Source organism: Malania oleifera, chromosome 6 (genome assembly GCF_029873635.1).
Source record: "Malania oleifera isolate guangnan ecotype guangnan chromosome 6, ASM2987363v1, whole genome shotgun sequence".
NCBI classification, from domain to species: domain Eukaryota; kingdom Viridiplantae; phylum Streptophyta; class Magnoliopsida; order Santalales; family Ximeniaceae; genus Malania; species Malania oleifera.
Window position 1 is genome coordinate 2,348,245 of NC_080422.1, and position 72,089 is coordinate 2,420,333.

At 34.2% G+C, this 72,089-nt stretch overlaps 1 protein-coding gene and 1 long non-coding RNA gene across 10 annotated transcripts; both read right to left on the minus strand.

Annotated features, from left to right (window-relative positions):
* Window positions 1-13,106: 13,106 nt before the first annotated feature.
* On the minus strand, window positions 13,107-15,795 carry LOC131158360 (uncharacterized). The gene is made up of 2 exons (XR_009137464.1): window positions 15,252-15,795; window positions 13,107-14,609 (listed from the first exon to the last, which is right to left on the minus strand). It is a non-coding gene; the product is annotated as an uncharacterized LOC131158360 (long non-coding RNA).
* An 11,359-nt stretch (window positions 15,796-27,154) lies between these two features.
* LOC131158321 (uncharacterized) lies at window positions 27,155-51,271 on the minus strand. 9 transcript variants are annotated; one of them, XR_009137450.1, is made up of 7 exons: window positions 50,959-51,271; window positions 50,770-50,852; window positions 49,796-49,885; window positions 37,272-37,505; window positions 30,458-30,600; window positions 27,579-29,667; window positions 27,155-27,436 (listed from the first exon to the last, which is right to left on the minus strand). XR_009137450.1 is itself a non-coding variant. In XM_058113106.1 (4 exons), exons 1-4 carry the CDS (start codon window positions 51,183-51,185, stop codon window positions 37,439-37,441), a joined length of 486 nt encoding a protein of 161 aa, XP_057969089.1. In that variant the 5' UTR covers window positions 51,186-51,271; the 3' UTR covers window positions 34,034-37,438. The 9 variants fall into 9 exon arrangements, 1 of the variants encoding a protein (XP_057969089.1); XR_009137451.1 differs by having other exon boundaries at window positions 27,155-30,600; XR_009137449.1 differs by lacking the exons at window positions 27,155-27,436; window positions 27,579-29,667; window positions 30,458-30,600 and adding an exon at window positions 31,189-32,397.
* Window positions 51,272-72,089: the final 20,818 nt, after the last annotated feature.

A 72,089-nucleotide genomic window follows, 5' to 3' on the forward strand; every position in this document is an offset into this window, starting at 1 on the left:
GGTTGCCCTGATTTTTTTTACCGCGATTAAATTTTTTAAACAGGGTTAAATTTTCTTAAGTGTCATTAATCTTTTCTGAAAATTCCTAATAAGTCCCCAACGGTCAAAATTCTTGGTATGTCTATATATACTCCTTCATTTGGTGGATTAAGCACGGATTAGCAAATAAATTAAGAAAAATTTTCTCTCAAGCCAAATACTCATATTTGCCTCCTACTACTTACATTACTTTGAAAACCTACTCAAGCTTACACTCTTCATCTATCCAAATCATTTGTAAGTGTATTGAGTCTTTTATTTTTGGTTAGCTCTTCATATTGCTGTGTATTTGAATCGATTTTTGAGAGCATAACCTAAGTTTTCTTAGGAGGCTTTGCCAATAAGCCTGCCCTAAGAAAGACTCTTTGTGACATCCCAAGTATTGCACTCTAGTTGCAATATCTTAGGAAGTTCATTTTTGTTTGGAGATTGCAAAAATACTTTCAAACATATTTGAATATCTTGTGGTGTTCATATTGATATATTTGGGAAAGGATATTCGTGTGTGTGTGATATATAAATCTTTGTGGTATTGTTTGTACAAGTTTTATAAATATATATCATTTACCGAAAACAAAGATTATCTACTTTGCAATACAAGTACATACGCATTCTATTGATTGATAATATTGAGGCTTGCTTGGTATTCTGTGTGAACACTCTTGACTGAATATTTTGAAGTGCACAGATTATTATTGACACTCTCACGTACGTGTTACACTGATAGAAAACATAGTTGAGAGATTGACATTTTAGACCACACAGAGCTTACATTTTAAATCACTTGTGGTGTTTGTGTTTGTGCGCATTTGTGGTACATATCTGCTTTACTTGAAAGCACAATTGTATTGTACCTTTGATTGTATATCTGAGAGATTCCAGGCGTGGCCTGAGGGGGCGGTAATCCAGCCCGGTAAGGATTGGTGTAAAGGTTGAGGTCAGCCCTGTGGTAATTTGACCTGGTTTGTATAGGTGACGCTCCACCCGTTTAAGTGAGCAAGGTATTGTGATAATCCTTGTGCTGGTTAGCCAAGGCGGGGACGTAGGGGGTTGGCCGAACCTCGATAACATATCCGCGTGTCATCTTCTCTTTACTGCTTTCTGATACTTGTGTGATTGTTTAAACTGCTTCATCTGATCTCTGGCACATTTACATCATTTGCACTAGATTGACCCTAGGCTTGTGAACATACTGCTGCTAGGAGGAATACTTATAAGGTAAAATTTAAAAATACCAATTCACCCCCCCTCTTGGGATCACAATAAAGCTAACACTCTGCATCACCTGGCGTCAGGGCATAAACTCGCGTTGGAGCTACGTTCCTCTGCTGGCCACCCCCGGGCGCCTGGTATCCTCCCCGAGTAGCCTGATGTCCTCCCTGATAAGGCCTGGTTGCTGGGACCTGGTCCTGCTGACCTGGGCAATCACGCATCACGTGACCTGGTTTCCCACAACGATAACATACACCCTTACCTGCTTGGCACTCACCCAAATGATGTCTCCCTCATGTCTGACACACTAGGTAAGTCTGTGCACCCTGGTTCCCACGAGGTCCTGTCATCTGCCTTTGGTCTCCCCTATCACGACCACCTCTCCATGGACCCCTACTGGAGCCAGCCTAGAAACCCTAAGGTGCAGGCCTCTTCCTCTGATTTTGAGCTGCTACACCCCTCTAAATGTCACTCTCAATAATCGCAGCTCTGTCTACAACCTCTTTGAATGTCTGAGCCCTAAAACCAATCACCTGCTCAAACAGATTCTGCCTCAACCCTTTTTCAAACTTCCTAGCCTTCTTCTCTTCATCAAGTGCTAGATGTGGAGCAAAACGCGACAACTCGACAAACCGAACCACGTTCTAAGATACAATCATCTGCCCCTGTACCAAATGCAGGAACTCTGCTGCCTTCGCACTCCGAACGATAGCAAGGAAATACCGCTCGAAGAACATATCTTTGAATCGATCCCACGTCACTGGAACTGGAACTGGACTCTGCTCCTCTATCAAACGCGCTGCTCTCCACCAGCGCTTCACCTCCCCTGTCATTTTAAAAGAAGAAAATGCTACCTTCTGCTCATCCGTACATGGAAGCACCGCCAGCATCTCCTCGATATCCTGGATCCAATTCTCAACTACAGCAAGGTCATCTCCTCCAACAAAGGATGGGGGCTTCATACGTGTAAACTGCTTAATCGAACAGCCACGCTCCCCAGAACTCCTGGCCATCCCAGTCATCACATGCTGAGTGACACTGCGCAGCACAGCATCAGTATCTCTTCTACCTATGCTGGAAGGTCCTGGTCTGTCCTCCCCAGCATTCGTGCCGCTACTCCCTAGGTCCATCCTAAAAATAAGAAACACACTTAAGCACTTATTCCTTATACGGACCTATCCTGTACCAACTTAAAATCAACTACCTTCCCTATCCTTAACCAATATCTAGTTCTGCCATCTAGACACACGATCCGACAATAGTTTACTATGGTTTTCCTGAAATCGTCACCCCAGGAAAACAACCGAAACCGCTATGAAAATCCTGTATCCAGACACAAAACAAACCTCAAATCCTTTTTCCTATACTCTGGTATTGCTTCTGCTGCACTTTAAAGTCTACAGAAGCTAGCAAACCTAGGCTCTGATACCAAGTTGTAACGACGTGCTTAATTAACTAGGCGTATTTTTTTTTTTTTTTACTCTAATATTCTACATGCTCTGATACCATGCTGGGGGTAAACCCAACCAAAACCTAAGCAGCAAAAAGCGGAAATCATGTATCATAACCATAAATTATTACATACAATACCAGAGTTCATAAATGTTTTCCCCAAAATATATGCATATATCACTGTTCCCAAAATAACCTCAACTGGTGAGGGTAATACAAAAATGCTCCCAAAAATGATACTCACTCTCTTTCAGGGCACTACTGAAGCCCTTCTATTTGCGAGCCTGGTCTGCTCGCCTACTTGGATCACCTGAAAATATATCAACACTGAGATGAGCCAACGCTCAGTGAGGAGAAGTATGCTATTACTAGTGTGTGACAAATGAGCTACTATATATATATATATATATATATATATCATGAAATCTATTTTCATATAAACATGAATAGCTAAATATAAAGTACAGTACCAATAATAAAACACACCACCCCTTTTCCCTATTGCTTAACATACAGTATTATGGTTATAATTCAAAATACTTCTAGTGTATATAGTAGGGTACCCGTTTCTGTAAATCAATACGTAAGTAACAGTAACTGAAACTGTTCCCTGTGACTATCTGTGTCATGACATGCCCCTCATGACCATGTTGTGCGGCCCGTAGGCTAGATTTACCCTGACCGGCCAATCAAGAATAAATCATTGAATTCCGTCAGTCGACTTGCCCACCTCAACCCATATTTGGATGGGGAGCCTAACCTCTTCAAGGGCCTAGGTGGTCGACTTTACCACGTATTATCTGAATAGGTGGTTGTACTCATAAAGTAACATAGTATCTGTAGCAACGGTACCGTGCTCTGTAGCTGCAAGTCCAACAGGGTCTGATATCATATAATATATTTCTATACATAACTAACTGATTTGCCATGATTCTAAAGTACTGAAATAACCATGATGCTGCATAACGTACTGAAATATGAATAATCATAACATGAAACTGCATATTCGTAGTACTGGAATTCGTATAATCATGGTACTGAGATTCATAAAATCATGTTACTGAAATCCATAAAATCACGATACTGAAGTTCGTATAACCATAATATTGAAATTCATAAAATCGGGAAACTAAATTCGTAAAACATATCCCCGTACCATATACATAATCACAAGCCACACCATACTAAAATACGTAATTTTCATAAATAAATAAACTGTATAATATTTAGAAATTTCCTAGCGTAGCATATTTCCCTTACCTGACTACTGGAAAGCCCCTAGGGAATACAAGTTTAACACGCGCAGGGCCTCCTACAAAACACCCTGAAACCAACATTTGCCAAAACAAAACATCAATATTCTTTTGCCTATATCATTTTCTATAACTGGCAGGAAGTCAAAAACTGGATAAAAGACCTTACCCGAAATTTGGGATGAAATCCAACTTCACTTTCCTGACTATCCGCTCCGACAGATTCACAGAGAACTCCGCCAGGAGTGTCGTGGTAGCTTCGGATGGTCGATCCGGTGACTGGTGGGGCCGGAATCGAAGAGAGAAGGGAGAAGGAGATGTAGAGAGAGAGCTCGGTGAAAATGGTAAAAAATCCTGGGTTTCCACTATTTATAGGGCCAGGTTTGTCGACGAGACACGTCACCTCGTCGATGAGCCCTTCAAAAAATTCGTCGACGAGACCCTGTGTTCATCGACAAAATTCAGAGCAGCCTAAACCATCTCTCGGTATTTTCTTGTCGACGATGCCTTGTGTTCGTCAACGAAATTCTAAAGACCTTCATCGACGAGACCTTGTGTTCGTCAACGAAGCTGGGCAATTTCCTGAATTTATGATTATTGAACATTATCTCCAAAATGCAATGTCGTCAACGAACGTAGAAGTCTACGGCCTCCTTCTGTTTCTGTTTCAATTTTCTCTTCCTCTTTAATATTAAAAAAAATGTTATTATTCTTCGGGTCACTATAGGTCAGGGTCCCCCAATCTGTCATATTTGTGGTAGGAGGCACTAGGGAGAGTGTCGAGCTGGTGGTGTGGTGTGTTATTTCTGCGGTAGATCGGGACACATGGTGCGAGACTGCCCTACCCCACCAGATGCAGTTCCAGCTCTCAGACCATACCGGGGAGGTTATCAGGCGCCACGTGGCGGCCAACAGAGAAATACGACTCCAGCCAAGGTGTTTACTTTGACGCTGGGTGAGGCTGAGACGGTAGGTGAGGTGGTGACAGGTATGGTTATTATGTTTTCTTTTAAAGTTATTGCATTGTTTGATTCAGGAACTACACACTCGTTCGTGTCTTCGGGGTGTGTTAAATTATGTGGGGCTGAAACACAACTGTTAGAAGTTGAATTGTTGGTATCTACACCGACTGGGTTAGCAGTGAGGTATAATAGGGTACTCCGAGGTTGTCCAGTTGATATTCAAGGAAAGACTTTGTCTGCTAATTTGATAGTGCTAAACATGCACGGGTTTGATGTTATATTTGGCATGGATTGGCTAGCGGCCAATTTTGCCAGCATTGATTACCGAGCACGAGAAGTGATATTTAGATCTCCGGGAGAAACATAATTCAAGTTTGTAGGGTCGCGAGTGCAATCCCTGCCTCAACTAGTTTCAGCTATTCAAGGCAGAAGACTATTGCTGAGTGGTTGTCAGGGGTTTGTGGCTGTTGTGAAGGAGAAGTCAGACAATGAACTGAAACTTGCTAACACGTCGATAGTAAAAGAGTTTACAGATGTTTTCCCAGACGAGTTACCAGGATTGCCGCCCGACCATAAGGTAGATTTCCCTATTGATCTACTTCTAGGTACAACACCGATTTTTAAAGTACCTTATCGGATGGTGCCAGCAGAGTTGGTAGATTGAAAAATCAGTTGCAAGATCTACTTGATAAAGACTTCATACGACCCAGTGTATCTCCGTGGGGAGCTCCAGTTTTATTTGTGAAGAAGAAAGATGGGACTATGAAAATGTGTATTGACTATAGGGAGATTAATAAAGTGACAATCAAGAACAAATATCCTCTACCCCGTATCGACGATTTGTTTGACCAGCTCTAGGGTACACAGGTGTATTCAAAGATTGACCTCAGATTCGGCTACCATCAAGTAAAGGTGAAAGCAGAAGACGTCTCGAAGACAGCCTTCAGGACCAGGTACGGGCATTACGAGTTTCTTGTTATGCCGTTTGGTTTGACGAATGCTCATGCGGTATTTATGGACTTGATGAATAGAGTCTTTCACCAATACCTAGACAAGTTTGTTGTTGTGTTTATTGATGATGTACTGGTTTATTCGAGGAGTTATGAGGAGCATAAGACGCACCTGAGGCAGGTTTTGCAGACACTTCGGGAAAAGAAGTTATACGTCAAGTTCAGTAAATGTGAAATTTGGCTGGAGAAGGTCTTTTACTTGGGGCATGTTATATCTGGAGACGGTATTTCTATGGATCCTATCAAAATTGAGGCAGTAGTGAATTGGGTTAGACCGAGAAATGTCTAGGAGATCACGAGTTTCTTGGGACTAGTTGGCTATTATTGCCGTTTCGTTAAGGGATTCTCAGCCTTGTCGAGACCTTTGACACGACTGACGAGGAAGAATATCAAATTTGAGTGGGACAACAGCTGTGAGTAGAGTTTTCAAGAACTGAAGCAAAGATTAGGTACAATACCAATATTGGTTATCCTATCAGGGGGTGAGGGATATGTCATTTACAGTGATGCGTCCTTGAAGGGACTTGGCTGTGTACTAATGTAGCATGGCAGGGCAGTGGCGTATGCATCCAAGCAGTTGAAAGAATATGAAAAGAACTACCCTACACATGATCTTGAATTAGCTGCAGTGGTACACGCATTGAAAATTTGGAGGCATTACTTGTACGGCGAGCAATGTGAGATTTTCTCCGACCACAAGAGGTTAAAGTATTTCTTCACGCAGAAGGAACTAAATATGAAGCAGAGAAGGTGGTTGGAGTTGATAAAGGATTTTGATTGTACCATCAATTATCACTTAGGGAAAGCAAACATGGTAGCTGATGCGTTGAACTAGAAATCCAGGGAACCAGTGTTAGCGGCTATGGAGATCCAGTATCCGATCATGATGGATCTGGAGAGACTCGGCATAGAGTTGGTAGAGAGTGATCTTCCAGTGTGTATTTCTAGCCTAGTAGTACAACCTACTCTGCAAGAAAAAAATAAAGCCGCTCAAAAGGAAGACCTAGAATTAGTAGAGGTGATAGACAAAGTATAGATTGGTTAGGGGGAGGATTTCAGTATTGCAAATGACGAAACTTTGTGATTCCGTTCTAGATTATGCATTCCTACTGATACTGAGATCAGGAGGACTATTTTAGAAAAGACTCATAGATCTTTGTATACAGTTCATCCCGGTAGTACGAAGATGTACATGGATCTGCGAGAGTCGTACTGGTGGAGTCGTATGAAGAGAGAGATCGCCGAGTATGTAGCCCAGTGTTTGACGTGCCAACAGGTAAAGCCTGAGCACCAGAGGCCGGTAGGGCAGTTATAGCCGTCATTTATCTCAGAGTGGAAGTGGGATCATATAACTATGGACTTCGTGTTAGGACTACCGACGGCATTACTTGGCCAGAATGCCATCTGGGTGATTGTTGACCGTTTGACTAAGACCACCCACTTTATACCTATCAAGATTAGTTATCCCCTCAACCATTTAGTGGAGATTTACGTCCAGGAGATAGTTCGTTCTCATAGGGTACCAGTATCCATAGTGTCAGATCGAGACTCGCATTTCACGTCACAGTTCTAGAGAAGTCTATAGGAAACTTTAGGGTCTCAGCTATATTTCAGCATGGCATTCCATCCTCAGTCAGACGAGCAGACTGAGAGGACGATACAGACATTAGAGGATATGCTCTATGCATGCGTATTAGATTTTGGGGGTAGCTAGACTTAGTTCATGCCATTAGTAGAATTTGCGTATAATAACAGTTATCAGTCCAATATTGGCATGGCACCATTTGAGGCTTTGTACGGTAGGAGATGTCGTTCTCCTTTATTTTGGGATGAATTGCGTGAGCGGAAAGTAGTGGGGTCAGAGCTTGTGCAGCAAGCGCGTGATAAGGTTCGACTGATCAGAGATAGGATTAGTGCAGTTCAGAGCCGAAAGAAAAGTTATACTGATAATCGCCGCAAAAATCTGGAATTTGATGTGGGTAATCATGTGTTTTTGAAGATAGCTTTGATGAAAGGGGTTATGCGATTTGAGAAGAAGGGTAAACTTAGTCCTAGGTTTATCGGTCCATTTGAAATTCTAGATAAAGTGGGACCGATAGCCTACAGGCTAGCTTTACCACCTGTGTTATTCAAGATCCACGACGTATTCCATATTACTATGTTAAGGAAATACATCACAGATCCTTCTCATATCATCAGTTATGATGAATTAGAGTTTAGTGATTCACTGGTGTATGAGGAGGTACCCATACAAATTCTGGATAGGAAAGTACAGGAGCTACATAACAAGAAGATTCCTCAGGGAAAAGTTTTGTGGAGGAATCATGCGGTAGAAAAGGCTTCTTGGGAATCTGAGGAGCAGATGAGACAGAGGTATCCGCATCTATTCCAAAAAGTTTAAATAAATAAAATGTAAGTAGTAAGGTAGAATTTCTTTTGCATGTACATGTAATGGTTTAATTAGTGTAACATTTTTTTTTTTTTGGGAGAATTTTTCTTTTGTATGTGTAATCTTCCAGGACTCAGAATGTAACCACGGTATTCCTCTGTCATAAGTAAGGGTAAGTAATAAAATAAGTAGACCATTTTGCCTACTAAGGGATGATAAATTATGTGAATAGTAAATTTCGAGGAAAAATTTTATAAGGAGGGGAGAATGTGACAACTCAAATAAAAATGGAATTTAAATAATGAAGAGGAAGGAAAATGAAGACAGTAACAGAAGGAGGAAGTTGACTTCGTCGAGGAACGCTTCGTGTTCGTCAACGACATTGCACTTTGGAAGGATTAATCGAGAGGGTCATCAAGGCTTCGTCGATGAATACAGGAGATTCGTCGACGAAGGTATAAGAGAATTTGTCGATGAATACAAGGGATTCGTCGATGAGGAAATACCGAGAAAGGTTTGAGCCGACTGAATTTCGTCGACGAAATTACTGAAGGATCCTTCAACGAATGACATGGCTCGTCGACGAATTCTCTGCTTTATAAATATCAAAATCCGGATTTTTAACTTCCTAATGAAGCCAACTCTCTCCTCTCTTTCTCTCCCCTTCGGTTTTCTCTCTCTCTCTCTCTCTTCGATTTCGGGCTAAATTTACATTGGATCGACAATCCAAAGCCACCACGACGCTCTTGGGGAAGTTCTCTCCAAATCTACTGGAACGGATCATTGGTGAAAGTAAGCTGGAAATCATCCCTAAGTTGAGATAAGGCTTTTTAAACCAAATTTGGTCTTGTGATAGTTATAGGAAATGATATACACATGGAAATACTGAAGTTTAATACTGAAAGTTTTCATTTTCAGGGTATTGGTTAGGGAATCCTACGGGTGTTAGACTAGATTATTTTGGGAGCTTTCTCAGTAGTCAGGTAAGGGGATACTAGTATTTTATGAAAAATGTATGTATATTATTATAGAATTTGATTTCAGGAAAATAAATATATTTATATATGATTTATATTTGAGAAAATACGGTTAAATGTTGGTATGTTAAATATGCGAAAAATCTGTTCAGTGTGGCATGAGTATAAAATGATATGAAATACTATTTTCTGGAATGGAATTATGATACAGATTTTTATGATGTGTTTGCCGGCGTACGGGCCATGCTATGATGTGATTTGCCAGCGTACAGGCTGTGCTATGATGTGATTTGCCAGCGTACAGGCTGTGCTATGATGTGATTTGCCAGCGTACGAGTTGTGCCATGGAGATGAGTTGCCAGCGTACGGGCTGTGTTATGATGTGTTTGTCGGCGTACATGCCGTGCTATGATGTGATTTGCCAGCGTACGGGCTGTGCTATGATTTTTTGGCGTACGGGCCAAGTTATGATAAAAGTGTAATACCGGCGTACGAGCCGATAATTTTCATGATATACGTATATATGCGAAATGATATGATTGATGTAAAAATTAATGATATGAAATATCCATGTATCACAGTTTCAGTATATGCTATATGATATCAGAACCTGGTTGGCTTTGTCCACGCTAGCACTTGCACGGTACCATTGCTATGTGTCCATGGTCTTCGTGATCATGATCTTGGTGTTAATGCCGCTGTACGGAGTGGTGTGAGATTGGATGGTCGATGTGGTTTTTAAGAAGTGTATGATCGCCCCTGGTGTATGGACCAGGTCGGGCAAACCCATCAGACTTACAGACTGTACTTTTGACTTTGCAGTGGTCAGCCAACCATTGTTAAGTCCCGCCTTCGGGCCACACAACCCAGTCATGTGGGGGTAATACATGACAACAACCAGTTAACCTACCAAAAATATTTTTATGTTACTGTTATTTTATGAGATGAAATATGATTATGAAAATGTAGTATGTTCTGCCATGTTTTGATATATATATATAAGTTTTTCCCAGATTGACAAAACAGTTACTAAATATGTTCTATATGGTATATGTATAACACGAAATACTCATGTTGCCACACACTGGTATTAGTTTATTTCCCTTACTGAGAGGTGTCTCACTCCTAAATTTTATAAACTTTTCAAGAGCCCCTGATAAGAGAGCGGGAAAAGCCCCGCTGATCTAGAGTTGTTGTCTACCCTTTTTGAAGGGTAAGTTTTAGTAGGGACAGCTGGATTTTTGTGGGAAGTATCCCTAAATTTTGTTTCTTTTGGGATGTATATACTGAAATACAGTGGATGTAGTGACTTTAGTATTTATAGTAATATGATGGATGTTTTCGTATTTATAATATTGTGATTGTATGTTTCCTGCTGCTTAGACTTCCGTTTTGTATTTTGATGTATCCCTGATACCCACGGATCCAGGTGAATTATGATCTGCTGAGCTGGAATATGTGATATTAATTTTTTTTTTTTTTAAATGTAAAAAATAAGCAAGTCGTCACACCATCTCCCTTTCGCACCCTCATGGCCCAATATGGTTACCCAAAGAAAGCACACCAAAAAGAAAAAAGAAGACCCTGAGTCACATCTTTTATCTTGATGTCTTGGGTTAATGGGCCAGCAGTGGAAATTCAGCCAAGAGGACCTACAACTATGTCAAAAGGGTTAAAAAAGAAATGGGCAAAAGAAGAAGAAAAAAAAAAGTTTGTGCTGTTTTGGAGGCTAATGTGAGTGTGGGGCTAGTTTGATTCTGTATTGTTGTTCAACTTCACACATCTTGTTAGGACATTCTAATTTTTTTTTTTTTTTTTTTTTTGTGGTTTGTTTGGAACTTAAAAAAATACTAAGAAAAGAAAAGAAAAATATAAATGATTTCATTTTTTTTTCACTTTTAGTTATTAAAAAAGTGAAAAAATATAAAAATATGCCAAATTAATAAACAAAATTTTAGTTTTATGCATTCTTAACTTTTGATTTTTGTTAATTTTTAACCACATTAGAACAAATCTTCATTTTTAGTGGCATTTGATGTAGAGAGATAGCATACTGAAAAATAAATTTTTCACCTATTTTTCTTTCTCTTTCTTTTTTCAAATTAAATCTTTAATCCAAACTTACCTGTATAGCCCTTATGTACAAATCCCTAATTGGACAGACTCAATAATCACATCCAACCATCTGAACTACCCTCAAAAAATATCCATATGCATAATACACACATACACACACATAAATGTAGTATTATTCAATGAATAAAGCCCACAAGAGAGCTAAACCCACGAAAATATATATATATATATATATATATATATATATATATATATATATATATATATATATAAAATGATGAACTACATGGTGAGTCAATTTTTTTTCCCCTAAGCCCTGTTTGAAACCTAGAAAATATTAGGAAAAGAAATGAAAAATATTAAGGAATCCATATTTCCATGTTTGGTTATTAAGAAAGAAAATTAAAAAAAAAAAAAAACAAATCTATGAACAAATGATTTTGCACATCATTGATATTTAGTTTTTTCTTAATTTTTATTTTTGATAGTATTTTATATAGAAAGAAAAAATTAGGAAAAATTAATCTTCTCCTTATTTTCTTTTCCTTTCCCCAAAGGAAATCCTTAATCCAAATGGACCCCTAAAGGATAAAATTAAACTTTGTAATCCCAAGCTTTCAAATTCGATTTCCTACTTATGATTCGCATAATGAGTTATTAGAAATGTGTCAATAAGAAGATCATAATATTTTCATCCTCTAATTGAATATTTATCTGGGTGAATTCAAAGGCTGTTCAGATTGGAGTTTCAAATCATCAAACAATAGGAAAGAAAAATAATGAGAAGAGGAGATCCAGCAGACAGGCTTTTAATTTGGCCCCGTCAGCTGGCTCCTTTATTGATTTGCACAACACATTCCAAGTCCATGTATCTCTCCTCCCCCAAAAGCAAACATTTTCGTCCATTACTTCAAAACACCCTTCAAAGGAAGACTTTTCAAATTTCCACATTCACATCAATCACCTGTTGTTTCAACAATTTAAAAGTCTCGCCCCCACTCCATCTCTCAGCCACAATTAATTAACCCACCATACTCGTCTTCCTTCACCATCTCTCTCTCTCTCTCTCTCTCTCTCTCTCTCTCTCTCTCTGGTATGCAATGCTGAAAATGTATAAAATACAATTCAAGAAGGGTTAATAAAAACAAAGGGGCTTCCCAGGATGCAGTGCAGTACTTTCCCATGAGACAGCATCTTAGGAACACTGCTAAACAACAAAAAATTGCATTGATATAACCAAAGCACAAGTTCCAACCCACCCTTAACCTTTTGCTGCTATTAAGGAAAGCTGCCTTGAACTCATCTTCAACACAAATCAATGCACTAATTCATTTATCAATTAATTAATGATAAATGTGTTGAAATTTGTCCACAAATACTCAAATCTGTTTGAAATTCATGCTCCCAAGCTCAGCAAAATTATATTTTAAAAGGTGTCGTATATATATAAACCTGATGAGAATTTGGTAGCAGCTGCATCCAAACAAGTGAGCGAGGGGCAAGCTTTTGATCATGGAAGGTGATGCAATTAATAGCAGGGGGAAAGTAGGGGTGTACCCCTTTTGGTATGAATCAAATTGCGCGCACTGATCAAGACAAACCCTACCTAGCTTTTTGAAAGAAACTGTGTTTTTTTTTGGGGGGGAAGGGAGCTCTGAATATTGACATTCATCACAGAACCCTCGCTTGCTTTGCTGCATTCACTAATCAATTAAGAGGAGAGGGATAGACATGGATGGACTAATTACGCTTTTTTTGAATTGGGAATTGGGAATTAATTGGGTTTGTTTGGCAAATAAAGTTTTGCCCAACTGGAAAAATCATACCCCAATAATCACAGACAAGGGTAAAAAGGAATCCAGTTCTGCACGTAAATGCTGATGTTGACTCATCTGCACCAGAAGCTCTCTCATACATAAATGACAAATACATACAATGAGAGAGAGAGAGAGAGAGAGACAGAGGCCCGGGAGGGGAGGGGGGGGGGGACAGAGCATTTAAATCCAGTGCAGCGTTCCATATGCCACAGCTTCAGGAGTAGAAGACAAAGTCACAGAACAAGGCTCTCGCCATACCCACTTAATTAAGACCAGCTGACCCTTTTGCCACGGCTGTCCCTTAATTGTCTTCCAGAGTTTTGGATTTCTTCAGTTCTTCCCATCACCTGCTACACACGCACACACACGCACACACACACACATAAATAGATGTAGGGACTTGGCTATATATGAACAAGTTAGGGCAACCAGCAAGCTTAGCTTTTGTTAGAACTGTCAACTTAAATACAATTTGATCCTAAACTCAGCAGATTGGAGATGATAGTTTTAGCCAGCTACCCCTATCTATCAGTAATTGCTAGCTAGCCCTGTGAACAGTGCTGGGGTGATTCGACAGTGCAGTACTATTGCACTGTGCCTGCTGCTCCTGAGATCTACCATTCACGCCTTTTACTACCATGCAATGCACAAACGGTAACTTAAGACTGAACATAGACGTTCATCTATCCTTGCCACTTTGCATATATATAATATATAAGCGTAGGACTAACCCAATTAAAAATTTCACCTCAGAGTTATGCATTGGCTCTTTTTTTCTTTTCTTTTTTTTCTTTTTTTTTTAAAAAACAACCCACTTGAAAGAAAACTTTTGAGAAAAGCTTCATACTATTCCCTTTCACAATGCAGACCTACCTTTTTCCAACAAGCTCGGCCATTCAGAATCCCAACACATCCTAGGGGCTATCTCTGCTGTTTTTGCACTGAGGAAGCTTTTGACTTGCTTGCTTGAGCACAAAAGCAAACGAGATTAATGGGAAGAACAGTAATCTTGCTTAGAATAATATATATATACGTGTGTGTGTGTGTGTGATGAAAAGAAAAAGGTTGACTCGTCCATGTTGGGGTTGAGGGATTCTTTACATATGAAAAGGCTTTAACTGGCAATATAATAGGCAAAAAGGTCCTAAAAACCTCCTGATGATTTTTATCTAATGGGTAAACAATGAGTTAAAAGTTTTTTTAAGAAAAACAAAGAAATGAAAAGGGTACGTTTAAACATGGTATACAGTGTAGAGTTTCAGGGAAATACAGATACAGGGTACTGCTGCAAGCTAGCTAGGTTGCTTCTCAAACACAGCTTACAGGTCACAACCTTCAAAGATTATTCCTTTACCTTTCTTTAAGCAAGTTGCTATCTGGAGACGGTGTGCAGCATACGCTTTTCACAAAAGCCACTCAAATCTACAGATCAAATCATCATGTTCATATGATAACGAAAAAATTAAAATGGGAATGAAAAGCCAAGCTATTTCAATGGAGAAAAGGAAACCAGAATCCAGAAAATTGAACAAGACCAACTTCACAAGATATCGCAGATCCGAACGTAAAGGGAAAGTGCTGTAAGCCAAAAGAGGAGATAAAGAAATGGAATATAGAAAATAAGAACAAGAAACTCATTTCACAAAATATCAAAGATCCAATCGTGTGCCAAGACAGAAGATGAAACACTATCAGAACTAGAGAAGCACTTGCATTGTAAGCTCTCGCTCTCTCTCTCTCTCTCTCTCTCTCTCTCTCTCTATATATATATATATATATATATATGTGTGTGTGTGTGTATGTGTGTGTGTGTGTGTGTGTGTGTGTGTGTGTGTGTGTGTGAAGAAATTAACCAAATACAATCCATCTCCTGAACAGGAAATGAACCAAAAAGAAATTATATATGAAATGATTCGTGTATTTCATCAGAAGAACCTAGTCACAGAGGAGTTCTCAACTTCTGTGAAAGCGGGTATAACTGTGATGAACTAAATCTGAGACAAAAAGTCTAATGGGGGTACTTTTGAAAAAGGCCTTTTTGGGTTAAATCTGGTAAATTTTTACCTTCTCGTTGCCTGGAAAACGCAAATACATCTTCACCCTGAGAGTTCAGAAAGATAAAGAGAAAATTAAAGCTTTTCTGCGCATCAAACATCCGCTGTGAAACCCTAAGAAGAAGAAGGTGGAGTCGATCCTTTTGGAAAAGCAGATCTAGTGAGCGAGAGCAGAAACGGACAGATGGGATTCTTGGAGGCATCGGGAAAAAGATCGGCCCAATGATGAACTGTAGAAAGCTAGAGAAGAGACTGACAGAAAATTACACAAAATTTGATGATGAAATTTATAAGGAAAAAAACAAAATAAAAGAGTAGATAGTAATGATGAAGGCCTTTTCAGTTTTCTCCCCCATTATTCCAGATCTTGTGCGTCAGAAATGTGTAAAAGCAGTCAAAATCTTTCATCATTACACCAATCTGCTCATGCACAACCACCCTAATTCCCCTTAACACGTACCCTTTAACCAAAAGTCCAAAATAAACCCACAAAAAGGGCAAAAAAGTCGAATCAGAAAGCGCATCGAGACATAAAAATGTAACCGAACACAAAAACCCACCTTCAGATCATGCGGTGGAGAATCGGAGATGAAGATCAGAGAAGCAACAATTGGGGGGAATGAAGCCTGGTCCGACGTCGCTAACTCATATGATCATTGATCAAAGATCTCTCTGCTCATTCACGGAGATCTGTAGAAAGAAATTGATCCATTGAGATTTATATAGAGATCAATAGATCAAGTTGGTTCGCGGCCTCGAGCCAGACAACATTCCCCTCAAAACCCATAGCTTCCTTCCTCGCGCGATCTCCTGTCTGCACCTTCTGCTGAGAAAGAAGAAGAAGAAGAAGAAGGGATTTGTGTGGGGATGGGGGAAATGGGGATAGAGATAAAAAGGAGGCGTGGGGGAGAAAGGACAAAGGGAGCAATTAAAGCAAGCAGAGACCCTACACAACGCAACGCAACGCAACACAACTGGGAAATGACCACGACCTCCTTCCCACTCTCTCTCTTCTCCCAGTCTCCCCTCGGCCCTCACCCTCTCCACACCCCCTCTCTACCATGCAATCTATATATCTATATATATATATATATATATATAGAGAGAGAGAGAGAGAGAGAGAGAGAGAGAGAGAGAGAGAGAGAGAAGTTTTATGGACCAAGCCACCCCCCACCCCCCATCTTTATACACACACGCACTCTCTCTCTCTTTGTGATTTCAAACCTTCGCTCTATCTATTATCTACCGCAGGATCATGATGACCTAATCACACCATCATCTGTGTTTTTCAGGAAATAATCATAAGCAATAGCCCAGAAGAGCCATGTCAATACTAAATGCAATTACCTCTGCTACAACAGTATTAATGATGGTAGAGATGATTTATCCATGTATATGGTCGCACGTTGATGACCAAGGAAGAAGCTCAAGCACTCAAAAGAATATAAAAAAGAAAAAAGAAGAGTCAACAATTAGTTGAACTAATTTTGCCGCCCATGCTTGCAATAATTAATTGAAATTATTTGCCATTTTTATAATCGCACTACTATTTAGAATAATAATGTACTACCTTATACCTCATATTGATTTGATGTGAACTTTCAATGGGTAGTAAAACATCAGACTAAACCATACATTATTTAATAAAGTTAATGACGAAACACTCTTACTACTAGTTTGGTATTGAACTTACGACTTATCTAGATTAAAATGTTTATTTTACCATTTTCTTCATATTCGATTGTAAAATTATAGTTTTTCATTTTAAATATTGTAATCTATGATTTATTTTTATGTGCAAGCTTATGTAGTGTGTTTACACGTGTAAGATTTTATGTGTGTGCGTGTATGTGTGAAAATTAGAACAAACACATATCTAATTATCTATATTAGATCTAAGTATTAGGTCGATCTAGTCAAGTTTGCTTGTCTCTTTCTTAAACTTTATTATTAAGTGGGTTAGAAGCTCAAAAAGGAGGTAATTATTCAAGTCAGGTTAGTTAGTAAATGTTCTACTAAGGCACCCTTTAAATAGAAAAAGACCCAAAGAAATATTGAAATAACTGAGTATACTAATTCATACATGAAATGCAACTATGTACATATACATACGTGCGCATGCCTTGATTTCTCTATCATGCACCAATGCTTAGTTGTGTATGTCACTATTTTGTATACTAAAACTTCATCATGTAATAAGCAAAAAGATTTCATTCACAATTTCACATTACTTAGCTCACACGAATATTCAATTATTATGTAACTCAATTAATTAACGTGAAAAATACTAATGCTATGTATGCGTTAGTGCATAGTAGAGGAGTTAGACATGTATGCACATAGATTAGACCTAAACCCAAGTTTAAAACTTGGGAAGCGCGCCCTTTGGAGGGCAAACCGAAGCTAGCCAACATTAACATATAAAATACACATATGCATATATGCATATAAAAAGTTTAAATACTTTTATATCTTAATAAGTTTAAATATGTTGTTAATATTTTAAGTTATAAATAGAAAAAGAATATTTTACTCTATGGAGAGGTATGTGTTTGCAAACCTTTTATGTATCTGACATCTGTTGTCCCATATTGGAAGTTTTGAAAGAATTTAAATAAGTTTATAAAATAATTTTCATCTCAATTCCTATAAGGGAAAAAGGTGGGATCAAAGTTATCACTTGTAACTTTGGTGATCCCAATGTCTCAGATTCGATACCCCTTTGAGAGTTTACCTTAGTGAATTACCAAGGGTGGATCAATGGACGGGCGGCTTTCACTCCCCCAAGGTTTGGTACTACGCCATAGTGTCCAAAGTGACGCGATAGTGGCTGGAGTCTCTAGATTATAAAAAAAAAAAAACACTTCTCATATCTACAAAAAAGAGGTCGATTTTTTTATTGATTGATTTATGATTTTGTTTCCTAACACCAAATGACATTTAATCGTAATCTCATTTACTATTTTCTACCTAATGCTCATGTTTAACATTATCAAATGACATTTAATCCGAATCTCATCTAGTTATACTCGTGTTTAATATTATCAAATGACATTTAATCCGAATCTCATCTAGTATCTTCTACCTAATGCTCATGTTTGCTCAAGGACATATTAGTGCACAAATAATGGTTAATTAATGACAAATTAGTTTAGTCATGGAACTTTACAAAATAGGGAGTCTTTATTGCAGCTCTTGATAAATTTTAAAATTTTCTTATAGTTATAAAATAAGAAACTCCCCTAAATAAAATAAAAATAAAAATCATTCATCTTGAATGGTACTATACGTAACAGTGGGGGCATTCAAGAAAAACAAAAAGTACGTAAAAGAGCAATAAATGAGAAATCTGAGAATAATAAATGTGAAAAAAAAATAACGGGAGAGGGGAAAACCCCTCGTTCAGTGCGCTGCTTCTTTTTCTTCGCTCCCGGGGGGTTCTTCGAGACGTCGACAGACGGACCCTGACCCTGACCCTGACCCTGACCCTGACCCATATTGACAGCATAGATAAGGGGGGGCGGTCCGGGCTGGGCTGGGCTGGGCTGGGCTGGAGTGACCCTTTTATTTATCGGGTGCGGGCAGGACCACCGCGGCCGCTGCTCCTGCGTCCCTCTGATTGCGAGACACGCTTTGACTTTTCTCCATTTTGCTTTTTGATCAGAGGCTGCTGACTGCTGACTGCTGACTGCTCTTGCCCTTTTTAAAAAATTTAACATGAATGGGAAGTGAACTTGGACTTCAACCCTTTTGCTTTTTAGGCACCTCCTCAAATTCGGTGTACTAAAAGGTAGGCAGCTAGAGATAGAGCCATAGAGGAGTAGCCCCTTTGACTCCCTCCCAGTTTTAATTAGCCCCCTTCTCTTTTTTTAATTATTAATTGATCTACCCAACCCTAGTTTATTATTCTTATAGGCATTTTTTTAAAATTCAAGAATTTATAAATTTAATTTAGTTTATTATTTTCAAGAGCTCGAGTGCGAAGTAATCGATGCTTATGATTTTAGAGAGAGCAACTCTAGCGAGAATGGAGGAATTATGGTTGTTTTGAGATTTCGATCAATTGAAAATAAGATAATTTGAAACACTTAAATGATAGAATGACACGTGACTAAAAAGAAAATAAGGAAATGTCTCGGGTAGTACTTAAGCTAATTATGGAAAAGACCAGGAAAGTGGGCCACCCTTAGAAAACCCTAATTAATTCGATTCGATAAAGTCAAATCTCTCTATAATGCTCGAGATTTCGAAATTGATTAAGAGAACCGCCACGTGTCTTGTGCTCAATCTCAAGCATCTATTGAGTGTCCGACTTCTGAAAAAGTTATGAAATTAAAAGTTAATCAAGTAAGCAATTATTATTTGGATGTCAACTGTAATTAATATTAGACTAAACAAAGGTAAAAAAAAAAAAATTGAGGTCTTTACGGTTACAAATTTAACACTTTTTTATTTTTTTAGTTTTTAATATATGAATAAAAAAATGATAATAATATAAATTTTTTATATACAATTTTTAAAAATGAAAATTAAAAAATAAAGTGGAAATTTTGAATTCATTTAAAAACATTAAAAGTAAAAAGAAAATCACTTTTCACAATTGAGCCAGACAAATAAAAATTTTAATTCTTTTTTTAAAAAATAGATACATTTTTTGTGACTTCCGGTGTATATGACAAATAATAATTAGATTTAGAAAGAATAGATAAAAATTAAAGATAAGAAAAATCTTTTAGGGTCTTTTCACATAATATTTTATTCATATAGGACAAAAATAATTTTTTAGGCTGTTTTAGCAAATAAGATTTTATTTGAAAAAAGGAAAACAATAAGAAATTATATTTTTACTATTTTACTTATTTTAATATGATTAATAAGAAAAAAAATCATTTGTGAGTAGAACCAATTTTGCGTTCATCCATTTGCTATATATTTCATTTTCCTTTTATGTTTTCTTGAAAACTTAAAAAAAAAATAAACTTATTTTATCATGTTAATTTTTGTTTATTATATTTTTCAAGTTATAAACAAGACCTTAATGTTCTTTTTCTTTTTTTAAATAAAAGATAAATTCCGGAGGATAATTGTAATTTTATACATTTACAAGAGCAAGTAGATAAATTAATATCGTGCCAGAAGATGAATTATAGATCTCGAATTTAAATTTGTATGGACTTAGGTGAAATTTAGTATAATTTTGCTTTGCGCTCTGTCCAAATCAAAAAAATCTAAAATATATAAAGTTCAATCCTAAGCTTTCAAACATGAGATAAATATATAGCCGAACTAAAATTCAATCAATTTCAAGTAATATTATTAGATTTTTGAATGAAATGAATGGGTTGAATTTTATCTACATAGGGTTACTACTAATGTAACATTTGTTGCATTGAAATTTTAGGATTCCCAAAAATTAGATATTTTTTATTATTTAAAAAAATTATAAAATTTGTGTGAAGGTATGTCAAGAGGATCTCGGTTACCATCATTTTATTAGTATAATACTAATAATAATAATAATAATAATAGCTCAAGACATCCCGATTAAATGGTCAGGGTTTGAATTTTCGAAGTTACGATTTTCTGATTAAAATAATACCTTAACATTTGAGTGAAAAGGGAAGAGCAACGAATCCATTGTTTCAATTGATTAATCGAATATTAAAGGACTTCGAAAACTCGAGGTTCTTCTGATTAAATTGTCAAGATTCGAGTTTTCAGAGTTACGATTTTCTGAGAAGAGTAACGATTAACGAACTTATTATTTCGATGGATTAATCAAATGTCTAAAAGATGCCGATAGAAGAAGAAAGGTGGGGGATGGGCATTGAATGGTGGGTGGGGGGAGTGGAAAAAGGATGGCATCAAATAGAAATAGAAATAGAAATAGAAATAAGAATACAAAGAACAAATCAAATCAAATTGATTGCATGTCGGTGGCGACTTCACTGAATTGTCTAATTTGGTGATTCAGCTTTGATGTGTCCCTCTCCCTTCCCCTGTCCCACGCTCACTTCCCCTCCCCCCACTTTAAATTAATTAATCAATCAATCTTCCACAATTATTCATTAATTCAAATAGCAAAATTTCTACGTATATATATATATATATAATATATTCCCGTTGGATTTCAAATTTCAAAGTTCAAGAATGAAGGTAGACCTAATAACCCAACCCTACCTAGCTACGTTTTCTTAAAACCTAAAAGCAAGGAGAGAGAGAGAGAGAGTCAGCCCTCACGTTTTTCTAGCATTCCAAACACCATCCAAGTCCAATGCACAATCACAGTGAACATGCAGAATTTGCAGAGCCCAAAAGACAAAAATTAAAAAGGATAAATTAAAGATTATGTGAAGAACGTGTTGGCATATATTAGGATTTTCATTTTTGGATTAAGATTCTGTTGGAAACTCAGAAAATATGAAGTATTCATGATTTTTTTGTTGGTTAATGAGAATAGTAAGAAAGAAAATAAAAAATATATCAAGTTTGAGGACAAAATTTTGATTTTATATATTATAAATTAAATATCATGTGAAGAAAGTATCGGCATTTTTAAGGATTTTCATTTTTGGGATCAAGGCTCTTTTGAAATTCAAAGAATATTACAGAAAGGAAACGAAACTATTAAAGTATCTATGTTTTTTCCATGTTTGGTTATGGAGAGAAATAAGAAAGAAAATAATATATATATATATATATATATATATATATATATATATCAAATTCAAGAACAAAATTTTAAGTTTACATGTCGTTAATATTTAATTTTTTAAAATTTTTAAACACATAAAAACAAACTTTCATTTTTAATACTGTTTAATATAGAAGGAAATTAAATATAATGGAAAATGAGTTTTCTCCTTATTTTTCCTTTCTTTCTTTTTTTCAAGTAAAATCCCTAATCTAAACGGGTTCTAAATGTCTTTAGCCAACGCTACCAATAAAGATTACCTCCTAATTGATTTAACATCCAATTAATTAGTGAAAATAGTTTCATATCATGAGATTAATGATGAAGTGTTGGATCGTTTAGACAATCATCGGGCTCAATTTATTTTTTATTGTTTAAAAAAATTTAAAACGAAGTTACGTAATTTTGATGTCATACTTTCGAATATTAGTATTTTTTAAAAAAAATAATTAACATGAAGAGAAGAAAATATAGTTGAGACAAAAATTAAAATTCTACTTAATCAAAAAAAATTGACAAAAAATTTTTAGGGCCGGTTTGGAGAAAGAAAATGAAAGAAAAATAAAAAGGAAATTCATTTTTTACTATATTTTCTCTCTATATCAATTACCATTAAAATGAAAAAATATTCTATTATGATTAAAAATTAAGAAAAATCAAATCTTAAGGATGCGTAAAATTTTAAAAAAAAAATGCATTAATATACTGTATTTTTTTTTATTTTATTTCTCACTTTCCTTGATAAACAAACATGACAAAGTAAAACCTTTCCTATTTTTCTTTCCATTCCCTAATATTTTCCAGATTCCAAACGGGTCGTCAGGTTTCGAACCTTTTCTTATTCAATAATTTAAACCATGAAATGTGAAGAAAGATTTTTTATTTCATTTGGCATCTTTAGAAAAAATAAATAAATAAATTACAATGTATGAGCCAAATCCAAATCTAATTTAATTTGCTTTACATTTTTAGCTTCCAAAGTCTTACGACATTGACTTGTGAGTATCTTCACTCATTAATTATTTTATCGAGCATTCACAATTGACCCATCCCTACCTAGGCTCTATGCCAAAATCTATCTTCCTTAGCTATCTCTTTTGATCATATATTTTTTTCAAAAAAGAAAACGATAAATAAATGAACGAATTAATAAAATAAACCTAGTTTATTTATATATAAATCTATTCGTAACCTTTACAAATTCCAGCCCTAGCTTGTAATACATGCATCTCGAACAAGCCTATGTATATATGTATTTATGTATTTGTCTATTTGTGTATGTCTTCACTAGATTAATCATAAAACAATTCTATTTCGAAAACCCTCTTCCACCAACTCCACAACTCGATTCTCTTTTTCTTTGTTAATCGAATCGAACTTTTGTACAAGAGCCCGGAAATGAACTGTGGAATCGTTCAACCACAATATATATAATTAAATCAATGAATAATTATTAATAAATTTTTTCTCGTTGTTTCTGTTCATGGAGAATCTTGTTTTCCACTCAAAGTCCACTTGGGTGGCGAAAAAAGCTACCAAAAGAGGTCGCCATCCTCTCCACTTTTCAACTAATCCCCTCCCCGTTTTCTTCTGCTTCTGTGCAAAAATATTTCTTTATATAATTAGTGTTTTAGGAGAGAGAGAGAGAGAGAGAGAGATTATATATGTGGGTGCTGGTTGTTTGAACCTTGAAAACACAAATTTAAAACATACATGCATGCCACGACACATTGAATTTCGTTCTCTCTCTCTCTCTCTCTCCATGTACATAAATAATTAATGGAGACAGCAGTGAGCTCTCTCTCTCTCTCTCGCCATGTACATAAATAATTAATGGAGACCGCAGTGAGCAGATGTTGGGGACTGTTCAGCTAGGTTTCGCTCGTGATTTAAGGTACCCACCAGTCAGATTTGGATTTCCAAATTCAGCGAGAGAGAGAGAGAGAGAGAGAGAGAGAGATGAAGTATTTTGGGGTATTGGACAATATATATATATATATATATATATATATAGATATATATATATATTGAAATAATGGTGTTTGACGTTCAATCCATTGAGATAATGAACTCTTCCCTTGTCTAGAATTAATGAATTAATTGAGTAAATTTGATTTTTTTTCACTATGTTTCGATATTTGATTTTTGGCTTGATTTTAGAATTTAATGTGTTTAATTAATTCGAAATAACTAAATAGTATACATTAATAATTGATAATTATATATTATATATTTATTAAAATTGTGCATATATTTTATAATTATATATGTTAAAATTTTACATATATTATATAAATTATATATAAAATATTAATTCGGTCAAATTCAATTAACATATTTACCCAAAATTTTGTTCAACATGTTTTAAATTCAGTTAATATGAAAGTTTGGTTACCAAGATTCTTTAACTGAAAATTTTCAATTAATTCAATTAATTAACCGTACCGACCAAATGCTGACCCTACAATTCTATCTTTTTCCACTTAACTACTAAGACATTATCTTAGATAGAAAGTTAATTATACTTTTCAAGACTTGAATCTCTAACCATTTAATTAGGAGATCCTAAAATATATTACCTGAGCTAACTCCTTGAATTATTACATTATATTTCATTGCCACACTTAAAAAAAGTTATTCAATAGTTATTTTTTATTTTTATTTTTATTTTTATGACGTGAGATCTCCAGCCACTGAAGAGCCCTTTGGATCTCCCGGTGTGGCACCAAACCCACAAAAATGGAAATGTTGCCATCTGCCCATTGATACACTCCTAATAATTCACCATACAAACCACAAGTGAAAAATCGAACCCATAACCTTAAAGTCATCAAAGTCATAAGTCCGCCCTTACCACTTGAACAAGCCCGATTGGACATTATAATTATAATTATTATTATTATTATTATTATTATTATTATTAATGTATAATGGTAATGTAGACGAGGATGGTTCATGAACACTAATAAAAGATTCATGTATGATAAATCAATTTAGAATTGATCTACTATCAAAGTCATCTCTTTTATCAAGAATTGTCGACTTACTAGTTTAGAAAGTCAAATTAATCAATGTAGTACTAATATGTTCATGCATTTTTTTAAGAAAAAAATATTTTTCTCGCTATGCTATAGCTTCAAAATAAATTACTATCGAAACTAGGGGTAAGAGAAATCTTTTAGGTTGTGTTTATAGGGCAAAAACTCAAATTGGCAAATTTAATTCAACAAGTCTTTAGCACGAGCGTGGGAAGTTGAATTTTTGTCTTGAATATTTTACTAGTATAAATTTGAATAAAATTAATGATTTTGTATTTTATCTATCCAAATTCCCAAAAAAAAAAAAATCAAATTCAAAAATCAAACTCTAACTTTCCAAACAGGAGATTTTTAAAATTTTGAAAGGTATCTTTGTCATTTGCATCACTACAAAAAATTTAAAATTAGAGATTGAAATTTAAAAGTAAAAAATAAAAATTTATTTGGTTAATATTTTAGGAACTAAAATAAAAAAATAAATTAGGATCAAATTAAAATCATGTTACTTTTGTATTTGAGCCAAATAACAATTAAATAATATGATAAATGTACTATTATAATCTATATTTCCCCGATGCAACAAAAATAATAGAAAAATAAATGAAAATAATACCAAACAACTAATTTAATATGAATATCTGGCTCAAGTGGTAAGAACAAAGTTGGACTTTACCGATCTCATGATCTTAAGTTGAATTCCCTACTTAGATCTCATGATCTCAAAAGTTCAATTCCCTACTTATAATTTGCTTAGTAAATTACTAGGGAATATGTTAATGGGTGAGCAGCAACATGATATTTTTATCTCTTCGGTTTGATGCGGTCTAAGTAGGTTCAGGTTCGAAAGACTTGCCCAAATCGGAGTCCTGGATCATCCAAAAATATATTGGTTTACGGGTAATGAAAATCCTATATTTAAGATTTTATAAGAATTCAGTACATCCATTAATTAACTTACTTGCCCAATTATTAGTTTGCTAGCCCTAGACTTCAGAACTGTGTTCAGTCTGAGGAGGACTTTTGGGCCTCAAGAAGTTTTTATTTTAAATTTTTTTCATTAGATAAAAGGGAAAGTCCAAACATGGCCTGGGCTGTGTGCAAGCCCAATAGCCCAGCGAGGCCTGAAGTCCTGTTATGTCGGCCCAATTTCTTCTCTCCCTTATTATTATTATGATTATTATTTAAAAATTAGTTCATAATAGTATTAACAGCATCACCAAACAGATGAAAAGGAAGAAAATTCATAAAATTATAAGACTTGATGTCTCAGCTCTGTTTGGACCCTTAGAAGTTATTATCCTTTTTCTGTTTTTCTTCTTTCTTACGTCTCTCATCGTGTGCTTAAGCTTGTTCTATTAAGTCGACAATGCTTAACAACCGAATTAAGAACAAATTTAAATAGATAAACTTGCCAAATGATGAGCTCCATAGCTTCAGAGGATTAAGTACAAATCCAAACAGTCGATTGGTATTAATTACACAATCAAAATTATCACCTAAACACCTATCTAATGTTAGAGCTTACTTTCCAAACCCGAACTTGAAAATTACCCAAACATTATAAATACTACAAAATAAAATTAACCAACTATGCTATATCAATAAATTAGTGAATTAACATAAATGCATCAATGGGTAGGCAAAAATATTTTCATCCCTTGATTTAGTGACACTTTGGATGAGCATGAAGGTCCTGCCCAAGTTGAAGTTTCGAGTCATTAAAAAATAAAATAGAAGATTGCGCTCTAAATCATAAAATCTGAACCTTCAAGCTTACATAAATTTTCCATTACAATAAATCTACAAAAACTTAGAAAGTTAGGAGATTATGTTGAGGGTAGAGCTGCTCACGATTCAGGTAACCAAACCAAATCTCTATTTACCAAACTGTACCAATCACATGGTTAGGAGATTTTCCAACCCAAAACAAACCGAATGTTTTAGTTAACCAACGGTTCAATTTGGATTTCCGATCTGAACCGAAAATCTCAATGTTGTTTAATAATCAAGTTAGCTCCGATTAGATATAAGTATCCATTATTAATTTGAGTTTGAAAGCAAGCTAGCTAGCTAGATTTGGTCAAGAATGTTCAGCAAAGAAAAAAATATACCATACGTTTACAAGTAGAAAAGTTAGGTTTAGTTACAACATGCTTTTAAGATTTTTCAAACAACAGCTAGTTGTACTCAAAAAATTTATCTATCAAAAAACAACTTCGTCAAAAAAGGTGTCGAATCCGTGTTTTATGATCGGACAATGTGAATTTCTTTTAGCACATGCTTAACTAAAAGAAAAAATGAATAAAATAACTATACATGATAGTGACATAGCAAAAATGAGCACGGAACAATCCAACTTTACATATGAGTGAGTGGGGGCATGCTCTGCTCATGATATGAATTTCTTCTCTTCTTCGCATTCAAATCATTCAAATTGAATCAAGTTGAACTTAGATGATTTGGCTGAGAATGGTGTGACAAATAAGAACCAAACATAAGTCAAACAATGTATGCATAGTCATGTGCATGTATTAAGAATTGAAAAGATTCATGATTCATAAATAATGATAAAATTCGTATCAAGGGAGAAACACGTAACTTTTACCTGCAGATCTAGCAAGATAGTAGATTTGGCGAGGCAGCGACAATGGACGTGCACCGCTCGGTGTAGGCATCGCCGCTTAGTGCAGCCGATGGGAGTGGAGAATGGAGAGTGTGCAACTGTGCAGTGTGCCCCAGTAGAGTAGTTCTTTAGCGGTTTTTTTTTTAATTTAAAATTATTACATAATTATATTAACATAGTTAAAATTTACATAATAATATTATTAATATATATAATTATATACATAGTTCTGGTTTTATTTTGTAACCACAGTATTCCTCCGTCAAAAGTGAGAATATATTAATAAATAAATGAAGATGCCACCCTCTTTTAGTATATATAGTACTGGTTTGGTTCAGACAACCCTCGGTTCGGGACCAATACAAACTAAAACCGATCAATATTCAAAAACCTAAAAATATCTAAATTGAAACCAAACTGAACAATCCATTAACCAAAAATTCTAATTCCATTTGATTGGAATTTTCAAGCAGTCCTTTCAGGTGAAAAAAATGGTATGTACTGTGGACCGTACTGCTTTCTGCATTCTCTTTTTTAAAATTAAATAATTAACTGTGAGTGCGTGTGAATGAAGTGTTTATTAATAGCCAAAATGGAAAGGAAATTATAATTGCGGAGACGCTCGTGGGAATTTTCAGAGGGGGGGAAAAAAAATACTCACACGCACGTGCACCAAAATGCCGCCTCATTAAAATCAACCCACTCAGACCACAACTTTACATCTGTAAAGGGCACCTAAAAAGTAAACCTACTCCCATTTGGGTGAGCATATCGAATTCGATTGGTTGGCTTCAATCCAATTAAACATAATTTCGAGTATTTGATTTTTACTTCAGGTATGGATAATTTCAACTCGATTAATCGAATTAACCAAATTACTAATTAATTAAAAATTAAGTATAAATTAATAATATTAAATATAATTAATATATTATATATCATATAATTATTTGATTTTCTTAATTTGTTCATTAAACCGATGTCATTCTCCTAATTCAGCTCTTACAACTAAAAGAAAAAGTAAACATTAATTTTATAGTTAATTTTAAATTTTACAATCATATTTTATTTTTATAATTAATTTTAAATTATTTTGATCTAATTACAACACCTTCGATCGATTTGATTAGAAATTATTGCTAACCTAAAATTTTAATTAATTTAATTAATTAACCAAATTTGACCGAACCAACTGTTTGCACACCCCTATTTCATGTAGCAAAATTTTTAGTGAAACAGACCCTTGTAAGGAGAAAAAAGAAACTTAAAAATAAGATGACATCAAAATCGCATTTAAGAGCATGACTTTCAATTAAATTTAAATTTGAGAAAATATAAATAAAATTTAATATGATCTAAGATAAAATACTAAAATAACATCAAATTTCATGGAGCAAATGAATTGAGAGAAACATTGAGGTCCGTTTAGACCAAAAATTTTATTTAGGAAAAGAAAAGGAAATAAAAAATAAATTTATTTTTCTTATATTTTTTTCTCTATAAAATACTTTCAAAAATAAAAAACCATTTTAATATAATTAAATATTAAAAAATTAAATATTAATGATGTGTAAAATCAAAATACTGTTCATCCATTTAGTACATTTTTCATTTTCTTTCTGACTTTATAACCAAACATGTAAGTTCTTTTATATTCGAGTTCCAAATGAAGCCAAAAAGAAGAGAAAAAAAAAAGGTGAACATATAATCTAGTCCAGGTAAACGATAGTAAACCTATAATAATAATAATAATATTATTATTATCATTATTATAATAATTTGTGCACTTCTTGGGGCAACTGAAATCCAAAATTGGTGAGTTGCTATAGATGATTTTGACATCATCCAATGGAGTGATAAATGTGTTGTACCCTTATGATGAAACCTATGAAATTAGTCTCTTTTTTTTTTTGAAAAAATATAATAAAAATTTGAATAAAGTATACGAAAAAATCAAGTGATAAATTTAAGTCCATTTTTATGTACCAATATACAGTAAATCCATGCAATCCCTTTCAAGAAATAGATGATCAACAAACAAAAATAGATTGATCATTATGGTTTCCTCCATCTGAAACAGAAAATAATATACCTTGAGATTAAGAAACATAATGTCGTTAGTTGATTTGCTCTGATAAAATATATCGATAGCAATAATATATTCAATCATTAAAAAAAAAAATAATACTATACAAAACTAAACATTTTTATCAGCGAAAAGCTACTTCATTAAACACAATGTAAGATCACATAGAAACATAAGCCATAGCCAGCCATGCTAACCAAAAAGCCAAAACATAGCTGCACAACCAAAAGCACCTTGGCCACAACCAAAAAAATAAACAAATAGTACACCAACCATATGTTTCCAAACCAAAGAAAAACACAAACTCACAGAGAGAACAGACCAGCAAACATCAAGAAACAAGCACACAGCTAACACAACCAGCAATACTTAAAAAGAACCAACATGATAAATAGGAGAAAGAATTAGGTCTTTCCAGACCAGCCTCCTTGCCCAATGAGATCATGCCAAGTGGTATGTGGCATGTGAGTCCCACTTGGCAGGGTCCACATGTGCTCCAGTGGGACCTAGATGCCACACACTGCTTGGCCTTATTTCATTAGACAGGGAAGTCTGACAAGAGGACCTAATTTTTCTTTTTTCTCAATAAATAGAGCAAACACCTGGCAGGCAAGACAAAAATTGCACACACATGCAGTAGATTGCCAATCAACATAATCCTCAAACTCAAAATGAAAGACATTGAAGTATAAAGCTGGAATTTGTAGATAAATATAGCAATAAAATGACAGCAAAAACAAAGTGAAAAACACAATTAAGTTAAATATTTGCAGACCTGATCGCAATCACGGAGTTTCTAGACACCATGAGAGAGAATCAAATTGTATGCAGCAATCTAATTTCTTGAACTAAACTTGTCGCTTCATGCTTACCCCATTTTTTCCATGCAACGTGATATGCTTTTTTCCTGGCAAGTGACTTCATTTAACAATTAAAGGTAATCAAGTAAATTACCACAATCTAGTGCATTCACTTAAAAAGATTATTACTTGAATATTGAAAGCAACCTGCAGAAGGTAAAAAGGTTAAAAGCCAAATTTTTTAGCTCTCCTAAAATATGATAGTACGATGACACTCCTATTTAAATAAGGGGCCAGCTAGTGTCACACAAAAATGTCACAGTTACTACCATTAATAAGAAATCACATTAGCAAATAACAGTTCATCCATCAAATAGTTCTCTTAGAAATTGAAAGAAATAAACTGGAGAGAGATAGAGAGTATGGTGAGTAATGCAGCTTAGGAAAAGGTAGAAATATTTCATGGCAGAAAATTATTCCAGATGTTGAAAAGTAACATTAAAATTTAAATTCCATCTAAGTTCGTTTCTTCCAACAAGAAATGGATTAACAAATTTGTAAAATACACAGACGAAAAGTTTCTCACAGAAAGAATACAAGTGGAAAAAGAAAAAGATCGTTGGTTAGACAGACTACTTTTTGTCCATGATCAACAATCCAATTTGCAGCCATATACAATTTTCACCAACCATTCAAGTGAATTTAACTCTTCAAATGCCTTTGATTTCATAAAAGAATAAAAAATATAAATGTTTAGCAAAGAAAATCATCTGCCAAGTGCACCTTTTTATGTATGCTGAGAATACTCCGTCACATTGATGAAAAGTGGAAGTTCTCATGGCTTCAACAGATCTAAGTGTCTTGGCATGACATAATACTCGTCATTCTTTTGATGTTATCAACCAGAATCATAAATACGCAATAACACAGCTCTTTGTTAACGATTACGTATTGATCCAACTCAACTAGGAATTCTGCCAAACCATGTAGCTTTGCAGCTTCCACTTTTGTTCCAACACAAAACTTGTAAAAAAATTACAGCACAAGTAGGCTTGCATCACAGCAAACTCAAATCATTAACCTAATGCCTCTCAACAAAATGATTGTAAGCTACCATTAAGAACTACAACACACCAAAAACATTTTTCCATGCTGATTGCGAAACCAAGGGGGCATTTGGCTTGCAACTTCTTCAAGATTTTTGACAATGTGATGCCCATTCCCATGTTTGTTTGAGCAGGATCTGACCTGACATAAATGTTCGCATTCCTGGGAATGAAAAGATTCCACAAAACATCGGCATCATATTTCCAGCCTCTCCCATTGTAGGTTTCATGGTAATTACATTCCCATGAAGATCCTTTTCCTTGGACCAAATTGCCCTCACTATTTTTTTAGGTTGGACAATAGTGCCCTATAATTAGTACTATGATATTCTATTATTATATTTAAAATAATAAAAAAATTTTATAAAAAGTTAGAAATTTTTATGCAATGAAGGATAAAGGCAACAAGCCTTACCCAAAAAAATAAAAAACTAAAAGATAAAATGCATCAAGCCTTGCAATGAAAAGAACTAACAGTTCCAATACAAACAAATTTCAGTTTAGACTGAGCTTAACATCCATGGAGATCCGCTGAATGATTTTCTTTTGATTTGGAACACTTCCGCATAAATCATATCATTTCTCATCTTCCATACATAATATATTGTAGTAGACCATGTTAGCACCTCTTTCTTACCTTTCCTTAAATCTACCGAAGACTTCAGCCTTACCAAATTTGAGCGAATATTTGACTGATGTAAGAACGATGGAAGAATAAGTGATTTATGGTTTCGCTTCCAGCATTGCAAAGTCTGCAAGTATCGCTGTTTGTCATTTTCCATGTAACAAGCTTCTCTAGAGTTGAAAGCCTGTCAAGAACCACAATCCAACAGATAAATTTGTGTATTGAGCCACTATGCCTTGCCCAAATGACAGCAGATTCAACATTGTTTCCCTTTTCCCTGAAAAAATTATATGCTGAAGTACGGAGAATCTCCATTTCTAGATAGATCCCATCTAACAGAATCTCCAATAGATGAGTTAGGATAAAATTTTATGTGATTAATCATATCTTATACATTCCAAGATAACCCTTGTTGACTCTACGAGTCCAATCCTGTTTTGATAATGACAAATCACTTGGTATTTGATCTGTATATTGAGTTTGTGAACAGGACCTATATTAAGCATGCACGGAAAGATAACAAGTTATGGATGCCTTCAAGTAAAGCCTACAAATCGTGGAAAACATCTTGGAACTTAAAGAGTACGAGAATCAAGATGGAAGCGGCAAAGTTCAAGAAACTCTTGGGAATGAGTATTTAGAGCTTATGTATTTACATTGGCATATAATTTATTTTGAAGCTCATTATAACTTAGAATGGTTTTAGGATTCATGCATTTCATGTACATCATTAGGAAACTCTCATGGACCTTGAATTGTTTTCAAAATCCTGAAAAATATATTTTATGAAAGATCCAAGAAAAAAAGCCAAGCAGATTTTTAGTTAGAAATAAAAATTTGAGAGAATGGGTTGTTCAGTGGCCTGAACTCAAACCTCAGTAGCCTGAAGAATTTCTTCGGTTGCCTGAAGATTAAGTTCAGTCGCCTGAAGAATTAAATGGAGAAGACAGAACCTGACCGAGGCTCTTCAGGAGCCTGAAGTCGAGTTCGGTTGCCTGAACTCGCGGGAAAGCCTAAAAATCAGCTCTTTATTAAAAAGACATGCGAAGTATCTTATTGATCCAACAGCTGAGATTAATTCTAAGGGTAATATAATATATATTATGAATATCTAAACCCTAGAATATATGCACAAGGACAAACCAAGAAAGATATACTTCTCATTGCAAGATTTGAACCCTAGAGCCGGTTTTTCTGCACTTCAATCTTCTTCCATCTTCGTTTAGAAAAATCTCTACTGAAATCAAAAGGGCATTCATTCATCCAACTAAACTTTGATCAAGTATTAAGGTTTGATCTGTCAAGTTATTATTTTTCAAGAACCTCTCATATCTTTACGTGTTTATCATTAGAAAGACGTTTTGATCTTGAGTGTGTATTCACATATAAAAACTGATTTTTGAAAAGATCATTTCTTGAGAAAAACTTGTTAGCTTGGTTGATTGATTTGAAATTCAAGAAGTACATAAACACATATTCATATATATTGTTCATTGGGTTTCTTATTAAAAAACCTACTTTGATTAAAATATTAGAACTTGAAGGAAAACTTTGTGATTTTTGATTGAGTTGTATTCAAGTCAAATTTTTATTAAATAGCTCACTTCAAATATACTTGAGCATTTTACAAAGTGAATCAAGAACCCTAGTGGACTTCAAAGCATTCCAAATATATTTTCACTTGGAAGTTTTTGATTAAATACGAATTTGTGTGTTGACACATATCATACATCAAACGATTGTATCGTTTTTCATACATTCTTGAGCTTCAAGTTATATCATATGATAATGTACTAGGAAATTGAATTGTACTCACAAACTTTTGTTGGAAGCATTGTTTTGAGTGCTATTTTTCAGATTTCATTGTAAACACGGTTCGGGTTGTGAACCGGGTGTGAGGAGGAAGCTGTACCTCTTGTGAGCAGCGAATAAGGAGGGAACTATACCTCTTGTAAGCAGCAGTTTGTAAGGGAAGCTCCGTCCCACTTTAAGGAGCAAGGTTATTAGTGAATCCTTGAGTGGTTGCTTAAGGCGAGGACGTAGGCCAAGTCGGCTGAACCTCGTAAAATCGCCTTTGTCATCTCTCTTCCTTTTACTCTTTATTTTTCACGTTGTATTTAAATTGAGTATATTGCATGCATAGATGGGATTGTCACACACACATAATTGAGCAACTAGAAGTAGTTGGTAAACTTATAAAAAGTGTGTAAAAGAAAAGTAAGTAAATTAATTTTTTTTAATATCCAATTCACCCCCCCTCTTGGGATTACAGCTTAATCAACAACCCTCTTGGTCATGTCCACTGCCTACCTTGAATAAACCCTTTAAGGGTATCAAATTTTTATATGGCCAGATCTTGCTGCAGCTGTGGACCATAATGATTGATGAGAGGACTATAGGCATGCCAATTATCATATAACAAACATGTAAAAACCAAAGCCTATGGTACACTTTATATTAGGATAAACCCAAGGTTAGATTCTTAAAAGTCTCCTCCAAAACCAAGAGTCATTTGATGATTCTTCAAGTTCCCAAAATAATAAGGTACTAATAAAATCAAAGTAATATTATTATTGTTTTATAATAATTTAATATAATGGCTAATTGTTTGGAAATGCTTAGGTGATAACAGAATTTGATGGTTAACTAATTTATTTAACACAATTATAAAAACAAAGAACATGTCATAGGAATGAAGAAAAAACACTTTAATACTTGTCACAGCGTCCGAGAGAAAGGCCTGGAATAATGTGGGGCAACAACCATGATGGTTTGATGGAGTCGCCACTAACTTGTTATTTACTTAGGTGTGGCTAGTTCACCTAATTACTACTTGTTGATTAGTCTCTAGGCCAATTCTAAGTTCAAAGAACCAGTAGTCTCAGTCTGCTTTTACCAGAACTGAGATTGAGAGTTCAGTTATGTGAAGGAAAGGTACTAGCACCCCCAACGCATCTGTTCGATGAATGGTACCTAATTAATTATGAATTATCCCTAAAATTGACTCGAATGATTCTTAATTAACTCCTAAAAAAACAAATAATTATAGAAATTTAAAAAGAAAATGTAAAAAAAAAAAAAATGAAATTTTGGAATATCTAATAAGACCTCCAAATGAAGAGATTTTATTAGATAAACCCCCCTTAGAATTAATATAGATCTGGTCTGAAACACCTCTTTACCCTTTGTTTAATTATTGGGACACACACACACATCGAACAAAGTATATACAGATATTTAATACATGAAATGCTTAAAAATTCATCAAACTCAAGAAAGAAAGTCCTCCAAACATTCCCAAATTTTTCTTGAATTTTTTCACATTTTTCTGCAATTTTTAGGGACTTCTAAAGAATTTTTCCTCCATTTTATTTATTTTTGGTATTTTTATTTTCATTTTTTTTGTTATCAAGTAAAAAATAACTCAAATAATTTTTATTTACAATTTTTCTGACTTTTTACAATTTTTCTTGATTTTTTCTAATTATTTTTCTATTTTTAAATTTAAAAATAAAACGGTGGTTTAGGATGCGTCAGACTAGTTCAACAAGTCAATCCGAGTTGACCCAGGTCAAACCGGGTTCAGGGAAGGATCTGCCACGTGTCATTTGACGGTGACAACATGCGGCGCAAGAGTTTTTTTATTTTTTATTTTTATTTTTTAATTTGTTGTGACAAGGTGACACTATGCTATGGCAAGATATAACAAGTCCTGAGGGAGTGACACGAACCGCTGACATGGTAGATCTAACCGTCCAGAGAAAACACACATCGGATGACCTAGATCAAGCCACATTGCTCCCCAAACGCACGGTTCTGGCTGCACCACGTGTCACTATCCGTACGGTGACACATGTCCCACTAATTATTTTTTTTAGATCTCATATAAAAACCCTTTTTTTTATTTTCTTTTCCTTTTCCTCTTCTTCTCCCAAACCTTCTCTAACCTCTCTCTCTCCTCTGCACATCTCTCTCTTCTCAGTGCATCTCACTCTCACTTTCTCTTCTCTCTGCTCCTCTCTCCGTCTTCAATCTCTCTCCCTCTCTTTCTGTTATTCATATTTTTTTTCTAACCTCTCTCTCTCTTTCTATTACCCTCTCTCTCTCGTCAATCTCACTTCAATCTCTTTTTTTTTTTTTCTTTCTCTGTCTCTTCTCTTTCATTTTGTTTTCTCTTTGATTTTTTGTTTTCTTGCAGGTTGAAACCCAGATCTACGAAAGTAGCAGAGAGCTTCAAGCTTTCCACCCTACACCATTTGACTTAAATCAAAGGCATCTTTCTTTTCCTTCTAAAATTTGGATTTCCTTTTATTCTCTACTATTGTATCATTATCTTAGGGATTTTCCTGTCTTTTCTATAAATTTTCTTGGCTTTTTTTCCAAACCAAACAAGTAGATTAGGGTTACGAATTAATTTTGAGACTAGTTAGGTTACAAGTTGAATGAGCTAGGCCAAGTTAGCTTCGGCCCAATTGGGCTATGGGCTGACCAAGTTGGATTAAATTAAGTCAAATAGGGCCTGGGTAGAGGCCAGTTGGACCGGGCCCAATGAGATTCAATTTGGGCTTAAGTTAGTTTAATATGGGTTTGAGTTAATTAGGTTATCTAGATTGGGCTTGAGGTATCGGCTTAGTGTAGTTAACTGGATTAGGCTGGATCCCGAAGCTAAGTTAGAGCTTAGGCCGAGGTAAATGGGTCAATGGACCTAGGTCAAAGTTGAACTAGGTCCGAGGTCCAATGATAGGTATTTGGGTCAATTGTCTTGGACAGTTGGACACATGTCAAGTTGACCCGGGTCCCGAGTCAAGTATGGGTATTAGGATCTAGGTTGTTGGGCCCGGGCATTTGGGTTTTAGGTTAAACTTTCAAAACTAGGTCAACACCTAGGTCTAGAATTAGGAATTGCTACGGAATTTTCATTCAAAATTTTTTTAGAAAACTAGTTTGAATTTTTGGTCTTAGAATTACTAATTTCTTTAAATTTTTGAATTTACTGAATCTAAAAACAATTAAATCCCAAGCTCAGAACAAACAAAATTAAAAGAAAATAGTACTAACCTTTTATGCCCCCATAAACCTTTTTGCTTTGTTGTCTCTTCCCCGATTCTCTTCTACTCTTTCTTCCCCGAACTTTCTTGGGTCTCCACTTGCCAAGCCTTTTTCAGCTTCTGCAATTCGAATCCTTCAGTTTTCAGTCCGTCTTCAGCCTCAGTTAATCAACCTTCTCAATAACCAATTCTTTCAGTGATCAACTCTTCTCCAATTGTTCTCCCAACAACTCTTTGAATATCTCTATTTATAGATCAAGAGAAGCACTTCCAATTAAATTTAATTGAGCAAATCAAACTTAATCAATCAATCAAATATAAATTCTAATTGATCAATTAATTTGAATTAGTCCAGCAAATTCAAAGCTAATTAATTGATTTTATTTTGATTTATTAACTAAAACTATCATGTGAATGAGTGCAAGTGCAAGCATGAAGGTGCTAGCCCACCAAACTTTTTTCCTACATTTTTCTATTTTTTCCTTCTTTTTTTCATTTTCCATGTATTCAATTTTTTTATTTTTTATTCAAAACTGTACAAGATAAATATAAATTGAATGGAGTGGTATGATTTTTTGCTATATAAAGTGTCTACAGCCGCCCCTCTTTATAGATTTGTTACTTAGGATGACAAGAAGACCTGTCTCTTGGCATCCTATAGTAACAAATTTATAAAGACGGAAGACATAAATTTTGGATTGGGCGTTATAGAGCAAAATCTTGGCAAAAGAGAATGTATGGATTTACAAACAGTGCATAGAATCTAGATCAATTCAACAAATTTAAACTATCCTAGTTTATGGAGAGCTCACTACCATGGATTTGAGAACTATGCCACATGCCTCCAAGGTAAATAAACCATCACAACTTGAAAATATCAACTTGGAAACAACTGCTCGGATTTGGGAACTAATGTCACATGCCTCCGAGACAACCAAATCATAAACTACTCAAATTTAGAATCTAATGTCACATGCCTCCAAGACAACCAAATCATAAACTACTCCGAAGTAGACATAATAACTTGGAATCGACTACTCGGATTTAAGATCTAATGTCATAAGCATCCAAAGTAGGCAAAACTTGGAAGCGACTACTCGGATTCGGTAACTAACGCCACAAGCATCCAAAGTAGACAAAATAACTTGAAAGTGACAACTCAGATTTGGGAACTAATGTCACGTGCCTCTGAGATAGAAAAAACAACTTGGAAGACTACTCAGATTTGGAAACTAATACCACAAACATCCGGAGTAGACAAAACAACTTGGAAGCAACTACTCGGATTTGGGGACTAATGCCTCAAACATCCAAAGTAGACAAAATAACTTGGAAGCGACTACTCAGATTTGGGAACTAATGCCCCAAGCATTCGAAGTAAACAAAACAACTTGGAAGCGACTACTCGAATTTGGGGACTAACACCCCAAGCATCCGAAGTTGACAAAATAATTTGGAAGCGACTACTAGGATTTCCAAGGTAGTCAATCACGATTTGAGAAAACTAACTACTTGGTGGGGGGTGGGAGGGGAAACCAATCCCTATACCCTAATTAGAACGCAGACCATTCTAACCTACAGAAGGCAATGAATTGAAGGAGTGAGAAGTGGAATAAACACCATTTACAAAATCTATAAAAGAAGTTTGTCTGATATGAACATTGTTGGCCTAACATGACTTTCGAATCCTGTTTGGATGATAACAAATAAAGGATAATTTAACAAGATATGGTTTAAGTGATGATATTTCAGGAAACCTAGTATGTCAAGTTCAAAAGGTGCAAGAATTGAAAGTCCAAAGATCACAAGTACCATAAAACTATACTTCATTCACAAAGTGATCAAATGAAAGCTCAAAGAGGTCCAAGATGGTCAAGACATATGAAGCTTAACAAATACTCAAGCTCAAGGCAAAGATGATTCAAAGTGATGATATACATAATGACTTCAAAGTTTAGAGAGTTTTTAATGTCTTTAGTAAGTCTTATGTAAGTACTTCACTTTAAATATCATTTTGAATGCTTTGAAGCTCATTAGGGGTTAATATGGACTTAAAGACCTTCCTTTGAAAAGCCTGGAAAATACTCTTTAAAAGTATCAAAGTAAGATGGCCAAGGATTTTGAAAACAAACCTGAAAAATAGTATTTTTATCTGTTTAGGCGACTGACCTGTGCTTGGTTAGGCAACTGGCCAAATTCCTGAATTGAATTTGAACAGACAGTGAAGGATCAGGCGACTAACCCCTGGCACCTTAGGCGACTGACCTCGAACGGTTCAGGAGACTGACCCTCGTAAATAGCTAGTTTTTTTAAATGACTTTTAAATTTCAAATTCGAGTTGCTTATGCCCCAAACTTTATAAAAACTTGGGAAACACTCCAAGTTACTTGGGCAACACGAATTTATCACCTTTTGAGTCTATAAATACATGATTTCTCAAATCAAATCATACACCAAGAATTGAAAATCAATTTTCAAACCAAATTGCTCACTCTCTCTCACTCCTTCATATCCCTGACTATCAACAGCAAGCAGTACCTGATTGATCAAAAAGCATAAAGCAGTTTTGTAGCCCGGCTAAAATAGGTGGCTTTTATCTTTGTAGGTTTGTTACTAAAGGTAACATAGGAAAGCTCTTACTGTTACCTTGAAACAACAAAGCATATAAAGAGGGGCAGCTGTAGACACCCCAATTTTAACCAAACCTCTCTTTTTCACTATGTGGGGACCCTTCGTAATAACATGGTAATTTACGTAAGGAGGGGTCGACTTTGTATTCCGAAAATTTGAGGGCCTTTTTCGAAAATTCTAATTTAGTCCTTTTAAAAGCCTTTTTATTGAGTCCTAAGTCCTTATGATTTAAAATTGAATCCTTGAAGTCCCTATTGTTTTAAAATCAAGTCCTTTTTCTTTCGAAATTATGTCCTTTTTTTATTTTTAAATTAAGTATTTTTTTAAAAAAAATTGAGTCCTCATTATCTTAAAATTAATTAAGTCCTTTTTTATTTAAAATTGAGTCCTTTTAAAACGGAGTCCTTTTGTTTCCGGAAATTAAGTTCACCTTCACCCCTTTTTTGCAACCAGGTCCCACAAGGTAACTATTGAAAAAATCAATTCCTCATATTTGATACGGGAATACAAATACAGTGGAATAAAATATAAAAAGGGAATATGCGAAAATATCCAAATTACATTGAATGATTTATTTCCAAAAATAGAAAAAATTTGTATTAATTGGAAGATTAAGGAATAAATTTTGTTGGTCTTACAAGGCTTAACATCTTGTTTTGATGCTAACAAACAAGAGAAAATTAACATATTTGGTTGAGTAATGATATTTCGGATTTACAAGGATCAAGCATATAAATACAAGGTCAAGGATCCATTGCAAGCTTCTACTTCAAAGAAGGATGATCATATGAAGCTTAAAGCATGGATTTCAAGATGATATTTTAAAGTTTGAAGAATATGAGAGTAAAAGCTTGAAGTATGCCAAAGAAAAGCAAAGCAAGAGAGCTCAAAAGACAAGCATGAAGACTCAAGCACCAAGAATGTCCAAAGTCCTAGAAGTCTTTATGTAAGTGCTTCATATTTTAAATATCTTTTGAAATATTTTTGAAACTCTTTTAGGGTTGAATATGGACTTAGAGACCAGTTTTTTTAAACCCTGGAAAATGTTTTTGAAAAGTCAAATTCAAGTTTTTCAAATAACAAAAGGTTTAAGAGCTTAAAAAAATATATAAGTTTTGGAAAAATTGACTAGTTAGTCGACTGACCAGAACGCACTGAATTTTCCCAACCGACTGACAAATATAACCGTTGATTAACTGCCCAGCCGACTGACCATCTTGAATTGCGATCAATCAGCTGACTGACAAGCCTAGCCGACTGACATGTCCAACCGACTGACAATTACCTGGAATTTATTTCTGGCAGACAGAAAGGTCTCAGCAGCCTGTCCAACTGACTAACCTTGTGTAAAATGCCTACCCAGTCGCCTGTCCAGCTGACTGACCCTACAGGAATTTGAATTTTGAACTTCAACGGGAAAATTCTAAAAATTAGTTTTTCAAATGTGAACAAAAAGCTTGGTGGACACTCCAAGTAACTTGGGAAACAAAAAACTCACTCTTAAAAGTCTATAAATACTCCTTTAACCCAAGGTATTAATTGAACCAAGCAATCACACAACATTCAAGCATCATACTCTTAAAGCTCTCATGCTCTCATCTTTGCACATCTAAATTGCTGATATTTTCTGGAAGCAACTGATCAATCCTTCTCAGTGGTTCCGAATTGATTCTCATTTAGAAGGAAAAATTGGTGATATCTTATACTTGAGCTTCAATTCTATTTCATCTTGATATTTAAATTCTTGAAGTACATAGTGCTGAATTTGTACTAATCTGCTCTGTTTGAGAGTATTCTTGTACGCAACATTTACTTCGTAGTTCTTGTAATTCTTGGACGATTCAAAGTGTTTGGATCGTTGACCAAGCGTGAGGTATCGCTTGGATAGGTGATTACTCTAGCCTATTGAAGGAGTGCCCAAGTGTGGGGTATCACTTGGAGAGGTGCAACTCTAGCCTACTGAAAGAGTGTGTAACGGTTTTGTTCCGCCCGCAAAGGAACTGGTTTAGTGAATCCTTTGGTAGTTTGCCAAAGGCAAGGACATAAGCTAGGGATAAGTCGAACCTCGTAAAAAACTCGATTTCACTCTCTTTCCCTTACTCTCTTTATTTTCAGCAAACATATAAACTGCATGGATGTTTTTAACTCCTTAATCATAAAAACTACGTGGATTGGAAATTAAATAAACCAAAGTTTAATTTTGATTTGGGATTGCGGAAACCGAAAGGGAGTACATTGGTTGATCAATACTTCGCATAAACCTCAAAGGGAGTACATTGATTGGTTAACACCCAAAGACAAATTAACTAAGAGTTTATTTAAATTATGAGTTGTTGGAAATTTGAGTTGTGGTTTGCATTGAAGAATCAATTTCATTCTCTACAGGGCTTGCATAAAATTTCGTATACACAGGGCTAATAACAAAAGCCGAAAGCTGAATATTAAATTTTGATTGGCTAAATGTTTAAGTTTTGATTTACTTGAGTTGTGCTGTGAATAGTTGTGGATTGAATAAAGAACTAAGGATTGAATGTATGATTGCTGAAATAACAAAAGGTCAAGAATTCATTGAAAGAATTATAAAAGAGGTTAAGAATCTTAAAAAGAATTAAAAGAAAATTTTAAATAATCCAATTCACCCCCCCTCTTGGGACTACTCCCTAGATTTTCAAATTTTTTAAAAACCCTAAACCTATAAAGGGGGCACATTTGCCCAAGAAATGCAAGAAGCACAGCCGCCTAAGAGAGGAGGCATAGCCACACAAAGGGAGAGGCACGGCCTCCCAAGGAGAGAAAGGGAGAGGAGTGGACGTTCCTGCGCAGTCAACTTGATGCGGACAATCGGATAGTGATTTCTCTTCCGATGAAGCTGAAATTGGACCAAGTTGTTCATAACTCATTCTTATTAATTCTGATCGATTGGATTATTATTTGGAGCTTTGCAACTTTGCTTTCATGCCTTGGACAGTAGCCTCATTGTAGCAGCGGCTTCAAGATGGGAGGTGCCTGCGCAGTCAACTTGATCTAGATGATCGGATGGCGATTTCTTGTCTGATGGAGCTGAAATTTTAACAGGTTGTTTATGACTCATTCTTATTAATTCTTACTAATTGGATTATTATTTGGAGCTTTGCAACTTTGTTTTTGTGCCTTGGACAACATCTCTCTTCTTCTCCCTCTCCATAGGTAGGAATTTTTATGGTATATTTTAATGCTTATTGTGTTCTTTATTTGTTTGTTTAACAAAGTTTTATTTTATGCTTATGCTTGTATTTTTTTCATGTAATGGTTGTCTAATATTTGTTTTGTTCAATGCTTGTATTTTTTATTCATGTTATGATTTCCTATATTTGTTTTTTCAATTCTGTTGATATTTGTGTTGTTCTTATTTTTGTATCCAACTATGCTTGTTTTTGTTTAAATGTCACCTATTTATATTTAGTTTATTTTATTATTATGTTTATATTATTATTACGTTTATCTTTATTATTATGCATTGTAGTATTTTAGTGTATTATTATGTTCGTATTATTATTATGATTATTATGTATTGTGGTATTTTATTTAATCATTATGTGGTATTTTACTATTTTAGTTTATTATTATGTTTATTTTTATTATCATTATGTTTATATTATTATTATGATTATCATGTATTGTGGTATTTTATTTTATCTTTATGTGATATTTTAATATTTCAGTTTATTATTATGTTTATCTTTATTATTATTATGTTTATACTTTTATCTTTATGTTTTATGGTATTTTAGTATTTTAGTTTATTATTATGTTTATCTTTATTATTATGTATTGTGGTATTTTAGTTTATCGTTATTCTTATGTATTGTGGTATTTTGTATTTAGTATTATTATGCTTATATTTTATTATATGTTCTATATTCGTATTTTTTTTATTATATGTTAAAAAAAAACCCTTGAAAAGTCCAGGAAGTTTGTTTTAAAAAATGTTAAAAATGGCTAGAAAAACTCCACAAAAATTTTGAAAAATTAGGCATGTTTGAAAAAAAAAAATACCTTTGGTTGATTTTCTTAATTTTTGTGTGTGTTCCTATGATTATAAAAAGGGAAATTGAGTTCTTTTAGACCTCACCTGTATCGGCTCTGAGCGAGGTTTTCCTAACAAGATCCCCTCATTTAGAGGTCTTATTAGACATTCTTAAAACACACCCGCGTTTTCAAATTTCTTGTAAATTCTGTACATTTATTTGTTTTGTTTAAATTTTATTTAAAGGGGTAAATTAAAGGTAATTAAATTCAATTTGGAGATAATTCTTAATTAATTAGGTACCGTTCATAGAACGAGTGTGTAGGGGGTGCTAATACCTTCCTCTCACAAAACCAAACTCTCGATCCCAATATTAGTATACGCAGACTGAGACTACTTTTTGAGTAGTAATTAGGTGTTCTAACCGCACCAAAAAAAAAGTTAGTGGTGACTCCAAATTCAATTTTTTTCAAAAATCACACATATTATTATTTTCCTCAACCAGTATTCCCAAAAAGAACCAAAAAAAAATTAACCATTTGTTAGTCCATTTGAGCCTGAATGTTAAATCGATATTTTCTTAAAAGTCAATTTACCAAAAATTTAACTTGGGTTTGAGTCTCCTAGTGTTTGACAAGTCTTTGGAGGCAATGAACACTACCAAAAAGATGGCAAACCATTTTTCCGATACCCAAAAGAAAGTCAAAGAAGAAATCTCTTATTAGCCCTTTTGAGGTTGAAAAATTCATCACACCCCACACTGGGTAGTTTCAAAAAAAATTAGTCCCAAATGGAGCCCAGATAAAAAGGGAGCTAGCTAAGATTCCTTCATAAAAGGAAAAGCAAAAGATGTAGTATATATATATAAGAAAAAAGAAGAATGGAAGAAAAAAAAGGGGGGGGCATACTTCATAGGTGATCTTTGACCAATGTTACATTTGATAAAGTTGACAATTTTGAGTCTTATTAAACTTTTTCTTCTTTAACCTATATTTCTAGCCTACATAACGGTCCAAAAGAAAGTCCTATCGAGATTGGTACATATTGTTATCTCAAATGAATTGACAGGCTCGGTGTTGAATCTGAACTACGTAATGACCTAATCCTAAAAAGGTACGTAAGCAGCTTGTTCAAATAACAAGTTCGGTCAATATTTTGCAAAAACTTTGCACAAACTAGGATAGAAAATATTATTATGGGACAGGATTTTTGAACCTTAGTTTCTCTTTTCTTCTGAAAACATGTATCCTTAAGCATACGTTTCACCCTGTGACTTAAAGTCCCCCCTGAGATTGGAATATTGATTAGACTACTTAATGAAACACTAGTTACAACTAAAGATAGAAAGTTCAAAATGAGTCGTAAAATACAAAGCAAGGAGGTATCTTTGAGTAGTGATGCAGTGGGGGAGTTATGTTTATTGCCAAAGGAGGCCAATCAAAAAAAAAAGAAAAGGAAAAAAAGGATATTTGCCCATTGATGCGATTCTCTAAGTTAGTAGCAAAGTTACATTGGCATCAAAGTACTAGTAAAGTTGTTTCCTATTAAAGAAGCACAGAAAATCAAATAAAAGCAAGCAAGTTTGAGCATTCCATTCATATCCTCGATGAGATTGTGCATTTGTTCATGTAAATTTTAAATTGATTTTAAAACATTAAGAATGCAATCTAAATAAGGTCCTTGTTGAGAAAATGCAAGATGGACATGAGCAGTCACAAGTAAATTAACTGAGGCAGATTTCATGTTGAGTTCTAGGGAAACAAAATTCAAGGGCATTCATATCAGATTAGAATTCGAAAATATGGCCAAGATCAGAGTTTGGTTTGTTGATCACAGAAGTGTTGGAGAAAGAAAAGTTCATACATCATCATGCATTACATTAAAACAAAAAAATGCATACATATCATCATGTCAGGCACCCATGCATTCACGGCATACAACATTTTCTTGTGGAAACCATGCATATCCATCATTCCTGCTCAGTCAAATCATTATTTTCTATGAATTCAAATGGTCAGAGTTCTACTTTGAGTGCTGGGGCATCGGTCCTCAGATCCGAGTAGTTCTTGCAAAAATGTTTTTCAAATACTGGGACATCGGTCCTCAGATCCAATTTGTTATTGCAAGAACATTTTTCAAATACTGGGGCATCGGTCGTCGTATCCAATTTGTTCTTGCAAAAATAATTTTCAAATACTGGGGCATTGGTCCTCAGATCCAATTTGTCATTGCAAGAAAGCTTTTCCAGCCTTGGGGCATTGGTCCTTAGACCCAAGTGGTTCTTGCCATAAATTGTGTTTTCGAATGCTGGGGCATTACGCCTCCAAAATTCAAATAATCACTTCCAAGTTGTCCCGACCGTCTCGTTCATTCAAGAGGTCTATTCCAAGTTATCTCAACTATCTCGTTCATTCGAGAGGTCTATTCCAAGTTACCCCGACTATCTTGTTCATTCGAGAGGTCATCTTCCACTTAGAAAATGCTCTGGCTCTCGGGTCAAGTACGCAAGTAGTCATCTTCCAATCAGAAAATGCTCTGGCTCTCGGGTTAAATACCCGAGTAGTCATCTTTCAATCAGAAAATGCCCTGGCTCTCAGGTCAAGTACCCAAATAGTCATCTTCTACCAAGAAAATGTTCTGGCTACCTCGGGGCACGTGGCATTGTTCCCAAATCCAAGTAGTCATCTTCCAACTAGAAAATACTCTGACTACCTCGAAGGCACGACTTTGTTCCCAAAACCGAGTAGTCATCTTCCAATTAGAAAATGTTTTGGCTACCTCGAAGGCACGTGACTTTATTCCCAAATCCGAGTAGTCATCTTCCAACTAGAAAATGCTCTGCCTACCTCGGAGGCACATGGCATTATTCCCAAATTCGAGTAGTCATCTTCCAACTAAAAAATGCCCTGGCTACCTTAGAGGCACGGGGCATTGTTCCCAAATCCGAGTAGTCATCTTCCAACTAGAAAATGCTCTAGCTACCTCGGAGGCACGTGACTTTGTTTCCAAATCCAAGTAGCCATCTTCCAACTAGAAAATGCTCTTACTACCTTGGAGGCACGTGACTTTGTTCCCAAATCTGAGTAGTCATCTTCAAACTAGAAAATGATCTAACTACCTCTAAGGCACGTGGCTTTGTTCCCAAATCCGAGTAGTCATCTTTCAACTAGAAAATGCTCTGGCTACCTCAGAGGCACATGGCATTGTTCCCAAATTCGAGTAGTCATCTTCCAAATAGAAAATGCTCTAACTACCTCAGAGACCCAAGTAGTCATCTTCCACCAATAAAATGTTCTGGCTATCTCAGGGTCAAATCCCCGAATAGTCATCTTCCACCAAGAAAATGCTCTGTCTATCTCGGGGTCAAATCCCCAAGTAGTCCTCTTCCACCAAGAAAATGCTCTAGCTCTCTAGTTTAAGTACTTCGGTAGCCATTTTAAAAAGTTCACTAACCACCAACATTCTGAAAAAGTTCACTAACTACTAGCATTCTCTCTCTCTCTCTCTCTCTCTCTCTCTCTCTCTCTCTCTCTCTCTCCATGCTCTCCAACACCCACTCATGCATTTCATGCATGCACGAACACACACCCACTCATGCATTTCATGCATGCACAGACACACCCGCTTATGCATCCCTTTATTATTTTTTTATTTTATGTATTTTTAATGTTTATTTATATTTGTTTGATTTTCTGTTTGAATGTATTGTGGTATTTCATTTTTTTCTCTTTATTACTATGTTTATTATTATTATTATTATTATTATTATTATTTCTTGTGTTTATTTTATATATTGTGGTATTTATATTTTAGTTTATTGTTATGTTTATATTATTCTTATGTTTATTTTATATATTGTGGTCCTTATATTTTAGTTTATTATTATGTTCATCTTTAGTATTAGCCTATTAGGTGTAGTTTATTAGGTTTATATTTATTATTATGTTTATACTATTCTTATTGTGGTATTTATATTTTAGTTTATCGTTATGTTTATATTATTCTTAAGTTTATCTTATATATTGTGGTATTTAGTATTTTAGTTGATTATCATGTTTATATATTATTATGTTTATCTTTATTATTATGTGTAGTTTATTATGTTTACCTTTATTATTATGTATTGTGATAGTTTAGTTTATATTTATTCTTATGCATTGTGGTATTTTAGTATTTTAGTCTATTATTATATTTATCTTTATTTAAAAAATTCCTTTGAAAAATCCTGAAAGTTTGTTTTAAAAAAATGTTAAAGATGGCTTGAAAAACTCTATAAAGATTTTGAAAAAACCTGGGAATGTTTAAAAAAAAAATATACCTTTAGATGATTTTCTTGATTTTTGTGTGGGTGTGTCCCTATGATTATAAAAATGGCAATGGATATTTCAAACCTCACCTGTATTAGCTTTGAGGGAGGGTTTTTTAACGAGATCCCCTCTTTTGGGGGTGTTATTAGACATTCCTAAATCACACCTTGTTTTGATTATATTCTAGAAATTGTGTATATTTGTTTGTTTATTTAAAAATGAGTGAATTAAAAGGCTATTAAAATTCAATTTAAGGATAATTCTTAGTTAATTAGGTATCATTCCTAGAACGGGTGCGTAGGGGGTGCGAATACCTTCCCCTAGCATAACCGAACTCCTGATCCCAATCCTGGTATATGCAAACCAATACTATTCTTAATTTGAGTAGTAATAAGCTGTTCTAACTGCACCAAGAAAAATAGGTTAGTGGCGACTCCAAATTCCAAATTTTTTCCAAAAATCAAACCCTTATTTTTATTTCCCTCGCCTCTCGGGGCACCTCGCTCCCGGGGCGTCGCGATAGAAAGTACAAAAAAAGAGCATAAGAGAATGTCCTTAGAATAAAAACAAAAAAGAAGGACAATATCAAAACAACACACCCACTAGTCACACTTAAGTCAGAAAAGGCAATCTTTTAAAACAAGAAGCAGCAAGAGCTTGCAGTGAAGCCAAGTACTAAATCCTATCCCAAAGCATAAAGAAAGACATCTTCTTTCTTCTAAATATACATCCATTCCACTTGACCAAATCCCCCATAACACAGGGAAAAAAACCCACATCTCCACAATGCTGCACCATCTCTATTCCACCGAAAACCTTTATAAAAAAAAAAATAGCCAATAGATCCTCAACCGACTTTGCATGCATCCAATTCTCTCCAAGAAGTTTAGATAAATTATTCCATACCCTCCATGAAAAGGAACATGAAAGAACAAAACAAAGAGAAATTCTAAGCTATTGTGTCATAAAGAACAAACAACCGGATATAAAGCCTTAAAAGGCATAACCTGCAACAGATTGTTAGTGTCAACTGTCAACTCTATTAAGAACAACTAAGCAAAAAAATGGCTTAATCTTACAAGAGGCTTTGGTCTTCCAAATAATACAGTGAAGTGGCAAAGACACGATTGTATGGGTCAAATACTCAACAAGAAAATTGCAAAGCATGCTCCCCTGAAGAATCAAGGACCCATACTTGATAGTCCACCCTTGAAGAAGGACGACTATCCTCCAACAAACATGATAAATAGGTGAGCCCCAAGGCCCCCAACACGCATTCATCCCCATTAGAAATGAAGAGCAAATAAATAGGATCGTTATGCAAAGAGCATCAAACCTTTTCTTACTAGCTGACTCCAAAATATTCTAGGTCTACTCCAATAACCCTATCCCTCCTACAACCTCTAACATCAACTAAATCACTTTTTTTTCAAAGTGTGTTACTTTCTATGCTGCAGAGGCCCAATGCAGCTTAATCACACTAATTTTTATACAATAAAAAAATATATAGAATTACATCATTGATTAGAAAATATGATTCAAAAATCTATCCCACATCACACATAAGTGTGCCAGTTTAGTATAACTTACAGCAGCAGAAGTAGCACGTATTTATTTGTATGATTCCACCTCATCAAGAAATGCCTGTTCAACTTCCTCCAAGAGATGCTTCCATATAGTCTGTAGAGAACAAAATGCAGTGAGTAATTCTTCTCATACTTAAAGAGCATCACATTGAAAATAAATAAAGTAAAACATAAAATATCATATTTGGAGAATCAACATGTTAAATTTAGTACCTTGTCATGCATCAAGAGATTTCCTAATTTTCTAGCCTGAAAATATACCATGTTTATCATCTTGTAAACAAATATAGTTCAGATTCTTTCTGAAACCAATAACCAATCATGTGAAAACATTTGGCTAAAAAATGAATGAAAAAGGATGCAAAAAATATATAAAATATATTGCTTCAAATATTAAGTAATATTTCACAAAGATTCTATCATGTCTGGAAGACAAATTGTGAAATGAACTTCCGTTGAATTGAATCACACATTGCTAAAAGGCTGACATAAATTTCAAAGGCATAACCAAGTGCTAGAAGATTAATGATAGAAAAACAGAGTATTTATCTGAATCATAACTCATTGCTGGAAGTCAAGAATGAATTAGGAAAGCATGACTGAGATTTAAAAAAAAAAAATCTTTCTCTGGTCCTACAGCTCTCTCAAACCTCAATCTTCATCACGTCCACTCAATACGGAATCTCTTCTTATTTAACTAAACAGTTCAACAAGTAACAGCAGAGGAGAGACAGCAAAAGAGTGTAGATCCTAAAAATTATGTAATAATATTGCGAATAAGGGTGAGAAGTAACTTGAATGCATCAGTTTTACCCATGGTGATCTGATATTTGGCAATGCAGCTACGTATAATATCCCTCGTGAATCCATCCGGATTCTTTCTAATCGTCGATCAAACTAATTATACAATTACACATTAATTATTAGAAAATAAAGAGGAAAATTAAAGAAGGCTGTACTTTCTTACAGAATCCGTACCCCTAAGAACCTCCATTGGAACCAGAATACTGCACTTCTCGGACACTTTCATCTTATAGTCAAACTCCAGGACGAGAGAGTTCCTGCAAAACAGAATCAAAGCCCTAAAATGCCTAAATAACGAGTCCAATCGGAGAAGAAAGTGTAATAAGGGTGATAAGAAACGTAGAGAAAGAGAGAGAAACAAACGTTGGAGGAGAGGGAGTTGAGATGCGACGTTGAAGGAAGAAAAGGTGAGGTGGAGTTGGTGGAGGAGAGCCAGCATCTTCTAAATGGATCCGATGACGTTGTTCAGGTTTTGCTTTTGATTGTCGGCAGCGGTTGCTGCTGCAACTACCATGGCTACAGGTCGTTGTTCTCGTGGAATACCCCGTTCCTGCCACTCCCGGTGGTGGCCGTCGTCGCTGCCGGTACATTCGGCGATTGACGTTTCCATCTTTTTGTTTCTGCGCATCGGACACTCAAGACTCCCTGCGAGTTGGCATAACGCATTCCTTCGAAGTTCAAATTTGCACGAAGGGGTATTGTAGTCATTTGAAAACCTAATTATATTGAAATTCTTCTTTTACACTAATAATGAGTAGTCTCTAAACACATTTGTTGGGGATTAAAGGCAATAGGTCACATGACTAAAAAAGTTAACACGTAAGAAGGAGTATCAGGGGTTCAATTTCAGGTACATACACTTACAGAATTAGTGGTACCTGTGAATGGTGATAATTTACACTATAAACCAGCTGGGACTGTGAATGGTGAAAGTTCGTTCTGTGAGCCAGCAGAAACTGTAGATGGTGAGAGTTTTTTATGAGTTAGCGGGGATCATGAATGGTAATGGAGATGTGTTCCGAAGGTCGGGTCAGCCGAACGCCCAACTAATGCACGGAAGCCATGTCTACATTCCGAATTTTACCTGATCAGCGAGACCTAAGTGAAGGATATTAATCCGTAAGTTTGGTACCACACAAGGAGGTCCGAAAAGGCTTGTTGGTGGTTAGAGTTCCTATGTAATCAAAAAATAAAAAAAAAAATGAAGATGTTTTACTTCAAACAATATGATTTGAAAAAGATCTCTCGAGAGTAGGTCTAAGTTAATTTACTACTCAAATCATATAACCATCAAGATTAGTAAAATAGGTCACTTTTGTACTAATCACATGAATGAGAGAACTTCTTAATGAGAATTAGTCAAATTAGTTTGGCATGTTGATGACATGACTATAAGGGTCTTCCTAGGTTGTGACAAGTCAAGTTTATCGCATTTTTCATAAAGGGTTGGCTCAAGTGAAGGTAGGTTATGTCAATTATGTCCAATCATGTAATCATAAAGAGTATTTCGATCAAAGTGAAGACAATTTAGCTGTTCAAGTCGTACAATTCACGTGACCACAAAGGCGAATCCAAGTGAAGTCAATCTTAATCTACCATGTGTGAAACATGGGACACCACCAAAATGGTTGGTCCAAGCACCCATATAACACGACCAGAAATGGATAATTGTACTCACATGGCACAACCATAAAATGATGATTTTGTTCACATAACTCAATCATAAAATCATAGTTTAGCCCACACCATCCTCATAAAACATGGGGAATAACACCCATGGTTAGTTTGTAAAAGGGTTGATCTCCTAAAAAAAAGGTAATTATTCTATTTAAAATTATAGGCTCTTTCCCTTTTCTCGGTGATCTCTTAAGTTACTCTTCTGAAAATAAACATCTAACAAATTTCATAAAAACTACCTATTATGCAAATCACAACAAAGCAGACAAACTAAAAAGAAAAACAAGAAATCAAATAACAAACAACACACATAATACACAAATTTACAAGGTTCAATAGTTTGTCTACAACCTTAAAGTCATATTAGGTCATTAATTTAACTATTCAACAATAATTACAAGCAGAACACGCTAACCCCTTAATCTCATTTTTCTCGTGTACAAGTACTATTGCACTTCAACTAAAAAGAATATAATTTATATGAGAATTTATGACAACTTTCACAAAATTACATAGTTACATAAAATATCCCTATTAACAAAAAATATTTTGTTTCAAGAGCATTGCCCCCTAGACCATTGCCCACTAACTAACTAACAGGACTATTGCTCGGAAGGGGTGCATCCCTCTCTAACTCCTCCTGTAGAGCTCCATACAAATATCGCACTTAGAAAACCATATGTAATACTTTATGCACTAGAAATCAAGCTCCACATACAACACTACTAGGATCTCCCAAAAATCAGTCCTACCTTGTTTAGTATTTATAAATAGTAACTAGCAAATTAACTCTTATTAATGATTCATCCATCAGACGAGTCATTGTAGTGACAAGTTAGTGTGACTGGGAATATTCTTCGCATCTCGAAAGAAATGGTTTTCAAATCAATCTCCTTTTATCTTATAGAATTAATAGCTCACAATGGGAATTTGCCCAATGTTCATTTGGCAGCCCAGCTCTTACACTTCGATCTGCTAATCTACTCTGCCTACCTTTGTTACTACTTAAGAAAGTAAACAGTAATATGAAGTAACTTGTAAAAACCTTCGCTACATAAACAATAGCATTTATTATAAAATTAGATATTAGGTATCTAACAATTTTATACCAGACTTTAATTAAGGACCACAAAGTACACACATATGCATTTCTACCAAATGAAAAAGTTTACTATATTGCACGAACGAGGCTTATATATATATACACATCCATAAAAATATGCATAACATATTCAAATAAACCCTTGTGTATCAAAAAAATATGCATAACTCTATAACATAATATAATATATGCTATAATATTATATCATAGTATAATATATTTTTACTGTGTATATTACACAAACTAATAATAATAATAATAATAATAATAATAATAATAATATGATACCATTCAATATAAATGAAAAACTATAATATACCATATTGTTTATATTTTTGTTAAAATACATAACAATAAAATATAGTAATTTTAAAACATAAAATAAAATATAATACTAATGTTGTAGAAGAAAAATGTAAAATTAGAGCAAGAACTTAACTGCATGGGGTGGACATAATTATATCAGACTAGTTTTCTTTTATCCAAAAATTACAATTCAATTGTATATTGGTTAACGAGAGGGGAGAAATGGAGGCTTCTATGATGCTTTTTTTGATTTCAATGGCAAAGCAAAAATCAACAACCACTAACCAGTCCATTCCACGGGGTCAGATTGTGCCATTTATTCTTCATCTTCTTCATCAGCAATCTCATCGTCTTCATTCCTGGCCAATCCCAGGTACATTTGACACTGAAACTTAGAGTCTCGTGCTTAATCAATGCGGCGACCAAAAGGGTAGGAGTATGCCATTGATGGAATCCTTGACCCATAAAGAAAAAAGAGGGAAATTGAGATTTTTTCTGAACAATGAGATTTGTGATCCCCTAAAAAACTCTAAATTCGTATTACTATCCTCGGTAAGCTGTGTTTCGTTCCTGGCATTTGTTCCACTTCTCAATATTTATATATTGATCATTTTCGATTAATACTTTTGTTTCTTATTCGATAATTTTGTTTTATGTTCCGTTTCTCTGATTTCAGAAAGAAAAACTCATTTAATTTCACAAGTACTATATCACGCTTTGAGTTGAATGATTCTTTTTCTAGTGTGTTGAGAAACGCGTTGAAGATGTTTGTTAAAATGTTTCTGAGAAGATGCTATGAGCATTGAAGTATTGCATTTGGCCAAGAAAAAAAAATTCAAATTTCACTCAATCATCTTTCTGAACATTCAAGTATTGCATTATAAGTTTGTTGAATGTCAATTGCCATCAGGCTGGCTACTTGTAGAATTTACAGAAAGTAGACTACAGCTGCTCTCTCTCAACAGCAGAGACTCTGTGGTTTAAGAAGGACATAGATCTTAAAAAATTAACATTGAGGAGTTCGGATAGGTCTAGTAAACTTGCAGAGTTGCAGTCCAGAAGAAGATGGTTGGGGTTTTCGGTTTTCTTTCGCAGACTTGCACATAAAACACTGGATGATGAATATAAATATTTGCATCCCCAACTTCGCCCCTTGCACGCACACATGTGCACAAACACAGACTATTGTTGTAATTTCTAGTTCTAGGGTAAAAGAAACTAACCTTGTCTCATATTTGACAAAAAGACGCATTTGATAAAAAGACACAGACCTCTCCATTTCTAAAATCATAGAGATCTCCCTTGACGTTTGACCTTGGGACACTTAACCCCCCCCCCCCCCCCCCCCCCCACTCTCTTTGGGCTTTTCTTTTTGCAAAATTTAAGGGGTCTCCATTTTTTTTTCAATTCTTAGAAAAGATCCAAGGGATTTTTGAAACCTTTAGGAATGCTCATATCTTTTTGTCGAAACTCAAGGAGGTTTGTGAAAATTTTGAAATCCAATGGATAGTTTGCATCTGTTTGTCCTTGCCCTGATTTTTATTTCGGATAAATAAAATCCATTCACACCCCTGAGGTTTTTGAATATGACGCTATACCTCCTTGCATTTTTTAATATGCCTAAAGATCCACCACTTTATAATGACAAATGCACTATTAGTTAGTTTATCATTATCTTTATGAGTAAAACGTGTATTTCACCATTTTCTTCATAACTGATCACAAATTTATAGTTTTTTTTACTTGAAATATTATATAATTCTCTAATTTATTTTGCACATGAACTCATGTTTTGTGTGTAGCATATACCAGTGTGAATATGAGTACTTGCACAACTCTAAAAAAATACAGGTGTGGTGTCATTTTCAGAAACTTGAGGAGGTGCAAATGGATTATACTTTTATATTTTATATTATTTATTTTTTAAAATTGTTAAGTTGATTGCTTACTTTCACTTTCTTAGTCCTGATCTTTGTTCTTTAAGGCAAAAACACAAGAAGAAAACTTGAGATTAATGGGAGAGAAAGGAAAAGGGCTACTTGAATTAATTTCAATTGTCATCTATACTACTAAGAAAAGGGATTCTCCCATCTTGGTATGATTTTTAGAATGCCCAAAGCCTACCCCCCCCCCCCACCCCCAACTAACTGCTCCATAGTTGTTCTCTTAGTCAAATTAAAAGCCCTTCAACTCCCCCTTTCTCTACAATTATTTTTAAATTAAAAAGTGAAAAATTAGAGAGCTGTGGAGCATGCACATAGGGCATGCCCGAGATAGTTCACATTAAAAAAAAAAAAATGATGTTAGCTTCAATGGAATCACATGAGCTATTTTCAGTTATGGAGTGTTGCTTAATAGAAAAAAATTGTTCAAGGAACAGAGCAGATAATAGAAAATAATATAAGCTGGCTAATGAGGGGACCCACCGGGGGGGGGGGGGGGGGAGGGGGAGGGCAGCCCAGTCCACTCCTCGAACCTATAACCTCTAGGTCACACGGCGACAACCTTACCCTTGCACCTAAGCTCCCCTTCCTAATGAGAAAATAAGCACTATTTAAATTATTCTTCAATTTGTTGACAACAAGTATTTGCATCTAAAGTGTTTGTTGGGAAATGCTTATGCTACGGGCATTCAGAATCATTTGGTGAGTTGATTTAAACCCTCAAATGCACCAATGCAAGTTTGTAAGCAAATGCATCAATAGCTAATCCTATCATTTTATTATTATTATTGATATTTGATCAGATGAATTTTGCATTTTGTGTGATAGTATTTTTTTTTTTATTTAGAGGAGATTAAGGGGAGCTTAGATGCAATGGTAAAGTTGTTGCCGTGTAACCCAGAGGTCACAGGTTTGAGGTGTGGAAATAACTTTTTGTAAAATTGTAAGGTAAGACTGTACTAAAGATCCATTGTGATCTGCTCCTTCCCTGGACTCCACATATGAGGGAGTTTTGTGCACCGAGCTGTTTTTTTTTTTTTTCAAAGAGGAGGTGCTTCCTCAATCTGTTAAACTGGGTGTTTGCCAAACTAACCTACAAAATGTTTGTATATATTCCTCAATGAACATACCTTAATTATTTGAACTGTTCTTTATTTATAAATTAACCTATCAGTAAACTTTCCAATATTTCATTTTATGTTGTTTGGTGTCCTGAAATCTCTCTCCTTTCTTGCACTTTATTGCAGTTTAAAGATATTGAGTGGTTTTGACAGCTTAGGATTGTTCTTTTAATTCTATTCAGTTGTTTTAAAAGGTTAAGGAAAAACTCTTCGTTTGGTAAAGTTAGCAACGCTATTTTATTCTTTGCGATGGTCAATAGGGGTAGGGTCATCACAGTGTATGTACATAGCCTCTCTCCTGCTTTTATGTAGAGAGGTTGTTTTCTCAGACTCGAACCCCTGACCAGCTGGTCGTGGAGTGGAAGGTTAAATGAGATTGTCACAGACTAAGAATACAGTGAAAAATAACATGTCATGTTCGGGCGAGACGTAACCGGAGGATAAAATACAGAACAGAGGAAAGGAATTCTAGAAGAATGCTAGGATACCAAAATTTCTTTCTATTACCAGAGTCGTACCAGCCACTGAAAAATTGCATTCTAGGCAGAAGAGATAGCTTCTTATTCTTTTTCTTTTGCTTCATTTGGTTGTTGGTTTAGTAATTCTTTCATTCTTCTGAAAATTATTCCTACACAGTCGCTCACTGAAATATTGTTATAATTGATGAATATAGAGGAAACCCCTATTCATTTCTCATTGTTTACTGCTCTTGCAAATTTTGGTCTAATGCTTCCTTTCAGCTGCAGGTGAGCATCTAAGATTTGCTACACAGTGCTTGCCATTCATTCTGATTACGAAAGAATGTTACTTTTTGGTATTTCCTGTTAAAAATTATTCCGTGTTTTAGTTTAATTATCCTTTCCTTCCTAAATCTCTCATTAGTTTATCGTTCATTCTTACATTATTTATGTTATTGTTTTTTTTTTTTTTTTTTGATAATTTGGGGACTCCAGCCACCATCACGTCACTTTGGAAACTATGGTGCGGCACCAAACCCGGAGGAGTGAAAGCCGGCCGCCCATTGACGTACCCCTGGTAATTCACTGGGATAGACTCTCAAGAAGGAATCGAACCTGTGACCTTATTATTGTTGTTGTTTTTTTTTTTTTTTTTTTTTTTAATTTTTTTTAAAGTATGCGTTGAATTCGACTGTATAAAAAATACATTGTTCATGCCAAAAAATTATGTTTTCAAAATTATAAGATTTTTTCTTAGTCATTTGGTAATTTTAATTAAATTTATGTCAAAGAACTGCTTTAAAAATCTGGTAGATGCATAGTTTGAAAAGCAAATTGCAACAGTTGCTTTGCATAAATTAGATTTTATCCCTTCTTTTACCGATAAATTATAATTTACTTCTCTTTTTTATTTTTGTGATTATCCTTCATCCTTGAGTTGATGAATTTGAAAGATTTTTGTGCGATACTCACATACACTTCCTTTCTCACTTGGTAGGTGTGCTCGACTTTCGGAGTCTCTCATTGGATGAAGTTGGTCGAGTTCATCATGTCCACAAGAAATTATGTTATTACTATAAAGCAAATAATAATGTAAAATATTGTATGAGTTCACAATAGGGAATAGATAAGAAATAACTATTCCTAAATTTTATCATGAGAATGTCTATTCATTTCTTATTACACTTTAAATAAAATAATTAAAAATATATAAGGACGGACTATTTCCTTGATTATCAAAATTTAAACTATGTTATATTTTATTCCAATGAATAGTTATTCTGCCCAATCAAATGAACCATTACTACTTGGAAAGACTAATTCTTAGAATGATTTGAATGTGCCTTTCTTGATGGAGGTTTGAAGAATTAGATTATTATTTTATTTGTGTATATTAATGATGGAATTTAATTAATTAGGATAATTAATTATCCTCAAACAAGTCTCAGTGATCTTTGCATTAGTACAATATCTCACTTGGGGCTTGGCTAGATATGATATATGGTAACTTTGATGTGCCTTGTCTAGCATCTCCTTGGATTAATTTAATGGCACATGATGACATTTGTTTGGCTAGTGAATTTAATTAATGAGATGCTAAGTTTGGTTTTTGTGTTATTGATGATTTAAAAAAATAATAATAAATGATGAAAATGGGCTAATTCTAGTTGTTGTAAAATTCTATGGCCTTATTATGAAAAGTTTAGCGTTCGGCATAAAAAGTTATAATGTGCTTAAAATATTTAAAGTAATTAAATGGTAATATATTTGTAAGAAATGTGATTAATTCATAGATATTTTTAAAATATTTGAAAAAAATTTAAGAACATTTATGAAATAAAATATCGTATCGGAGAAAAGTTAACTTTTAAGAGTTTTAAATATGCTAGTTTTAAAAATTTTCAGAAACAAGAAGCTAATTTTTAAAGGCCCTTCAAAATGTTAATTTTTAGCTTTTAATTGACTTTATGCTCTTTCATTCACCTAAAGCTTTTTCTGTATTAAATTCAAAATTCAAATGACTAAATCAAGAGATCAAGTGCTCATATATGATTCGTTCAAATTTGAAAATGATGACTAACTATGATTTTCATGAATTTAATTTTTTGCATTTTCAACAATCTTGCAACTGGGTGAGAAGAGTAATTAAATGAATAAATCACTCACCGCCCAGTAGTCTAGATGCACTGAGACTTATCTCTAAATGTCGTTATTCAAATTCATCATCATATTTAAACAACCTAATCGAGACAAGAATTGATTCGCTCATATTCGAAATGATGGCTGACCATTATTTTCAGGAATTCAATTTGCATTTTGTAGCATTCTTAACAATGTTGCAATGGAACGAGATAAGTAAATAAATAAATGACTACTTGCCCTTAAGTGTACCCACACCGAGATCCATTTCTTCTCTAAATGAAGTTAGTCAAGTTCATCTTTATATTCAAATAACCTCATAAGGAGTAGGGATCGGGATATGATTCGTTTAGATTCGAAATTATGGGTAACTATCGTTTTCACGAATTTAATTAGCGCATCTTCAATGGTTCTGCAATGGAGCGGGCAAGAAAAATAATTAAATGAATAAATTACTCACTGCCCTGAAGTATCAGAGAGTCGTAAAGATATCTCTCTTTGTCTCTAAATGACTGGAGTCGGTCAAGCTCATCATACATATTCAAACTACATAATTAATGAAAAAGTGAGGACTGAAATATGATTTGTTCACATGCGAAATGGTGGCAAATGAGTTATCATTTTAGTGAACTTGATTTTTAGAATATCCAATGGCCCCCCAATTGAGTGATTTGCTATCTTTCTTGGGTTAAACAGGTGATGTATGGGCATTGGATTACTTAGGACCAACCATTTAATATATTGAAATGGGCAAAGGAAATGGAATGGGAGTGTGGAAGTTGTGCACGGGTGGGATGGGGAGATTGCTTTAATCAACATTCAATTTCAGCATAATTGAACCACTTTAGTTAATCCCCCCTATCCATTAGTACTTTTAAGAATTAATAAACATATATATACGCAACCAATGACCACTAAAATTGCCCAATCCCAAAAGCCACGAAAACAATCGCCTTGAATTTCTGTCTAAATTTCTTAGAACAAGCCAAGGCCCTTTGCAATGTTTTCATCATTGGCCTTTCTCTTTTGTAGTGTGTTGGTAGGGGGGATATGGAAAGGTGATGCATTTGTGACTCGTGCAGTATAATTAAAGAACCCAATATATATCTAGAAGCCAGGACAATGGGTTAGAACATATCATCTATTAAAAACTATTCAAGGATTATGTTTAAATATGTTTGATTGAATTTCGGCCATCCACTAATCTCTAACCATGTTATATAATAAGTAAATAAATATACATGTTCTAATCATTGCCTGTAATTTTATTGGGTCGAGTGAGAGGGCTTGGGATGATTTGTGTGAGGAGTAAAAATTATTTCACTCCCACGAGTTTGTCAGTTAATCGGACATCTATTTGATTTTTTGATAAGATAAAGTGAGAGAAAACTCATCGTTGTTTAGTTTGTTTGACAGGTTTAGAATTACTATATCACTGTGACAAGTTTGTGAGCTAATTAGAATTTCATTTGACATGAAGAACCCTGATGGGTCATAGCTAGGCACGATACCGTAGCTAGCCCCATAGTTGTCAGTGCAACCACACTTCTTTGATAGGGTGTTGGTGGCATGGTCGATTCTGCCATTGAAGTGTAGAGTTACCTTCCTAGAATCCGGACCAGTTGGGTAGGCGAATCGTACTCATAAAGGTCATTCATTTGGATAAGTGTGAAAACTCAACATGGTTTGTACAAAATTAAATATTTACTGTATATTAAGACATGGATAAATGGTTAAACTATTGGTGTTTAGCAAGTAGCATTTTAAAAGTTTTCTTTTTGTTATTTTCACATTGGTGATTTAAGAAATTTAGGAGTTCGTTAATTATATGTGGGAGCCTTTTTTAAGACTTATGAACAAACGAGCATCTACAATCCATTCATTCCAAAGAGCTTGACCTTGAAAAATTATAAAGGAATTAACAAATAATTAAATAGTATAATGCCATTTTAGAATAGTTGTAGATAGTTATAAGGTTATTTTTGGATAATTAAAGTAATTATAGGGATAAATTTAACATAATTATAAGGATATTTTGTGATAGTTGTGGGTAGTTAAAGAAGTATTTTGGAATAATCATTGGTAGTTATAGAGACTAAATTGGCATTTTTGAAAGAAGACACTAAAGGGAGAAATTTCTTTATAATATTAGAGATTGGAGATTGTAGATAATTATAGGGGTATTTTGGGATAATTATGAGTAGTTATAAGGATAAATTTGACATATTTATAAGGGTATTTTAAAATAGTTGTGGATAGTTGAAGAAGTATTTTGAAATAATCATTGGTAGTTATAGACAAGGGAGGCAAAACGGGTTAGTGGGTCAGATTTGGGCGAGTCGTAAATGGGTAAGGGTTCAGGTTGACCCGTTTACTAAAGAATGACTAACATATAAACTCAAATTCGTCCATTTAATAAATGGATCATAAACGGGGTACCTTAAAAATATAATTTATTTATTTTTAATTTTTTAAAACATTTCATATAAAATGACATAATTTTTTTTAAAAAAAATGGCACTCCTTTTTATTTTTTTATTAATACCTTAACAAAAAACATAAAATGTAAAAAATAGTAAATCTCTTTAATTAATATTTTTTAATGTAATATACATATAAACGGGTCACCTGGCAGGTACCCAACCCAAACCCGCCTAACTCATTTATTAAATGGATTAAGTTCGGGATGACCCGTTTACAAATGGGGCACCTTCTGTTGAACTCGGATCCTATTTAAATGGGCAAGTCACAAATCATTCGTTGGGTTCTGACCCATTTTGTCACCCCTAATTATAGAGATAAATTTGACATATTTTAAAGAAGACATTAAAGAAAGAATCCCCCTTTATAGTATTAGAGATGTAAAACCCATTTAATAAAAATACTTTTTTTTTCAATTTTTTTGAATATAAATTTAATTTTATGAATTTTCGAAAGTAATGGTGTAGGCCCATTACTCCTTGCAAAAGGATCAACCTTGCTCATCTTTGAGCATCAAGCACTCATCTTGAAATCAATTCACCTAATTGCTTTGCACTTTGATGCAATCGAAAACTCATAAAGGTCAGGTAATGCCACATGGATCAAAACCTAATGTTGATTAACTAAACAACTAAGGATTTTCACAAGAATTTTGTTTTTCTGATTAGGCCATTTTAAGTACACAATTATTATTATTATTATTATTATTATTAATAAATTAAAGGACTCACAAATTCAAAACCATATCAAGATTGATGGTAATTTGTTTCGCATTTGTTAAAAATTTCAAAAAAACAACGACTTCCATTTGGAATGATATTTTTATTAAAAAAATAATATATTAAAAAAAAATCTAAATCAAATTCTAATAATATATCATGGTCAATCCCTCGCAAGTCACTTGATTCATTAACAATGGACAATCGTTAGGGTCAAATGTTTGAGCAAGAGAAGGAATTAAGAGAGGGACTTGTCACCTAATTAGAGACTAAATTAATTAGGGATCGTTTTGAACCACTTATGTAGAAGTATATTGTTAAAAAAGTGCGGAGAATAAATACTGAATTGAAAAAATGCTGAAAGTCATAAATGGTATTTGATTGTGTTTAAAATAAGTAGTATTTGGATGCTTACTCTTATTATAGGACACTATATGATTATTTTTAAACATATTTTAAATAAAAAATATTAACATTGTTAATTAGTAATTTTATTAATAATTATTTTAACTAATTACAATTACATTTTAAATATTCTCTATTAAAAATATATAATTATTATTTTTAATTAACAGTAATCTTGTTATTAATGTATATTTATAACATAATACTAACATATTAAATTATGACAAGTACAATATTACTAATTAAACTCAAAATTTTAATTAATTTAACTTTAATTTAAATTAATAAATAATTTTGATTCAATCCTAAATTAATTTATAATAACTAATATGTCATAATACGTAGCAAAATAATATAGTTATTTTTAAAAGTATTTAGGGCAAAATATTATTATTTTTATAATTAAAAAATTAAATGATAATTATATTAATTTTCTAATTAAAATTTAGATACTTTCTATTAATTAAAATAATATAATATTATTTATCAATTAACAATAATCTTGTCACTAATGTATATTTATGACATATGATTACTACATTAATTTATGTTAAAAATAGTACTTTTAAATTAAAAATTTTAGTTTATTTAATGTTAATTTAAATTTATATATGTTTCTTTTTATTCATTTCAGAATTTAATTATATTTCATTGATAGTTAATAGGTTTATAATTCATAATCAAATAATATATGATTAATTTTTAATTAACAATTTAATTGATACTTATGTTAATATTTATTTTATTAATTAAAAAATATATTTTTTTTATTAACAATAATCTTGTTCTTAATTCATATTTATAATTATTATATTAATTTATGTTAAAATAATATTATTAATTAGATTTTTTAAAAATTTTAATATTAATAGAAATTAAAAATGGTTCTTCTTCTTCTTCATTCCACAATTGAATTTTGTTTCATTAATAGTTAATATATTATAATACATAATAAAATAGTATATGCTTATTTTCTGATGTAAAATTATAAAATAGACACCAAATTTTCTTATATTTACAAAATTGACCCAACTTATGAATAGTGCCACTTATAAGTAACCAAAAAATTGTCTTAGATTGCTTCTCGAAATTCACTTAAATAGTTCTCAAAAAAGTGATTTGGGAAAAACGTTTCTTAAAATAAGTGTTTCTCATAGTAGAAGTCAAACACCACTTTTTTTTTTTTTGTATAAAATATTTATTTTAAGTGATAAGTACTATAAGCACTTATTTTTTAAGTGTTTCCGAATGAGAGTTAGGTTAGGCAAGTGAAAGAGTCTTTAACACTGTCATTATTTTTTTTGATAAAGAGAAGGGAAAAAAGAAAGAAAGAAAGAAAGAAAATACTCCATTCCTGTGATAATCAGTTTGATTATAAAATTTAAGGTCTTGAAATCTCAAAAGAATGAATAAATTAAACAGCTCATATTCACATATCACCAAAGTTTGAATAATCAAAACGAATCTTTGAAAGTTTATGATTCTTTCGTCAATTATATTATTCCGCTAGTCAATTATAAGTTATTGACTATGACTTTGAACAAGAGATACTCTATGTTGAAAGATAATAACAAATCAACTTCTTCTTATGAGAAAGTTGAATTAATTAATCAGTCTTCAAGGTTATGCTTGCTTTTCTTAATCGAACAATCATAATATAAATATTTTGAGAACCGAATATACTTAATGTGATGTTTGGTTCTTCCTCCTTTCAACTATTTTTATGAATTTTTTTCACTCTTTATTTCACGGGACACCTTATGCAAAATAGGTAATTATTTATACACCTCTTACGGGAGCTGATATAATGAGTCCGCTTCCCCTAATTCACTATCTTCTCATCTTAATCGACACTATCATTTACAAATGGTTCGATCTCTTATCAAAACAATAATAATATATATATTTTTTTTAAACTTATCGAATTCCTATACGGTAATGAGACTTTTAGGTTGTTGAATATGCAATATCAATTAAATCCTAATTTACTACACATAATATTGAATCTATCCAAGGAAAATTAACCATATAGAACGTGCAAGCAGGTTTCAATCAATTCAAAAATAAAATCTATCTAGCTAGCTACAACAGAATCCAATTCATTTCTTGCAGCACTTTAATAATTAATATATATATATATATATATATATATATATATATATATATAATATTAATGACCAGCTGATTGAGATTTAAAAACACTTTGTCATGGTGATCAACACAACTCTGCTCTTCTCAGATGCCAAAACCCTAGATAGGACAAGACGATGGTCGAGTGATGTCACTCACTCACTCTCTCTCTCTCTCTCCCTCTCTCTCTCTCTCTCTCTCTCTCTCTCTCATATCACTTCCTGAGCATCTTTGAATGGGAAACTTTATAAAAGTTTGAAGAGATTTATTATAAAAGCAGACGTACAGGTGAAAGCTATAAAGAACTATATATATATATATATATATATATATATCAGTGAGTAGTGCCTCTAGCTTGAAGGAATCATATATATGTATAATTTTTTTTAAAATCTATGGACTCCAACCAACCAATCTGCTGCTGCTGTGCTACTTAATTTTAATTTATAAATCATCATCATCATCATCATCATCATCAACATTCACATTATGATTCCTTCAAGCTAGAGGCACTACTCACTGATATATATATATATATATATGATGTTGGAGATGGGTGATATCACATTTGCTTTTGGGTACGTAATATGGATCATAATTGCGTAGAAGCACCACATAGAACATATCTAATCTTTTGAAGGAGATCCATACCAAACCATATATGGCTTGTTGAGGTATCGCTTACTGTGGCATCCACAATTAATTTATATAAGATTAAAGCCTCTTTAATTTAATTAATTTGAATGATACTATGTTTACTTAATTGTTTAAAAGTATGAGTGTTCACACGCGGAGAAAAATATGTAAAAGAAGAGAAACGTGTGAAAGGGAAAAGGTGAAAGAAAAGAAGAAGATGATGGGTGGAGGAGACTCACTCTATCACCGGTTGTGATTGAAACTCAGTGAGAAATTGCACTCAATTGATTTCAATATGAAAATACAGATAACTTTCAATAATGAAAAATTACAGACAACTCAAAATAAAAATTTCTCTCACTCACTAGTTATTTACCCTCTCTACACCACATATTACATTACACATACACACACACACGCACATTTATTTATAGCAAGGATGAATAGTAGGTTGATATTAATTTCAACGAAATTGGCTGGTAGGTGGAGTAGGTTGCCTATAGTTTAGAAAATTCAACAATATTGGGCTGGGTTGGTGGAGCAGCTGCTGACCAAGTTTTGCTGCACTGTCCTACCGTCAAGTTTAATCTTCAACATCTCCCCTTGAACTTGACTCTCCTGACTTTGTCATTCCGAGCATTGTCTTCAGTCTTGCAAAAATATTATGCCTGAGTGGCTTCATGAAAATATCAACAATTTGATCATACGTTCTGCAAGACATAAGCTCCACTTCTTTCTTCTTGATATGCTCCCTGATAAAATGATATCAAGTATCATTATACTTGCTTCTTTCATGGAATACTGAATTTTTCGCAAGTGTAATTGCTGATTGGTTGTCGATGTAGACTTCTGTGGGGTTATCTTGAAGAAATTCTAGATACTTCAGTACATTCCTGATCCATATACCATGACAAACAGTTGAACTAACAGCAACATACTCAGCGTCACATGATGACAACGTTACAATAGGTTGCTTCTTTGATGACCATGTAAACGTCGTATCTCCCATGAAGAATGTGGATCTAGTCATGCTTTTTTTTTTTTTTTCATCAAGATCTCTTCCCCAATCGCTATATGAATAACCGATAAGTTTGCAATCACCTCTTGATGAATAAAATAGACTATCAATGATGGTACCCTTGACATAACGAAGTATCCTCTTCGCTAGATTCAAATGGGACTAATATGGAGTCTCCATGTACCTACTGACAAGTCCAACTCCATAGAATATGTCTGGTCTAGTGCACGTCAAATACCTCAAGCTTCCGACCAAACTCTTGAAATATGTGGGGTCAATATTTCCTTACTCATTCTTTCTCAACTCCAATCTCGTTTCAATCAGAGTTGTCACAGGGTTGTATTTGTCCATCCCAAACTTCTTCAGTACTTCTTTTGCATAGTGGCTCTAGGAGATGAAGATTCCCTTCTCGCTTTGCACGACTTCTATACCAAGGAAATGAGTCATCTGGCCAATATCTATTATTTCGAATTCTTTGACCATGCTCCTCTTGAAAGTGGCAAACATCTCTGTATTGTTGCCGGTGAAAATTATATCATCAACATATAGGAAGGCAATCAACATGCTTCTGTTTGTCTTCATCTTCATGTATAATGCATATTCGTAGGGATATTTTTCAAATCCATTCTTCTGGAAATAGTCATCAATCCTCATGTTCCACGCACGAGGTGCCTGCTTCAAGCCATAGAGTGCTTTATTTAGTTTGTACACTTTATCTTCTTTGCCCTTCTTCACATATCCAAGTGGCTAATGAATATAGATCTCTTCTTCCAAAAAACCGTTCAGAAATGCTAATTTCACGTCTAGTTGGTAAATCTTCCACCCATTTTGTGCTGATAGTGAAATTAGTAATCTGATGGTTTCAAGCCTGACAACTGGGGTAAAGATTTCTCCATAATCAATCCATTCTTTCTGCCTATAGCCCTTCGCAACAAGTCTTGCTTTGTATCTCTGGACTTCTCCTTGAGTGTTTTTTTGGTCTTATAGACCCATTTCACACCAATAGTTTTGCGACCCTTCGGGAGATTTGTTAGCTCCCAAGTCTTGTTCTTCTTGATGGATCGAATCTCCTCATCCATCGCTTTTCTCCATTTTTCTTCTTCGTTAGCCTCCTCAAAGCCAACCGGGCTGCTGGTTAACAACAGACAATATAGAGTAACATATTCTTCTATAGGTTATGTAGTTTCATACAGATCAGCTAGATTATGGGCTCCTCTAGGTCTCATGTCTGAAATTTCATGCTCAATTGGTGATGGAGCTTCATTCCTTTGTGGTGAACCATGTGGAGGTGTCTGCAACTTGGGAACTTGTGACTCGATAGTCACTTCTCTTGTCTGTGTGGGTTCTTCTCCTTCAAGCGTCAATTCCACATTTTTGGAAGATTCAGTCTGGTCCCACTTCTAGGATTCATTTTCTTAAAAAATGACATCCCTACTGTGAATAAATTTCTTGTTGATGGGATTGTATAGTCAATATCCCATGGTGCTATCAATGTTGACCTTATAGGTCATATCTCGTTTTGATTATTATGACAAATACCTTGGTATTTAATGTTTGCTGAGTTTGTGTGTAGGATCAGTCTTGCATGAATTGGCAAAGGCATACGGTGACTCGAAGAATTTGAAGACAAATTGTTTACATTTTTGTAATTTATATTTAATTCATTCAGGTCTGTAATTTTAATCAAAAGGTCTGTAATAATTGATGCATGTGATGAATGGTAGGAACTACAAGCTTAAAGGCATTAGAACGACCCTAGGTCCCTACACATCATTTGGAAATCAAGATACCTTAGACAAGGTCGACCGACGCCAGGTTTTTTTTAGGCTAAGTTAAAATGCCTAAATCTTAGAAAAGACCCTAGGTCCTTGCACTAGCACTTAGGTAAGTCCCCATTAATATTACATATACTATCAGGGGAAACTTTTTGAATTGAAACAGGACTTAAGGTATAAAAATTATAGGGCTTTGGGCGGCAGAACCTTGGTGTTCAAAACAACTTGGTCGATCGAACCGTTGAATAGTTAGCGTGTTGACCTGACTTCGGACGATCGAACTCAGAATGAACTGAGCGTCCTCGGTTAACCGAACTTTAACACTGACTTTTTCCAACAACTCGGGCATCCGAATGTTAACATTCAAATCACCCTCTAGCGACCGACTATGTGAGTTCGGTAAACTGAACTTGAAACCGGGCGACCGAATCTCAAAAATTTTGGAAAATCACCTTTGCCAGCAGACCGAACTTATATTTAGGCACCCGAACTTCAAAATTGCCTTTTTCTCATGTGAGTGTTCAAGCAACCGAACCTATGGCTCGGTCAACCTAAACTCTCGAGTTAGCGAAAATTTTACCGCGGTTAATTGGGTTAAATTGGGTTAATTTTCTTAAACTCAATTAAAACAATTTTAATAATTCCCTTGGTATCCCCAACGGTTATAATTTTGGTCTGGTCTATAAATATGAGTTCATTTGCTTAGATCAAGGGGGATTAGCATTTCTGATTAGGAGAAAATTCTCTAAAATTTTTCAAAGCTCTTTCTTCCAAAAACAAAGTCTATACACTCACCCTTTGTTATTCCCTTGCAAAATCTAACTTGGTGAGAGTACCTTAGTGATTTTACATTGTCTATACTAGCTTAAACTCTTATTTATTTATTGCTTGATTGATTTTGTATTGAGAGTTTTAGCCAAAGTTCCCCCCCCCCAGTTTATTTAATAACTTCATTGTGTGGGGAAAAACCTAAAAGTTTGTGAGTCTTGGCATTTGTATTGCAAGACTCCGAGACTTGTATTTTGATTGTGATAAAATTATTTTTGACAAGTTTATACTTCAAATATCTCTTGAGCCAATATTTTAAGATAATCATTTTTGAGATATTTTGAATATTCTGGTTGGAACTCTTTGAAACCTTAGTTGTGATTGATTAATATTGATAGATAGTTTTAAAGATAGATTGATTATACACTCTTGAACTTGACTGCATATTAACATTAGATTGAGTATCATCACACATATTGCACAAAGCTTATAGTTTCTATCTTGTTAATATGCATTGATTATTACTGGTGCAAATTTGCTTGATTGAAAAGCATAATATTTGTACATAAATTGTATTGTGATTCTGTTGTATTCCAGGCATGGCCTGAAAGGGCATTGATCTAGCTCATAAGGATTGGTAGGGCCTTTTCCGTCCTGCAAGGAGAATTTGTAAAGGTTGAGGTCAGCCCTAGTAATTTGACCTGGTTGTAATTGGTGCTACTCCACCCGTTAAGTGAGCAATAGTGGTAATCTTCGGGCTTGCGAGCTGAGGCGGGGATGTAGGTAGTATTGGCCGAGCCCCAATAATATATCGTGTGTGTACTTTATATTTCCAAAACTTAATATTCTTGCACGTGTATGTTATATTTGATATATTGTGAATGTTGCGCTTGATTTAATTTTTGCATATTATCTGCGCAATTGGTATATGTTTGAAAGACTTTAGGTTGTGAAATACTGCTATTTGATTAGCTAAACCTAGGAAGAATTTTAAAATACCCAATTTACTTCCCTCTTGGGAATACACCAATTCCATCATTCGTTGTATCCAACAAGGATATATTTTTCTCCTTTATCTTCCAATTTTGTCTTTCTTGCCTCTAGGATCTTGGCATAGGATATGGAGCCAAACACTCTAAGATAACTCACACCGGGCTTGTGAATACTCTAGGCTTCATGTGACGTCTTTGTATCAAGACTCTTCGTAGGACATGTGATGACCCAAAAATATATATATGATTAAAGCATAATAATAATAAAATAATAAAAATGGTCATTAAGTTAATATTAATATAGAAGTGTTTTTCTATAGGATCCTTGATTTCATATTTGATGTCTAAGAAAGATCTTGTCTTAGCGAGTGCTTAGAGACCATTGCGGCTCAGTCGCTCCCTAGCGGTCGGCCTAGTTAAAATGAAATTTCATAAGATAAACAGGGTAGACACTGTTTGTACGTAAATAAGTATATATATATAAAATAATGTTTTGACTGACATAATTTGTAAAAATATATGATAAAATAATAATAACAATAATAATATAGGTATCCTATGTAGGGTCCACAAGACCGTGTGGGACCCACATGAGTCCCGAAGTCGTGCGGGGTCCACATGAGTCCCAAAACTATGTAGGGCTCATAAAAATGTGTGAGAACTATTGAAGTTGCGTATGACCCACTTGGGTCTCGAAGTTGTGTAGGGTCCACAAGACCATGTGGGACCCACATGAGTTTTCGAAATTCGAACTTAATTCTTTTTCATAAAAAAAACTAAAACATAACTTAAAAATAATAACAATGATAATAATACTGATTTTAAAAAAAATTAATTACATAATTAATTAATTAATTAATTAAACATTAATTAAATGGGAGTGTTGACAAGCACTCCTATTTCTCCCACATGATCCCCATCTCCATCCCATACCCAGCCCATACCTAACCCATCCCATGCCCATTCCTTAATTTTTAAAAATTATAATTTCACCCCTCTCCCCACACTTTTACAAATCTCATTTTCTTTTTTAAAATTTTTCTTATAAATAGGAAGCTTTCAACCTTCATTTTTCACAAAAAAATTTCAAGAAAGAGAAGGATTAGTGAGCGAAAGAATTAATGATGGAGGGAGAATTTTTGTTATAATTAAATTCTCACTCACCCACTCTTTCCTATCTCATTTTTTAGAGATATTTGTTGTATTCGAAGCATAAGGTTAAGTAAGAGGTAAGTAAATTTTATTATATTAGACTTCTATTAAAATTCATACCCGAATTTATTTGTAAGTAAATTTTGATTATATTAGTTATTTTCATAAAATTCTCCCGAGTTTATTTTTACATATATTTAATTATACTAGTTTTATCTTTAGTATACTTGCATTTATTTTTGAGTTAAGAAATGTTTTAAACCTCTCAAGTATTTTACAGTATTAATTTTTATTCAAAAAAATATTTTTAACACGAAAATTGTGTGGCATGAGTTTATTTATACGTTGCATATTTCATGAAAATATGAGTTAAGATGAGATGAGTTGATTTTTTTACGTTGCATATTTCACAAAAATATGAGTAAAAAATGAGATTTTCATGATATTATTTTAATTGTACAAATTATATAATAAGATGTTTTCAAAACCCCTTATGACTCAGGCGATACAAAAAATTACGAATGCCCGCAGGTTAAAGTTTAAACGGATCAGAATGCACCCACATTGTTTACAAAGTGGTTTTATATGGTAGTGGATTTCTCCTGAGTGCACACCTAGGTCGGACCAGGGTTTAATAGAGAAAATCTCACTTAATGATGATGTACGTTGATT

Excerpts from the sequence above, each read along its gene's own strand:
- LOC131158321 (XM_058113106.1), bottom strand. The coding sequence starts at position 51,185 with ATGTACCGGCAGCGACGACGGCCACCACCGGGAGTGGCAGGAACGGGG. Across the intron at positions 50,853-50,958 it reads TCAACTCCCTCTCCTCCAAC|GAACTCTCTCGTCCTGGAGT; the intron begins GTTTGTTTCTCT and ends TCTGTTTTGCAG. Across the intron at positions 37,506-49,795 it reads TACGTGCTACTTCTGCTGCT|AGATATTCAAAGAGTTGTTG; the intron begins GTAAGTTATACT and ends ATCTATAAATAG.